The sequence below is a fragment of the Magnolia sinica genome, chromosome 6 (assembly GCF_029962835.1).
Source record: "Magnolia sinica isolate HGM2019 chromosome 6, MsV1, whole genome shotgun sequence".
NCBI classification, from domain to species: domain Eukaryota; kingdom Viridiplantae; phylum Streptophyta; class Magnoliopsida; order Magnoliales; family Magnoliaceae; genus Magnolia; species Magnolia sinica.
Window position 1 is genome coordinate 105,131,115 of NC_080578.1, and position 69,644 is coordinate 105,200,758.

General features: G+C 38.9%; 3 protein-coding genes across 6 annotated transcripts in view; all 3 read right to left on the minus strand.

Annotated features, from left to right (window-relative positions):
- Positions 1–13,271: 13,271 nt before the first annotated feature.
- LOC131249428 (small ribosomal subunit protein eS1z) lies at positions 13,272–21,529 on the minus strand. Its single transcript, XM_058250220.1, has 7 exons — positions 21,389–21,529; positions 21,252–21,299; positions 21,035–21,140; positions 15,626–15,763; positions 15,364–15,549; positions 15,032–15,232; positions 13,272–13,514 (listed from the first exon to the last, which is right to left on the minus strand). The coding sequence occupies exons 1-7, from the start codon at positions 21,397–21,399 to the stop codon at positions 13,419–13,421; spliced, it is 786 nt and encodes a 261-aa protein (XP_058106203.1). The 5' UTR covers positions 21,400–21,529; the 3' UTR covers positions 13,272–13,418.
- A 10,319-nt stretch (positions 21,530–31,848) lies between these two features.
- LOC131249429 (uncharacterized) lies at positions 31,849–50,126 on the minus strand. The gene is made up of 10 exons (XM_058250221.1): positions 49,994–50,126; positions 49,729–49,957; positions 43,009–43,073; positions 36,047–36,095; positions 35,170–35,264; positions 34,953–35,038; positions 34,804–34,863; positions 34,613–34,694; positions 32,942–33,055; positions 31,849–32,489 (listed from the first exon to the last, which is right to left on the minus strand). The coding sequence occupies exons 2-10, from the start codon at positions 49,913–49,915 to the stop codon at positions 32,319–32,321; spliced, it is 909 nt and encodes a 302-aa protein (XP_058106204.1). The 5' UTR covers positions 49,916–49,957; positions 49,994–50,126; the 3' UTR covers positions 31,849–32,318.
- Positions 50,127–65,122: 14,996 nt separating this feature from the next.
- LOC131249430 (multisubstrate pseudouridine synthase 7) overlaps positions 65,123–69,644 on the minus strand; it is a 30,296-nt gene continuing 25,774 nt past the window's right edge. Inside the window, exons 17-21 of one of the 4 annotated variants that reach the window (XR_009172836.1) lie at positions 69,620–69,644; positions 69,463–69,531; positions 68,997–69,345; positions 66,767–66,870; positions 65,123–65,448 (exon numbers count right to left, since the gene is read on the minus strand). The exon at positions 69,620–69,644 is cut by the window's right edge and continues 13 nt beyond it. Coding sequence is in view for 1 of the 4 variants with exons in the window: in XM_058250222.1 (XP_058106205.1) it covers positions 66,841–66,870; positions 68,997–69,345; positions 69,463–69,531; positions 69,620–69,644 (473 nt within the window). In the remaining 3 variants the exon portion in view is untranslated. Of the gene's footprint in view, positions 65,486–66,475; positions 66,871–68,996; positions 69,346–69,462; positions 69,532–69,619 lie in introns of those variants that run through there. The other 3 variants (XR_009172834.1, XR_009172835.1, XM_058250222.1) reach the window with 3 other exon arrangements.

Consider the following 69,644-nt stretch of genomic DNA (forward strand, 5'->3'; position numbering starts at 1 on the left):
ACCCATGACCACGTGTTGAAACTCTTGTGAGTCTACCAGCGACACCGAGGCATGAGTGAGGACCCAAGTGGGGAAATTTCATTTGTTCATGAGTCTCCCATTGTGATTTGGAGGGGCTGAAATACTGGATATTAACAGCTCTGCCATATGGGTTCTGAGATTTGTACTGTTTTTCAGGAAGTGTAAGAAAATGTTTGTGATTTCATATGATATTCAGATCCACTTGAAAATACTCTGATAATATGAGAACCTGATGTTCCCTTTTTTTCTTCTTCTTTTTTTTTCCGCATGTGTTGTGGTTCTTGCATTTTAAATAGGCTGCTGTACTTTAGATGTTTATGTGCATGTTTGTGTCTATGCTATGGATAACTGGAGCAGCTTTTGGACATTTTAGCGTTAGCAGCTTGTCTCGTAGGTTGAAATACTCTGAATATTCAAATAACATACGAAGACATTTTAAAAGAACATAAGGGTATTTTGGGAATAGAAAATGTAGCTGGATTTGCATTAGGCCAATTACTTATTATAAGCTTGCTTTTTCAAAACCTTCCATAAAGGAGCCTGCATCACATCTCTCTTTGCACAAAAAGGCATATTAGAGAGCTAGGTTGCACTGCGATTAACTATTTGGCATCTCTGTTGCATCAGCTTAAGCTTATGTAAGGATAATCTTTCTAAAGCTTGAGAAAAAAAAAAAGAAAAAAAAAAGTGGTAAATGGGTTGCCTACTATTGAAATTCTTCCTTCTTTTCTATCTCTGCTTTTAACAGTTTTTCAGGCTTGGGCTCATGCCTAATAATATCAGGTTGGCAGTGACCAGATGTTGGCAAGGTTAATGGGACTTTAAAAGACTATAGCCCTACTTTGAAATCAGGGGTTTGATTTCAGGCCTATGATACCACCCCTCCCCTCAGACACAATATATGGGCCTTTGTAGAAATTCATGCCTGTCGCTCGAATCTGAGCCATATGAGCTGGGCCAGAAACCTGCTCAGATGCTCTCATTAGCGCATCTGTGAATTTGTTCGGTTGACCACTGTTTTTGGATTTTCTTACATAATATATGACCCTTCTACCCCATGATATAGTTAGTGCATTCTCCTACAAGACATATGGGGTCCATGTTTGATTGTGGGCCGTTGCTTTCCTTTATTCTCCACTCTCTATTATTGGTTGGCTACCGATAAAATAGGTAGGATCTTCCAGTCTTGGGGTGGCAATTTCAATCTTCAGGTGGGGCCCATTAAAGCGATGGTCTGGATCGTCGAAACATGGCCCCCGTCCTCCACTCTCTTTTTTGTTTGTTTGTTTGTCCTGGGGAGAGAGTGCTTCTGATAAATTAAGATAATTATTGAGATAAGAAATATGCTTCGGTGCTCTCAGAGCGCCAATTGATTATATGGTGCTACTAGTTGCATCGGTCCACTTGGACAGCCCAATCGGTCGATCTGAACCGTTTATTCAGTCCGGGACACTAGCACCATCCAATGATCCAATCCATCCAAGATTTTGACCTTCATTTCTGTAGCCGTCCCTTTTCCAAGCCATGGATGGAATGGTCGTGATTGCCTAACAAAAGTGATTCGTTATAACCATAAGCAATCCATTATAGGCCGGGCCCTAACAAATGGATGGATCAAATTGTTGATTGGACCAATTTTTTAATTTTTTTTAATTTTTTATTTGTAAACAATCTTGACCGTCTATCTTAAAGGTCAATAATAAAATGGTAAATGTTTATCAGATTGGTGGGATTTTTACATTCCTTGTACGTAATGAAGAGCCTAGATGGATGGATTGGACTTTTATAGCGTCCCAATGCAACTCGAGTGCGATTAGAAAACTGGAGAATTTTCCAATAATAGCGAGGGCCTGTTTGGATGCCTTTAGATCACATCACCTGTCTGGTATGTCCATTGTATCTAGTCTAATCTTCTTTCATTACAAGGCTAAAAATAATAGCAATCAATCGGTTCCACATATTCGTGATTTGACATATCCTTAATGAAAAATCATGTCAATCAAGAGTTTCAACACTGAGACCAGGGATCTATTGCCCATGTGATGTGGTGTGAGTGGGTGTGCGTGTGTTAATTTTTTTTTTTTTAATAAAATAAAAATAAAAATCACCAGCCTCTAACTGGACGATTTGGATCCCATCCAATCAAGAGTATAATTTTACAAGCCAGCTCGCCTATGAAGAGCCTACCGGACGGTTCAGACAGCTGATATTGGATGGCAACGATTTCAAATGCAACTATGTACATGGTAAGGTTGTTTCAACAAGAAACTAATGCATTCGATTTGAGATAATTATTTTACTCAATAATAACAAAGAAAGAATGAAGAGAACAATCACAATATTTTATTTATTCTGAATTCGTTTACATCCTTTATTTCATTTGATTCCAAAGTAAAGTATGTATATGATGCAATACAAATATCAAATCTTTTAATATTAACTTCTGCAGCATTTCAGATAGCATCATGATCTTCAGTATGGAGATATCGTCGTTGTGCTGGAATAATATTCATCTTGATTAATTTCATGCTTCTGAGAAAATACTTTGATTTTTAAACCCAGATTAAGGTCTCTTTCGATCCCTTCAAGATGAATAATCAACACTTGAGCCGACTGTCCACACAGTGGACTCATTGTGCGCACGACACTTATTGTACGGATCATGGGTTGTGCGCCCTATCCTTATTGTGCGCCCCACTGGTTGTGCGCCACCGCATTGGTTGTGCGCCCCACTAGTTGTGCGCTGTACAATGGATACTTCCAGTACCTGAATTCTTCTAAAGCTTGGATCTCTCTACTACTCTGGTATTGCTTGAATCAATGAACTATGGGGGTAGTGGGGTATTTATAGGCCTTCACACGTGTGAGCCCTCCACAAAACCGGTTGTGCACTAACACCCTTTTTGTGCCGCACAACACAACTTCTGTTTGTGCACTGCACAATGATACTTATGTTGTGCATCGCACAACAATACTTCTGAGGCAACTTCCGTTGTGCGCCGTGCAACGCAATTTCCAAGGTAGCTTCTGTTGTGCGCTGCACAACCAAACTTCTACAGCTGCTCCCGTTGTGCACCGCACAACCAAATGTTGTAGCTTTTATGTCTTCTCCAGAATTTCTCCTATCTTCTTCTGATTGATTTTTATACCTCAACAGATGTCCCCTTGATCCTTATTTTTTATTTTCTTTCTTCAAGATGAAATGGAGGATCAATCGAATTTTTTTCTTCATTTCAATCTTTGCGCACAACCACTGCTCGTTGTGCGGTCGGGTCCGCACAACAGACCTGAATCCAAAACATTATATAAGCTGGACTCATATTCATTTCTCTCATTCGGAATCTCCATCCGAACTCTAATGCGCGCCAACCCTGTTCCGCACAACGTGTTCCTGCGCACAATACTTTCCAGCGCACAATAGATTTTTGCGCACAACGCCTTCAGCGCGCAACACTTACCTGCGCACAACAGAGTTGCTTCTTGCCTGGAAATTTTTCTAAGTACCCGAACTTTGCTAAATTTTCTTCTTATATTTGCTCTGATAGCCTTCATCCCTTGAGCATGAAATATTTGAAAAGCTCGTCTTCAAGAAAGAAGCAATATGCATCTTCTTCAGGATCTGGACAAGTTTTCCAACATACTTGGAATTATGTAGAGATAAATGAGGAAAACTTAGAACTTCATAACCCTTCTGATAACAAAACAACCGTCATTCCTATCCATCTGCGGCGTTACTGGTCAATCTTACACAGTGAACCATTTGATCGATGAAATATCCTTGTTTCCGTGGATAATTGGATCTTAAATGAACCAAGAATTCTGACAGGATATCTGAAAGAGAATGGACCCCGCCAAAGAGCTGGTAGGATTCATAAAATGAGATTTTTACGTCCATACTATGATCCTCAACAACCTTTCCCTGCCCATTATTTCGAAACTGCTCGGCAACTCTTCTTTTCTGAAAGATTACCCTAGAATACAGAAAAAATCCTAACAATAGGTCTTCTGTCTCTTCTCAATTTCTACAGTGCTTGGGCTCGAGCCGTCGCTCGAAAACACAACGTCATTCTGGAGTAGATTAAACTCTTCGATGCAATTATAGCTACGTCAGAACATTTGCACGCGAATGCGGCTATCTTTAGAGGCTTTCTCAATCATTGGTCTTTAATTACTAACTCATTCCATCTTCCCTCGGGTGAAATGAGTATTACCTTATGAGATCTTCTTTGCATAGTAGGTCTTCCCATCATGGGTAATATTTTTGATGCATATATACCTTTTAATGGAGAATTCGTTCTAGCTTCTGCAAAGGACAACAAATTTGGGATTTCAAAGACCACGCTTGAACTTTTCAACGCGCTGGCCAATTTTCCTCAACCTGATCACATTACATCTCTGGAATGGCTAGCTCATTTTTCTCAAAAGCTACAGTACACTTTCTTCTTCCTGCCCTCTATTTCCAAAATTTCGATCTTGTATGGTCTTGCTTTAATAATTGTATCTTTGCCTTGACAGATTTGCAGGCCATAACCATCAAAAACTCAAGACCATTCGCAAGAACATTAAGAATACCACTGAATATAGTTCTTCCTACGAACTAGCCGCTTTTCTAGCTTACTGATTAAGCTTGGTAATATTTCTAGATTCTGAACCGACAGATAGCATCAGGCCATCTCTCTTTGTAGTCGCGGGTGCAATGGCGAAATGTCAAAAATATTTGCTAGCTCCTCCGGTTCTGTGCTCCTTGTATCGCGCTTTTAGAGATGTCGTCTCTGGTTCTAAAGATTCTTCCTCTGAATCTTTTCCTGTTTGTGCTCCGTGACACTTCTTCATAGGCTGGCTAGGAGTGTACTTCCCCTGTACATTTGCTGAGTCTAGAAGAGCATATTCGAACCCTGATCGTCTTCCTCTTCAACATTTTCAACTAAGAAAGATGATTGAAAAGTCGAATGGTTGGGTCACTAGAAAGATAGAAAGCAATGATCCTATCGACTTTCATCAATTTTCATTTATTAGCTCTCCCGAAGACATAACAGTTATTGATGATGATTCCATCTCATTTGGCAAACATTCATTTCTTATCTCCATCAAGTCTAGTACTCTTCCTTTAAGGGAAGGTAGTGTATTCTGGCATGAACCGTACTATCCAAGTAGATTTGCTCGCCAGTTTGGATTTGATCAAACTGTACCGGAGACTTGTGATATCGTCACTAGGGCAATGAGAAGTTACGGCATCGGGTCATATAACTAGGCTTTGATATGGAAGCAGCTTTTGAATGTTCATAACAGATCGCATTTTATAATTCCTGGCTATAATTATCCACTTAGCACCTCTTATTGCTGGATGCGGTGGTGGGTTCATCAGTATTACTTAGTGGTCAATTGTTACCCAATAGATCATGCTATATGAATTCTTCCTTCTCACCTAAAAGATTATCAGAAAGACCAACGCATTGGCTACTTTGAAGAAACCGATCGTGCCCCCTCTCCAGGCCAACTTTGCATAAAAATTTCTTCTGCAAATAATATTTCTAAAACAAGGCCTGTTGATACTCTTGAGGGATGGATAACCTTTAGTACTCCTTTGAGGAATACACATGAATATCCTCCAGAGAATGATGATTCTTTGCAATTCTATTCTCCTCCGCCCTTGCAGATATTATGAGATAACTTTCCTTTACTATCAGAAAGGCGAGAAACAAAAAGGCATCATCATCCTCTCCAGAAAGATAAACATATTATAATTAAAGATTCGTCTTCTTTAGAAAGATAAACATATCATCATTGAAGGCCCATAATTGATCTTGGAGCATTTAGACTTTAGAGTAAAAAGTAACAAACATTTTGATCAAACTTGATATTGTTGTAATCTAAACCTATTTCAGAAGAATTGTATTTTGTATGTTTGTTTAATCTAAACATGAGATTTTTCATGATTTATTTCATCATATCAGGCAACTGCACAATTGAGCATATTTTAAATAGAACAATCGAACATATGCATTCACAATATTAATGTATTTTGTAGCATTTTGATGCTACGCATAGTTTAAACTCGAGCTAGTATACTTTTGACTGGACATGTCACACGACTTGACTTGACTAGACTTTACTAGACTTAACTAGACTTGACTGGACTTTTTCACACAGTTTTTAAGCTCATGAGTAGTGGAGCTAGCACAATTTTTTAGACTCATGTTGGAGTCGGGTCTTACACGAATGGTCATTGTAACTCTTATGAGTTCGTTGGACTTATCGCGGCCGGGGAGTTTACAAACCGCGATCCATCAGAGGGGCTCAGTGAAGCTACCGGGGCCGTGAACTCGGTGGGATTTACGCACAGGGTTGGATGCGGTAACTTTCTAGAGTTCATAGGGCACGCAAGACTACCTTAGGGTACTAAATCCAAGGTCGTCAGTCCATCAATGAGGAGGATAAAAACTCATCCTCATAAGTTACTACTGAAATCAAACCAGGGATCTGGGAGGTCTTACGCATGGTTGGCCTATTTATGGACGAACCAAAGAGCGCACACTGCAGCCCGCTTTTTCTTCGCCTGTAAGGTCGGACCTATTCATGGGAGGGCATTTTCTCTCACCTTCCCCTATAACACTGTCGGAAGCTATACATGCGGCATTGGTCTCACGCGTGACTGGTCGTTGTGGACTTTTTAGTCGATTAGGGCTTTTAGTCGTTGGCTCCATCCGCTACCCACATGGGTGCATGTGATGGCCTATACGGGTTTTTTTTAAGGATCACTGGCTTCTCACTGCTGCCTGCATAATTATATATATTGCCGATAATGGTAGGTCTTATGCGTAGTTGCCCATATAGTCTTGGCTATGCCGTAAATGATAAACCGCTATTACTAATGATTTATTTATATATGGTTAACCGTATAAGCTTGTTCTACTGCCATGAATGATGAATCAATAATTGATATATCGTCATTGCTGATAATGTTTTGATAATGTTCATAGTGCATCAGCTTGGCGATGATAACAATTTCGATAGGATGACTCTTGTGTCAGCGATTAATGACGACAAAGACAATTGCTAATTTGGCAATAATCATTGGTGCTTGACAATAATTGATGATAATATCATTTTTGATGTACTTGATTTTGACATGCTTGATATGCTTGAGAATTTTCTTTTACTTGAGAATTCGTTTTTTTATTCATTTATACGGAGAAGAATACATGGCTTTGCCTTTTAAAGTTATTTAATGTTTCTACTTATCTTACCCCCTTTTGATTAGGAAGTATTGTGCTGATAATCTTCGTAATTAAAAATCACAATGACCCTCAGAGATAATACATCTTGATGCTGCGAATTTTGACAAATATATTGATGCCTCATCATCGCATACGAATTATCTGAGATTAGAATTGTCCCCAGTTTCGAATCAATCAGGCTTGTGTACTCTTATTTCCCCTCTTATATCGTACACTTTTCTTATGATTATTTCGCTACTATCAATCATTTTCTGTAATATATTCTTTAGATTGAAGCAATTCTCAGTTCGATGTCCGAGGAAACGATGATAATAATAATAGTCACTTTCACTTATTTTCTTTATCTCCTTTGGATGCTTTGGTCATGGCAATTTGATCTTCTCTACTGCCAACAATTTGCTTAGCATAGGAAGTATATTAACTTCTTCAAACGAATACTTTCCATAATCCTTCGGCTGTCCGAATTCTTTTAAAAAAAATAAATAAATTCTTGGCTGTATGTTTATTCGTCTCTTCTATTAGATTTCTTTTATTCACCTTGTTGATTCTTCGTCTTTCTTTCTTCTTCCGTGATACTGATTGAAGTTCTTTTAAGATTTCAAAATATCCCATTTTTACAAGACTATTTTTACAGTGATCTTTTCTATATGGCTAGCCTTTTTTATTAGATCTTGAAAGGTGTGTATATTCAAATCAATAAGACTCAATGCAATATTTGGTCTTATGCATCCTATGCATAGCTTGATTCGTTCTCTTTTTTATTTCACCAACCATAAACTTGGTGCCCCCAAGATTCTCCATCGACTAATGAATTCTTTGACCGGTTCATCTTCTCTTTGGTGAATAGAAGTTAAGTCATTACTGACTTCTTCAGAAGATGATCCAACAAATCACGAATTGTAACGAGAGTTTATGATGGAATCTATCGCAGGTGGCCATTCTCTTGTCACAACAGTCTTCCCTTTATCTTTCAAGATTTTCAACGGATCTCTTGAAAATGTTGCGTTCACAGTCACTTTTTTGTCTCGCTTTTGATTCTTTTTCATTACTATCTCTCCTTGTTTTATCATCCTTTGCAACATATCCTTTAGTGTAAAGCAATTTTTCGTCGGATGCCCGACATAACGATGATAACGGCAATATCTCTTATCCTTAGTCATTTCACAACTTTCTATGGACGCCTAGGCTGAGGTAATTGAATAGTCCAAGCAGCTAATAATTATTTCATCATTGGTATAACATCTTCTTTTTCAAAATCATATTCTTTATGATAGTCATATGATCGAGTTCGCTTATCATTTACTCGATCTTTATACCAATCTAAATCTTCTCTCTTCCCTGTTTCTCGCTTATTGTAAAAAGTATTCATTTTCTTTTCTTGATTAACAGTATTTACCATTAATCTATTCGATCTTCTTCTTTCTGATCTAATCTGAAATGCTGACATCTTCTTGTCCATCAATTCCAATGCATGCGCTTTCGTTCAGAGATCTTGAAAAGTCTTTATATTAGCACTTGTGAGCCGGAAGGTAATTCCCGACTCCATAGAATTCAAACACATGTTTACTTGTTCTTTCTCTTCTGGCAACTGTCTGCATGAAGCCCCCAAAGTCTTCCACCTGTCGATGACCACGGGTTCATTTTCTCTGTCAGACAAAGGCTAATTCTGCAACACTGACGTCACGTTCTGATGAGAAGAAATTGTATATAAATACGTCTTGCATCTGTTCCCAAGTTCTTATCGACTCTGATGTCAGATTAGAATACCATTGAAACACTTTGCCCATCAACGAAGAACCGAACAGCCGTAAACAATATTGTGAAACAGTAGAGAAGTTTCCCGTGGTTTTGATGAAGTGTATGAGATGTTCTTCTGGAGACCAATCTCCATTAAATTTCTAAAAGTCTGGTTGTTTGAAGTTTGCGGGGAATGGAACGTCTTCTACCTCTCTTGGATACGGTGTTTAGTATTGAAACCTCCCAGTATGTTCACACTCTTTGACAACTTTTGCAATCATTTGTCGCATTTCCTCTAGCAACCGGAGCAGACCCATGTGATCCTACCCTATGTGGCAATGAACCATCGGGTTGTTGTTCTTGTTCATTCATAGCAGCCATTACTGGCGGGGCTGTCGCTTGAGCCACGTTATGAGCATGAGTAGCCAAAGCTTCTTAGAGGCTTCTACACTCCTCCATTAAGATTCTTTGAGCTTCGACCATCTCAGCCATATGTTCATCAACAATTGGCGGGGGACCTTGACTGATTCTTGCCATATGTACAGCAGCTTCTTTGCTCCGTGATGAAGCCGTCATTGGAGTGAATTGAGAATATAACGATATAGTGAGACTTATCGAAAGAGGAATTTCATTCGATTTTCCTGTACTTCCATAGCACTCGGTTGATTGAGGTGATTCGGGTACCGGCGAGCTTATCCATAGCGACTTACCTTTCTGTCTCTTTATCTACTCAGTTCTTGCAGCAAGCAAAGCTAGGAAATCGTGCGCTATTAACAAAGGAATAGATTTCCCGGGGTATATTGCCAGAGGAGTGAGCTCAGGGTTCTTTCCGACTGCGTTTCGTGTCACTAGCCCCTTGAATATTTGCGCCAATGGATTCGTCCTGGCAGTCGGGGTGTTTCGGGCTTTTGATCTTTGGTGTGACACGATGATCAAATCTTACTCATCTTCTTGCGCTAACGGTGAGGTGGTTACGATTGCGACAATGGCTTGAGATTCCATGCGTCTAACTAGTGTAGACTCTTTCTCGCGATGCAAAGTTTGTCTGCCGGCATATTCTATAACAAACTCAGTCGATGTAAAATAAAAGACGGTCTTGTTCATACTGGCTGCCATTAGTTTGTTGTAGTTTTTCCTTTCCTGTTGTTGAGAAATAATATAAATCAGTATTTAAGTAAAAACATACTTTACTTTGGAGATGAAAGGGAGGATGTTCTTGTTGAGAGTCGTCATTTTGGTGTTTATATGATGCCAAACAGTGGTAAAAAATTTATGTATTGTTCCTAAGTTAATATCAAGTAAAATAGCAAATCCCCAGTGGAGTCACTATTTTGTTTCAATAAGAAACAAATGCATTTGATTTGGGATAATTATTTTACTCAATAATAACAAAGGAAGAATGAAGAGGACAATCACAATATTTTATATATTCTGAATTCGTTTACATCATTTATCTCATTTGATTCCAAAGTAAAATATTTACATAATGCAATACAAATATCAAATGTTTTAATATTAATTTTTGCAGCATTTTAGATAGCATCATGATCTTCAGTATGAAGATGTCGTCGTTGTGCTGGAATAATATTCATCTTGATTGATTCCATGCTTTTGAGAAAATACTTTGATTTTCAAACCCAGATTAGGGTCTCTTTTGGTCTCTTCAAGATCAATAATCAACACTTGAGTCGACTGTCCACACGGTGGACTCATTGTGCGCACAAGACTGTTGTGCGCACCCATTGTGTGGATCATGGGTTGCGCGCCCCATCCCTGTTGTGCACCCCATTGGTTGTGTGCCGCATAACGGGTACTTCTAGTACCTGAATTCCTCTAAAGTCTGGTTCTCTCTGCTACTCTGGTATTGCTCGAATCAATGAACTATGAAGGGTAGTAGGGTATTTATAGGCCTCCACACGTGTAAGCCCTCTATAAAATCGGTTGTGCGCTAACACCCTTTGTGCGCCACACAACACAACTTCTGTTTATGCACTGCACAACGATACTTATGTTGTGCATGGCACAACAATACTTCTAAGACAACTTCCATTGTGCACCACAAAATGCTATTTCCAAGGCAGCTTCTGTTGTGCGCCGCACAACCAAACTTACACAGCCAACTTTTGTTGTGCGCCGCACAACCAAACTTCCACAGCTGCTCTCGTTGTGCACCGCACAACCAAATGTTGTAGCTTTTATGTCTTCTCCAAAATTTCTCCTCTTCTTCTTATTGATTTTTATGCCTCAACAAAGGTTCTACACAACCCACTATCTACTAATCAAGCTGGCCACACTGTAGAAAACAATATCTGGTCATATACAAGTGTTGTCCACTCGATGAGTGGATATGGTTCATTATTGTATAAGGTGATCCTCATGCACTTCTTGATTTTGAGTCATCCGCTCATTAGGAGAGGAGAATTATTTTTTAAAAGTGGTGCACTGAGGCTGTAGGAACCCGGATCGGACTAGGTGCAGCAGCCTCGGCCTCACCCAGTGAGGCCCTTACCATGGGGTCCACCTTTGATGTATTTATTCTATATCCTCGCTGTCCGTTACACCAGATCATTTTAGGGCATGAACCCAAAGATGAAGATACAAATCTCATGTGGAACATACTATAGGAAACAATGTTGATGAACACCTTAGGACCCACCGTAATGATTATTTGTCATCCAACCTGTTGATTAAGGTCACGTAAAAGTGGATGAAGGGGAAAAATAAATATCAGCTTGTGGCCCATGAATGGTCAATCACCACTGTTTCCCATGAAATGGTCCACCTAAGAATTGGGTCTGCTTCATTTTTGAACTCATGCCCTGAAATGATTTGGAAAAACGTAAGTACATCAGGGTGGAGCCCACGTTAAGGACCGCACCTAATCCACTCCCCCAGGAACCAGTCCTATTTTGCCCTGGGAATTTGAACTGCTTATATTTTATTTTTAACCATTCATTTAATGACAGCCATCAATTGGATCACATTCCCATGACATGCAATTTAAAAAATAAAACTGGTGATGCCTCTTCAGCCGTACACGTAGCATAGTTAAATGGCAATCCAAACTGATCAAACCTTTGGCATCGATATGGTTCTATGGTTCCAATGTGATGGGTCTGAAATCCATAGCATGCTATTTAACGGACGGTTAAAAGTAAAATAGCGGGTGGACAAAATTTGAAGAGAAAAGTCAGAAGGTTGAAATCATCTATCCAGTATAATTAGATTGTGGCCCCCATGCATACAATTAGTAAGAACGGGTCCAAATTTTAAACCCATGGTGCAGCTCATGCGCTCTTAAAACTTGTACCATCAAAATTGATAGCTACGTATGAAAAATTCAATCATAATATCTAGACCAGACCATTAAATGAAGCCCATAGTGTGGGTCCAACAGGAAACGGTGGAATTGAACACCCACCATTAAATACTTGTTGGGGCCATAGAAGTTTTGGGTCAAGCTGATATTTGTGTTTTCCCTTCATCCAAGTCTGTGTGACCTTCTGTATAGGTTGAATGGCTAATAAACATCACAGTGGGCCCTAGGAGGGTTTCAACAGTAACGACATTATCCCCATTGTTCCTTGTGGTGTGGTCCACTTGACCTTTGGATCTGCCACATTTTTTGGCTCAAGCACTATACTGAGCTGGCAAAACAGATGAACAGCATGGATTTAACACACTGTGGTGGGGCCCACATAGCTTGGACCACATCTTGCTCCACCAGTAACTGCCCAGCAGGCAATACAAGTCCTAGCAAAAATGGGTGTAGAATTCAGGTTCATAATCATAGGCGGCAATTTCAGGGCAACTGAATGCAAAAGTTCTATGTCAAGTAGCTCATCAGAGACTAACAACCTGTTGCCTAAAGCGTTGGGTACCTCATTTTCAGGCCCATGTTACCATTTAGGTTTTCAAACTTCTAGTACCGATTTTACAAGTTTTGGATGAGAGCAGTTCTAGCCCAACACATATCTCAAGGGTCTTATTTTCTTGCTCAAGTCAAAACCAGAACCCATGGGTGCAGAGATTGACTAGGTCCCAACATATATATTGTCAGCCTCAGTTTCTTCCTAATGAACTGTAGAATTCCTTGCCAAAAAAAAACATCCCATCCTTCTAGTTTTTGGGGTTGATAGAAGAAGGAAAAAAAAAAAACCTTCTCAACTACAACACCTTTGACCTAAAAAAAAGTTTATTGCTTGTTTGACTCAAAGGATTGGGTGCCAGCATGTTTCATGCAAAAAGGGATGTGCCTGGAAAAGTGCAATCAACTAGCGAAAATACTGTATCAAATAAATTCTCATTCTAATCAAGAAACAAGTATTGTCATCTCTCAAAATTCTCCATCCACTAAAACAAAATCCTCAAACATTCCATGAAAATTGAAGATAGAAAGGGAAAATGAAAACACTTAAAACCTTAAGCGCCAACAACTTCAGCTTCTGCCTCTGCAATTGGTTCATCTGCTGGCCTCTCCAACTTCACTCCGACATCTTCCGAGTAGTCACCATGAACCTACACAATGCAGAATCAATGTTACATTTAAAAATACAAACAGATCATTATATAAATATAAATAGATAAAAATGCTTAATTTTTTCATTTCTTTTAATTAGTAAAACTTTATTCAGCAACCTCACTTTTCACTTTTAGTTTACAAAAGCAAAAGAAGAGCATTATAAAATGCTTGACCAGAGATTATTGTTCCAGGCTTGGTTTTTAAATTTTTTACTAGAGCATGTGGGCGTGCATGCCCAATGATTCTAAGGGCCCCATAATGTCAAATGATTAATTTAGAACAGAAAGATATGCCTCACTTGCACAATGAAGTCTTAGCCATTTCTCCAGAAAATTGGTATCAGCTTTAAAATGGAAAGATTGCCAAGAGTCTGATGATCTGCTTGTCTACCAGATATGATGACCGTAAACCTTCCCCAATTTACCTGGACTCTGGGACCAGCCATGCTTAGAGGCTTGAGTTAACACCAGTTGCCTGAGAAGGTCCTACCTTGCACCAACCCCCAGCCTACCTATTACATGCACAGCCCCCTGAAGACATGGAGGATTGCCAAGCATACCATTGAGCACAAAACCTACAGCAAATGGGTATCTCAATTGGATATGCATAAAGTCACATGCCATCATTGGCACTATCTTGCAATGCGTTTTCACTTTTATCTTCTTCAGCTTGGTTCTAGAAACTAAATAGTTCCAGCATGTAAAGATTTTGACTTGGACCAGTCAAGATAATAACTTGGAATTCCATTGAATAGACTAGAAGATTCAATGAAATATTGAGAATAAATACACCAACAATGATGGTTTTTAACTACAATTTTTAAATTAAATGTATAAATTAATCAAAATTTTAATAGATAAGATGAAAAACAAATCTTGAAATCCTGGGAAACCTAGAAAAACTAGGAAATCTACTCAATGCTGTGGACTCAAAACTCAACAAGACCCAAATGGACATTGGAATGACAGATTCGGGTGGAGAATTCAGAATTAAATAATTATTTTTAATACTGAAATATTTTTAAAATAAAATATAGAAATATAAGAAAGAAAAAAGTATAGAACGAACCTAGAATTTCTAGAAAAAGAAAGAGAGGGGGGGGAATGGGAGAGAGAGAGAGAGAGACTTCAGCAAATTTCAGGAAATCTCAGGCAACACGGTTACGTTTCAAGTGCAACTCAGTCAAAGTTTTAGAGTAGGGTTTTTGTCCAATATCCAATATAGTTGGTTGAGTTTCAAGTCGGCTGACTGAATTTTTAAATTAGGGTTCCTGCAATAATAAACATAACACTCGAATCCAGAATCCAAACTAAAATGTTATGATACTCTGTCATAACTGTCCAGGGGATTTAAATTCTCTCATGGACCAAAGAGTTGATCCGGCTTTTTATCTCATCAGGTCAACTGCGGCTTTTTATCTCATCAGGTCAACTGTGGCTTATTCCATCTCTAGAAAAGGGGGGAGAGGATAACAGATAGAGAAATGAGGTTTTAGAGGCAAAAGGAAACATGCCTCCATCAGCTTGCCAAGATCAAATTTTGGGGCCTTGAGGATCTTGACTTTCCGAATGAAGACATTCTGCAGAGGATAGATGCTGGATGTCGCCTTCTCGATCTCCTTTCCAATCACCTCAGGGATGAACTTCTGCACCAACTCCTTGAGATCACAGGATGTTGCCTGGTTAACCATGATTTCCCTCATTTTTCTGCGAATCTGACACCACCAACAACAGTATATTAATGCTACTTGTACAAGATTTGGACAAATGCACATGTTTTGCAACGGTGATAATGCTATACAGTAAAAACATATCCAATACAAACAAAAGTTTGTTAGATCTTCACCTGTCTGATTTGGCTTGACTGGGCATAACAGGTTCGCTTAACCTGGTTAGGGCGCCTCTTGGTGAATCCAATGCAAAACATTCTCAGGGTGTAGTTGTCTGTCGTCTTCACATCTACATGCGCCTCAATCAAGGTTTGCCACTTACGGACCAGTGATCTTAATTTGTCGGTTGTAAAATCCATTCCCTGAAAAATCCCAGTCTGATTAGATTCTTTTTCTCTAAAGAGCATAACAAGTGATGGTGGAAAGAACTTTTCCTACCCAAAAGTTTGTGAGGACATTCCTTCCTTGGATATCCTCTGCTCTAAGACGGATCTTCCTGTAGGACTGATCCTCATCAGCCTGGAGGTCAGCCAAGGAACACTCAAACACTCGGTGTTTGAGACCTTCAGAAGCAATCTGTCATGGGCAAGAAATAAATATGATTTAGAAGCCAGATTGCTATAGACCAGATTCCAAACAATAAAAAAAAACCATGGATTCAAAATACAGAAGAAAAGGTGCGACTGTCCAGATAGCATGTTTGCGAGTGTCGCCCACTGCAGACAAGAATGCCCATCAAATGTAATCTATGAAAAACTAGATACAATAGCCAGCAAGTTCAAACCAGAAAAAGCCTACAATGATAACACATTGAGCCATGCACAATTTGAGTGGTTTACATTGATGTATATAATAATTTGATACAAAGAAAACATAAACTGTGTCCAACCCCATACAGAAAATGGCCAACATGAAAAAACATGAGAAGGGCGTGCAGGAACATAATCTCTTCAAGAGCTTGTGCCACCAAATCAAATATTAGCTCTTGAAAAAATAGCCGAGAATAAAGTGTACAAAACAATAACAAGAAGGGAAAAAAAGGCTTGAGCCACTGCCAGAAGTGTAATAATAATAATAATAATAATTCATAAATAAATAAATAACCTGATCCATGACTGGCTAGCCAATCAGCCATCAAATTAACTTCCCTCCCTCTGCACGAGGGATCCTCAACATGTCAGTTCATGGAGTTCCCCATCTTGTATGCATAATAGAGGATAGGGCCAGAACAGAATAAGTATGGACAGCAAGCTCAACAGCCTGGTCTGACTCAAATTGGATTTGGATCTAGATTATAGGGTTTGTCATATCAAAACCGAGGCAAAGAATAGGAATCTGATTATCACGTGTGTTGGATTCAAATCAGGGTTTATCCAAGCCATCACATCCTAACAGAACTAGTTTTAAGGTTAGTGGATGCTTTTGGAAATTGCACTGACGAATTATTTCACATGCTGAGTATGCACAAAAGTTATATGAATGCATGTACGCATCACATGCATAGCATACAGGTAAGTGAGTTCAACCTAGGGCTGCAACTTGGGTTCAGGTCAACCTGAAACCAAGCTATTGCCACCCCTACCTAAATGAGATTTGGACCAAGGTTACTTGGATCATGGTGTACTCCAATGCATGGCACCTAGGGATAGGATCATGCGAGTCACTCTGGTGCATACACTAGTAAGGGGCACCACTTACTCAAAGCTGGGAAGTGTCATGAGGCTATCTGGTATCTCTACACTATAAGGGGCCTCAAACATCCAGACACTGATGGGCAGTGGTGGCAATTGATTGGGTTTGAGCTAAGTCGGGTCGGCCCAGGCCCAAACCATTTACTAAGTGGGCAAAGAATTCTCAACCCCATTTACCCTATGGCACGACCCGACCAACTTAGAAATAAGCCTGATCCAACCTGACCCAATTAACTGCAAATGGGTCAGGCTCGATTGATCAACTAACCCGACACAACCCATCATGACCCAACTCAGGTTTAAGAATAGAATATGACACTAAGCCTATGCACAATCCTGGCCTAAACAATGGATATATATAATACATAATATATATATATATATATATATTTATGCTTTCCTTCTTTATTTTGTTTCAGGTTTTGGGTCAGTTCAGGTTATCTATCCTAACCCATTGACAACCTCTGTGGGTGTGCTGGGTCATTTAGGGTTCATCCCAAGCCCAACCCATTCACTTAAATGGGTCATATTTCTAGCCTGAGACCAATCCACTAGCTACCCATTTAGCTTGGCCAGAAGCCAACTCAAAAGCAGGTTGGGTCAGTTGAACCGCAGGCTGACCCAACCCATTGCAACCCCTACTAATGGGGAAAAGAAACTCAGCATGAAGCATGACGGTCAGCACTATTTTGTTGCGGCCCTTGTGGGTGAATGCAGGAGTATGACTTTGTGATTTGCTCAGGAGATGGGCAATCACCCACGAATGAGCAAACAAATACCACCTGTTTTGTGCCTTCTGCTGAGTGCACTACATTACATGATGAAGGATGTAATCAATTTGCACCAGAGATAGGCAGATAATCCACAGATCATCCACCACTGTGCGATGCACACCATTTGTCTGTGGCTTGCTGCTGAGCATGCCAAGTTACACGAAGTGAAGTAGCCACCGACTGCACTGATCATAACTGTTCCAAAAAATGAGTGACTGACAAGTCTCAGCACTCTGAGCATTATGCAGGGATGGAGATTAAAAGTATTTTAACAATGGTGCTGTCTGCTGTGTGAAAATTGATGAAATTAGCACAGAACCATGCAAAGTACATGGACATTCATAAAGATAATCATCAAATGGAAATTTAGAAAGTTTGTGCAAGATCCAAGCCATGGGGGCCAACTGTGTATGTGTTGTGATCAAGAATTAGGATATTGGCCACACGAAAGAGGAATGCTAACTGTACCCCTAAAGTTAGATCAAGGAAACATTTTGCATGCACATCAAAACATCGCACTTGTATAGTTTCTAGGACCGTTAATAGGTGTAACCCGTGCTTAACATGCACTGAGTATCACACTGTAGATCGTTTTGAGGAATCCCACTCACTAGATAGTCACTGATCTCACATCTGTATCACACATTGGCACGTCTGCCCACAAGGTGGTCACTGATCTCACAGCTGTATCACACGTTGGCATGTCTGCCATATAGATAAGAGTACCTTGAGTAGTGCAGTGCATAACCAAAAATAATTTTATCCAAAGTGGTTACTAATATATCTTTGTTATTGAAGTTTAAATTAGAGAGAGAGAGGAGACAATGGTTAGAAAAAGGAGATGGCTGCCATGTAGGCAGATTGTCATCATTCATCATTCAAACAAAAAATTTGTAGGCAGCTTGTCTAAAAACTTCTGTTTTACTTTATCTATAGATGCGTGCAATACCTTCTAAGTCACCACAAGTCCATCACAGGTGATGAAACCAATTACTAGTGTCAGTAAGTGCTGTGGTCAAATACCATACTATTTAACAACCTAGCAAGCAATAAGCACTGGCTGAGACCAGGCTAAAATTTTCCAACAATCCACAGTCAACATTTTATGGACACTAACACATTCTGGCCAAACATTGATATTATCTATAGATGCATGCATTAGATGCATGCATTAATTTCTAAGTCACCACAAGTCCACAAGAAGTGAAAGCAACTGCTAGTGCTAGCAAGTGTTGTGGTCAAATACCATACAATCTAACAATCCAGTAACTTACAAGCACCAGTTGAAACCCGGCTAAATTTTTCCAACACCCACGGTCGACATATTATGGACACAATACCACATTCTGGCCCAACACCAACGATGTTGTGTATACGAAATGGACCTAAAAAGATGAGTCAATATGTACATAGCGATGTGACCAAACAAACAAATATAGATCAACATGCATTTTTTTTGTGAGACTATATGTTTCCATTTTTCTTTGTTGTTTTTTCTTCATATGACCAACTCCTAAGGGCCCGTTTGGATCATAAGTTGCTTAAGGTAAGTTACTTATGCCACAAGTAGCTTATGTTAGTTTCTATTTATTAAGAAGATAAGTATGTTTGGTAAACAACATACTTATCAGCTTCTCCTCTCTTTCGTCTCTCCTATGCCTCTCTTTAGCAACTTATGAAAAGTAGAAAAGCTTTAAAAAATTAACTTAAGTGAAAAAGTTACTTATAACTAATCATAAACTAAATTTACTTATGTGAAATAAGTTGCTTATCTACAGCTGTAAAAATAAAAGTAACTTATTTGGTGGCATCCAAACGGGCCCTGAGAGATAATTTTCTCAAGTTTTAAACTTATTGTCTGGTACTCTGGATGCTAAATGTTATATGTAATGCCTTTAAAAATGCTATATCTTATATGGGTTTTACTTTGACAAAAAAAAAAAAAAACTGTTTTTTTATTACAGAAACCTGTTCTACACCATCCCAACAAGATTTTGAGAAGCTTATTTGGCAGCATCCAAACAGGCCCTAAGAGATATTTTTCTCGAGTTTTAAACTTATTGTCTGGTACTCTGGATGCTAAATCTTATATGTAATGCCTTTAAAAAAAGGCTATATCTTATATGGGTTTTACTTTGACCAAAAAAAAAAAACTGTTTTTTTATTACAGAAACCTGCTCTACACCATCCCAACAAGATTTTGAGAAGCATACTTTAAGCTACAACAATTTGCGATGGATCAAATGACCATGCATGACCCTTGGAAAATATCTAAGATTCAAATAGGAGAAGTGCATGCTCATCTGTATGTGGTAGATAAAGCATTGCATATAAAATCAAATATCATCTGTGTGATAGATCAAATGAAAACAATTCTATCAAGCAGACCACAATGCTAACCAATGCACAGCAAAGAATATGCAATAGAAAACACCTGCATTTTTTTATGAAAGGTGAGAGCAGCTAGTGATCCTAAATATAGGCAGCAGTAAACACTGAAGAAACTCTGTTTCTTTACTAAATTCAAACAGAAATGAAAGCCAATACATCCCTTCAGGCGAATTGAATCTGGTGTAATCCATAAAAATAGATCTACAATGGTATACACTTTGCTCAATCACAAGAAAAAACCTCTGTTAAGTCAAAAACGCACAAGCAGGGGTAACATCTAATTAATCCAAGCCATTCATCTAGCAGGCCCTGTCATGAGTTATGACATGCTCATGCCTAGAAATGGATATTACAGCCAGCAATCCACATTTGATAGGATTCCAGTTGGAAGACTGTAATGTTTATTATTACCCAAATTGCCATTAGACAAAGCAAGTGAATTGAGAGCACAACTTCAAGACCACCCCATCCATTACTAGCAGACAAAAAACATCTGCCATAAGATTTCAAAGGCAATTCCTTCATTAGGTTCACAGCAGAGACATCAGTTTTACTGTTTTTACACAACAGATCAAATGAAATATCCCATAGATCTAACAGTTAGAACAAGAGACCGAGCTTCATCATCCATGGGGCATATGTTCGTACGGTTCGCGATTCTGGACGGTCCCAAAGGTGGGCCGTAGCGTGGATGACCCCAGGAAAATCACTCCAGACACAATCCTAGACACCAATTCATGTTCGTACGGTCCACGATTCTGGACGGTCCCAAAGGTGGGCCCTAGTGTGGATGACCCCAGGAAAATCACTCCAGACACAACGGAAGGTGAGAATCCACAGCTCCAACAGTCCGGATTCAAAATGAAAAAGAAAATTAAGCAGCTGTTTAATACCACGGGCCATCCAGTTTCACGGTCCAGATTGACCGAATGATCGACAACGAACCAGAACTACTATGAAATGGAGAGGTGCAGAGAAGATCGAAGACAAACCTTGGTCCCCTGCGTACGGGTGACGAGAGTTTTGCCAACATTCCGGACATTGAAGATCGACGGAGCTTTGATATCATACCAATCCTTCTTGGCGAAGGGATCCACCCTGAAAAAAAAAAAAGTAAGTACAAACATGAAAAATGCAAGAATCAATACATAAGGAAGAAGAAAATTCAAAACCCTAGACTCTTTAGGGTTAGTATGGCTTTATACTCACGCCTTCTTCTTTCCTCCCTTCTTTCCCTTGGAAATCCTCTTGTTCTTCCTGAGAAAACAGTGGGGTAGAAGAGATCAGTAGCTGAGGAAAAATACTACTACTACGTAAGAAAGAGGGATAGAGAAAGAGAGATCTACCCGACCGCCATTATCGAAGATGATGAAGGTTTCTATGGGAATTGAAGAGGATGAGAGCAAGAAACCCTATAAATCCTCTCAAACCCTAGCTCTGCTGCTTTGCTTACTTTCGTTTATATAGGTTCAAGTGAAGCGATGATGCCCTTGGTTCTGGAGGAAATTACGAGACGAGCCCTTAAGGACCGGATTTGGCCGGGCCAGGCTAGGCCCGAAGACCCAAAACTTAAGACGCCGGGCCCTCCGTAACGGTCCCGCTCGAAATTCCCTACTTCCCATTTAAATGGTCCAATGTATTCGTTGATCAAGTAGGCAACGCGTGCATATACATTGGACATTTTAAAGGAATGAAACAAACGGTCTAGATTCAAGATGGATGGGTTTCTTAATCAACGGTTGGAATGGAATCTTGAACCCAAGCCTAACTCAAAATGGATCAGCCCATGCATGCAAGCTACAAGCCCTACCATGATGAGTAGGGCTGGTAAGTTGAAGCCCAGCCCGATGCTGAGTTGAGCTACTTGGACTGGCAGGCCACCCACCCCAATACCACCCTGCCGTCGATGGGTGCTTGGATCTGACTATGTTGACACTGGGTTTGGTTTTGGTCACATGTGGTGTGTGCAACCTGCCAAAGTTAAGTGTGCAGCTTGATTCAAACCCAACAACTTTGCCCCAAGCTCCATGATAAGCGGATATATCAAATGTGAGTATTTATGACTCGGATATGAGAAGATCGGCCACCTATTTAGATGATAATGTGATATTCAAAGAATGGGGTTCTTTCTCTAATAATGAGTTGAATCCACATTTACATATCACGTAACTCAGCTAACATCATCCAAAGAGGATCCGTCCAAGATGATAATGCCCTATCCAAGTTTGAAAAATTGGCCGTCAACTTCAGCAATAACTTAGGTATTGGTTGTACCTACACTTGCATTTCCTCCTCCGGTGAGAGGTTCATTGGTGTCAAAAGCATTACAACCTCTTCAACATATATTGCACCGGTATAAATAATATAATAATCGATCACTAAATATTTATTGTGACCAAATAATGTTTAGTTCCACTGAGCATGCCAAAAATTATTGACACTCAATTTGGTATTGGTCATGTGTGGTGTGTGCGGGTGTGCCAGAACCAATTGTGCAGCTTGATTTAAACCAAACAACCTAACCCCAAGTGACACGATAGGCAAATACATTAAATATGAACGTATATGATCAAGATATGAGAAAATCGATCGTCTATTTAACCACTCGTAATGGAATTATAAGATGATTAGGCAATATTTAGAGTATGAGGTTCATCCTCTTATGATGGGTTGTTTTTTGCATTCCGTACAAAAGGACTTTAATATACTAGTACAATTAAACAAAAAAAAAAAATATGTGCAGTCGATCATATAGAGCAATTGCAAAAAGTCTTTCTGAAAGATTAACTCGTATTGAAAATGAAAATAGTTGAGTGGAAAAGCATAAATTTGAATTATAATTAAAGATTATCGTTACTGGATTATCGCTATTCCTAGGATAGAGCTAAGCTATAATAAGAAAAGATAAAAGATAACTTAATTGGCTTGTTCTATTAGTATAAGACGAATTGCTTATGTTGAATTTATTGTTATTGGCTGAATAAGTAGAAGTTAAGATAAGCTACTCATGGCATAAGTTGCTTATCCAAAATAACTTATGATCCAAACGCTCCTTTTAAAAGTTTCAAAAATAGCTTTTGGCAATTGCTCTTGACTACCCTCAATTATCATACATTGCAGCGTGAGATAATATGCTCCCATGGGTGTTGTCTAAACCAGCTTTGCCTCCACCACGAGATCCAACCTTCGTGAATGTATGGACTGTGGAAAAGAAAAAAAGTACTGGTTATCCAATAATGAATCCCCATCAATTCTATTTTGGGGGGTTATTGGAATAAAAAGTTGAATTTCTCATACTCCTACTACAATTTTTACCTTGAATTGGACGATGATTATTGTTTCATATCTTAGCATATCCTTTGCCATCCAAACAATAAAAAAGGGTCCAAGCATTCCCTTTGCATGGACATCCCCACCCACAACCAAATTCTGAGCGCATCCGGGCCCACGCTAATGCTGTAACTCTCGAACTATAATTTATTTATTTATTTTGCTTAATGCTAGGATTTTGATGATTAAAAAACCTGTCATTCCTAGTTAGTCAGGTTTGCATAGGCAAGTAAATGAGATATGGTCATTCTGCTCTTGGGGCCTGGATGCCTTCCATTCTGACAACCACCTGTTGATGGATGGCTTTGATGGGGCCCATGTGGTATAGAGGTCCATGTATTGAAATTGATTTCTCTACCTCCTCCGATATGCCCATGGCGAAAATGCATTTGGGACCACCATAGGATGCCAACGACATCTTCTTTGAATTTCTGTACAATACCATCAAACATGTGATTTGGACATGAAATGTACAGATTTCTACTCCTTTCACTAAATCAAACAACAGAAATGTATCTACCTTGAAATAAATGGTAGAGACAAATACTGATGTAGTTGGCATTACATCTATTTACTGCAATTTATATTCAATTCACGGCTATCAAATAGGGCCTTAGCAAAATATGAAAGAGGTATAAGGGTAATCAATCACCCAAGTCCATCTCTAGATAGATAGGATTCTTTCAATGACCAACTCCTATACGAAGACTCGGATTTTGGGCCGGCAAGGAACTATTCAAAATGGCATTCCAAGGGAAATTCATTTCACTAGGACATGGTTCTGTAAATATGCAGCAACATACCATCCACCAAATGAGGAGAAACACTAAAACCTAGAGGAATGGGTTTTAGACTTTTTTACCTCCATCTGAACATGACAATCACGGCCCCTAACCTACTGTTGTTCTCGTACATTAAAAAAGAGAAGCATGGTGGTTTTGACAATCAAATGTAGTGTGATTAGTCATATGAATCACTTGGAAATGGAAAGCCTGTGAACCACGATTGCATCAAAATTATATTCCATAAAGAGAAATTTATGACTATGGACCCCACCTTTTATCCATTCGATATTCGTGAAACAATACAAACTTAACATACGCACTTAGACCTCCTTGTACGGAGGACAAATTCCAGGACGAAAATACCCCTCCTTTTCACAGAAACGGATTGGCTACTCCGCCTGCCACCCGCCAATGGCGGATCGTCGGTGGTCTATGGGCCCCACCATGATGTATGCTTTTCATCTATGCCGTCTATATATTTTTTTTTTCCAGATCATTTTATGGTATGAGACAAAAAATGAGGTATATCCAAATCTTAAGTGTACCACATTAAAGGAAACGGTGTTGAATGAGCGTCAACCATTAGAAATCCTCCCCCATCTAAGTTGGGGCCCACTGTGATGTTTGTGAGAAATCCTCCCCGTCTAAGTTCATTCATAGGGTCACAAAGACCTAGATGAAGAGGAAAAACAAATTTCATAATGATCCAAAACTTATGCAACCCCTAAAAGGGTTTCAATGGTAGACGTTCAATTCCCCATTGCCTTTTACAGTGTGGTCCATTTGATAGCTAGATCTGTCTTATTTTTCATCTCAAGACTTAATACGAGTTCGCCAAATAGATGGACGGTTTAGATATAACACATACCTCATAATGGGACCAACAAAAAGCGGTGGGGATTACAACAGGGAAAAAAAAAAGCCAGTGAGTTAGGTTCAACCGGGTTGGGACCCGGTCGACCGGGCTAGTAGCTACGGATTATAACCGTAGCAATTTTTTCTCTTTTTATTTTTATTTTTTACATGGAGAACATTTTCCCCCTTACATTTTTCTATAATACATAATTATGTAAATATATATATAAGTATATAAAATTATTTTTCTATCTTTTAATTCATTTCTTTGTTTATTTATTTAATAAGCATATCTCCTAAACTATAATGATTTACTTAACTTACCACATATGATTTTGGGGTATGAGAAGCTAATTTAGCCAACCAACCTAGTTATTTTCTAAGATTCCATTGGGTCAATGGTGGAAAATCCATTTCATTCAGTTCGTGGTCAATTTCAATCACTTCGCGGTCAAATTGGAAATTCAGCGGGGCAAACATGAAACTGAGCGAGGCAAACATGAAATTCAACGGGGCAAACTAGAAATTCAGCGGGGCAAACATGAAATTGAGCAGGGCAAACATGAAATTAGGGCTGAAAGTTGGGCGGGTTGGTTTGGGTTGATGCTCAACCCTAACCCAACTCAAGGTTCCTACACCTAAACCTTGACCCAACCAAACCCAATCTTGGGTTGGAAATTCTCAACCCAAGCGCAACCCAAGGGGGCTCGACGAGTTGATTGGATTGGTCGGGTGTATACGTGCTAATATTTTTGTTATTACATTCGTTTATTATATTTCAATATAGGACTTATTTTTCATATCTATGATTTTATTAATTATATACGTGATTATTCATCATAAAGAACATCATTTTTTTCTTTAAAAAAACAAGCTAAAATATAGGACTACTCCTTTAAAAAGTCATGTAGCATAGCACGCAATTTATTTGGGAGAGAGAAATCTGGCATATCTTGTTAGCTTGAGTCCTTAGAAATGATGTGGACAAATGAGACCCGACATCACTAGTGTACCTTCTACACAGACAATCCACACTCAATTATAATTTATAAGTAACTAATATATTGATCGGGTTCGGGTCGGGCAACCTGAGACCTCAACCCAAGCCCAACCTAAGTTTTATCGAGTTGGTGTTTGTATAGCCCAAACTCAAGATCGGACCCGATATATCATGCTCGAGCCCAACCCAATGTCAGGTCAGTCACGGGTCGGTCGTGTTGAACCCTCCCAACTTTCAGCCGTACATGAAATTGAGCGGGGTAAACTAGAAATTGAGCGAGGCAAATATGAAATTGAGCGGGGCAAATTAGAAATTCAGCGTGGCAAACATGAAATTGAATGGGGCAAACTAGAAATTGAACGGGGCAAATGAGAAATTTAGCGGGGCAAACATGAAATTGAGCAGGGCAAACATGAAATTGAGCCGGGCAAACTAGAAATTCAGCGGGACAAACTAGGAAATCAGCAGGCAAATATGAAATTGAGCGGGGGAAACTAAGAAATCAGCGGGGCAAACATGAAATTGAGCGAGGGAAACTAGAAAATTAGCGGGGCAAACTAGGAAATCAGCAGGGCAAACTAGAAAATCAACAGGGCAACACATGAAATTAAGCAAGACAAACATGAAATTCAATGGGGCAAACTTAATAGATAATTTCATGGCTTAAGTCGATAAATTTAAACGTATCCAATGTTCAAATGGACCACACCAAATGAAATTTTGAATTGAACTTCTAGTGTTGATCATTTCTTAGGGGCCACAGAAGTTTTGGATCATGCTTATAATTGTGTTTTCTATTAATCCATGTTTGTATGATCTTATGAATAGGTTTGATAACAAACAAACATCACTGTTAGGCCCACTATGGTTTCAACGGTGGAAATGATTATGCCCACTGTTTCCCTTGGTATGATCCACTTGATCTTTTGATATGCTTCAATTTGGGGCTAAACCACTAAAATTAGATGGAAAAACGAATGGGCGGCGTGGATATACTACATACATTCATTGTGGGCCCAACTAAGTTTACTTAGTACAATGGGAGCGTACTGACTAATTCAGTACGTAATCCGATTACGCTTGCTACGCCCCACAATGATGTTTTATTTGTAATACACCATGTTCAATACCCCTCCGTTTTCATTGGAATATGTATACACCAAAACCTCATATGTGGGAGAGAACCTAGACATTGAGTGGGACAAACATGAAATTAAACGGGGCAAATATGAAATTCAATGGGGGAAACATTAAATTCAGCGGGAAAAACATGAAATTCAGCGGGGAACACAAGAAATTGATCGGGGCAAACTTGATTTTCAGCAAGGGAAACATGAAATTCAGTAGGGCAAATCATGAAATTCAACGGGGCAAAAATGGAATTGAGTGGGGCAAATTGAAAATTGAGCGGGGCAAACATGAAATTTAGCGGGGCAAACTAGGAATTCAGCAGGGCAAACTAAAAAATCAGCAGGGCAAACATGAAATTTAGTGGGGCAAACTAGACAATCAACGGGGCAAACATAAAATTGAGTGGGGCAAGCTAGAAAATCAACGAGGCAAACTAGAAAATCAGCTGGGCAAACATGAAATTGAGCAGGGGAAACATGAAATCAACGGGGCAAACTAGAAAATCAGCGAGGTAAACTAGAAAATCAGCAGGGCAAACTAGAAAATCATTATGCTCACTGCTTCCCGTGGTATGATCCACTTAATCTTTTGATATGCGTCAATTTGGGGCTCAACCCCTTATATATATATATATATATATATATATATATATATATATATATATATATATACACGTGCGCATGCACATGTGTTGTGTGTATATATACGTGTGTGTGGGAAAAGGTTCTATATGGTCGAGCTCATGTGAACTCCCCATGAGGTCGAGCTGTGTGGGCGCTATCATGAAGTATGTCAAACATCTACCCCATTAGTCAGATGCACCATTCCATGGTGGGCCTAGAGTTTAAAAATCAAGTTAATCCGTGACTTTTGTAGGCCACACCACGTACAAAACTTGAGAGGGGTTACCTTACATTAAAACATTCATAATTATTTTTTGGGCCCACCAAGATGTGTTTCACAAATCCAGCCCATCCATAATGTGTGTCCCACTTGGATGAGGGGTCAGACCAAGTTTCAGACACATCCAAATTTCAGGTGGGCCCCACTAAGTAATTTTATATGTTTTAGGCATGTCTTCACATGATTTTAGATGGTATGACCCACTTGAGTTTCGTACACGGCTGATTTTTCTATTATCCCATAATTTAAAGGGGACCCATCAAATTCACGGTGTTGATGTTCGACATACATCATGTTGGGGCCCACATAGCTCAACCTCATGGGGAGTTCCCATGAGCTCGACCGTATAGAACCTTTTCCTCTACTACCCTTGGCCAGTACAAAATAAAAATGAAACTACATACATTCAATGTGGGCCCAACTGAGTTTAAAATATACTTGTGTTGCGTGCTTTCTTCACTGGACCGACCATTTTCAGAAGAAGACAAAATGCTGATAAGGGGGCCCAAAAAAAGGGTTTTTTGGGTCTTTCTACCGGAAACGCAGTGAGGAAAGGGGGTGAAAGCAACGACAGTGAAAGCAGCAGTGGAAAGGGAGAGGAAAAGCAAACAGTGGAAATGGGAGAGGAAAAGCCACGGCCGTGAAAAGGAGGGGTATTTTCATCATGGAATTTGGTGTCCGTACGAGGAGGTCTAAGTGCGTATGTTAAGTTTTTATTGCTTTAAAAAAATCGCTGGATAAAAGGTGGGGTCCACAGTCGTAAATTTCATTTGGTGTGGTCCATTTGAACATTGGATACGTTTAGATTTATCAGCTCAAGTCATGAAATTATCTGTTAAGTTTGCCCAGCTGAATTTCATATTTGCCCCACTGATTTCCTAGTTTGCCCTGTTGATTTTCTAGTTTTCCCCGCTCAATTTCATGTTTACCCCGCTGATTTTCTAGTTTGCCTCGCTGATTTTCTAGTTTCCCCCGCTCAATTTCATGTTTGCTCCGCTGATTTTATAGTTTGCCCCGCTGATTTTCTAGTTTTCCCTGCTCAATTTCATGTTTACTCTGCTCAATTTCATATTTGCCCTGCTGAATTTCTAGTTTGCATCGCTCAATTTCATGTTTGCCCCGCTCAATTTCTAGTTTGCCTCGCTCAATTTCATGTTTGCCCCGCTAAATTTCTAGTTTGTCCCGCTCAATTTCTAGTTTGCCCCACTCAATTTCATGTTTAGCCCGCTCAATTTCTCATTTGCCCCGCTCAATTTCTAGTTTGCCCCATTCAATTTCATGTTTGTCACGCTGAATTTATAATTTGCCCATCTCAATTTCATATTTGCCCCACTGAATTTCTAGTTTACCTCACTCAATTTCATATACGGCTGAAAGTTGGGCGAGTTCAACCCGACTGACCCGTGACCGACCCGACATTGGGTTGGGCTCGGGCAGGATATATCGGGTCCGATCTCAAGCTTGGGCTATACAAACACCAACCCGATAAAACTTAGGTTGGGCTTGGGTTAAGGTCTCAGGTTGCCCGACCCAACCCGAACCCGATCAATATATTAGTTACTTATAAATTATAATTGAGTGTGGATTGTTTGTGTATAAGGTACACTAGTGATGTTGGGTCTCATTTGTCCACGTCATTTCCAAGGACTCAAGCTAACAAGATATGCAGGATTTCTCTCTCCCAAATAGATTGGGTGCTATGCTACATGACTTTTTAAAGGAGTAGTCCTATATTTTAGCTTGTTTTTTTAAAGAAAAAAAATGAAGTTCTTTATGATGAATAATCACGTATATAATTAATAAAATCATAGATACGAAAAATAAGTCCTATATTGAAAAATAAGTCCTATATTGAAATATAATAAACTAATGTAATAAAAAAATATTAGCACGTATACACCCGACCAATCCAATCAACCCATCGAGCCTTCTTAGGTTGAGCTTGGGTTGAGAATTTCAAACCCAAGATTAGGTTGGGTTGGGTCAAGGTTTAGGTATAGGAACCTTGGGTTGGGTTAGGGTTGAGCACCAACTCGAATCAACCTGCCTGACTTTTAGCCCTAATTTCATGTTTGCCTTGCTCAATTTCATGTTTGTCACGCTCAATTTCATGTTTGCCCCATTGAATTTCCAGTTTGACCGCGAAGTGATTGAAATTGACCACAAACTGAATGAAATGGATTTTCGACCATCGACCTGATGGAATCTTGAAAAATAACTAGGTTGGTTGGCTAAATTAGCTTCTCCTACCCCAAAATCATATGTGGTAAGTTAAGTAAATCATTCTAGTTTAGGAGATATGCTTATTAAATAAATAGACAAAGGAATGAATTAAAAGATAGAAAAATATTTTTATATACTTATATATACATATTTACATAATTATTTATTATAGAAAAATGTAAAGGGGAAAATTTTCTCCATGTAAAAAATAAAAATAAAAAAAGAGAAAAGAGTGCATATCACTACAGTTATGGCTACGGTTATAATCCGTAGCCATAGGCCAAGCTCTGACCCCAGCTTACTGGCTTCTTCTTCTTTTCTTGTTGTAATCCCCACCGATTTTTGTGGGTCCCATTATGAGGTATGTGTTATATCCAAACCGTCCATCTATTTTACGAACTCATATTAAGGCTTGAGATGAAAAATTAGATAGATCTAGCTATCAAGTGGACCACACTGTAAAACGCAGTGGGGAGTTGAACGTCTACCATTGAAACCCTTTTAGGGGTTACAGAAGTTTTGGATCATTATGAAATTTGTTTTTCCTCTTCATCCAGGTCTTTGTGACCCTATGAATGAACTTAGACAGGGAGGATTTCTCACAAACATCACAGTGGGCCCTGACTTAGATGGGGAGGATTTCTAATGGTTGACGCTCATTCAACACTGTTTCCTGTAATGTGGTACACTTAAGATTTAGATATACCTCATTTTTTGTCTCATACCATAAAATGATCCGGAAAAATATATGGATGGCATGGATGAAAAGCATACATCATGGTGGGGCCCACAGACCACCGACGATCCGCCATTGGCAGGTGGCAGGCGGAGTAGCCAATCCGTTTCTGTGAAAAGGAGGGGTATTTTCGTCCTGGAATTTTTCGTCCGTACGAGGAGGTCTAAGTGCGTGTGTTAAGTTTGTATTGCTTCACGAATATCCAATGGATAAAAGGTGGGGTCCACAGTCGTAAATTTCTATTCCATAAACTGGCTTACATGGCTCATGGCACTATCCTTTTGCTTCTCCTTCATTATATCCCTTCTGTTTTTGTAGGTTTTGTAGACTAGGTCCTAAATAATTTTTAGGGGCCCATTTGGACGCACTTCCACAATAGGAATTTCTGCTTTTTTTGCTTTTTTTAGGTTGACTCAGCAAAAACCAATATGCATTTTAGCTGATTGGATTTTGTCGACTGTTGCCTTTTAGAGCCTATTTTGTTGAGCAGGTGATGAGAACAAGGGTTTGCAAAGCAAATTCATATGCACAACATCAACTCTTGTTTGGATAAAAATGGCAGTTAGGCTTCAAACACCCCTTTGGAGGGTGCATCCAAACAGGTCCTTACACTCTTGCCATTACTGCATTCTGATCAGTATCAACCCCTGGAATCTTTTATGAATCATCAGTCACACAAAAGCAAGACTCAAATATTCCATCCCATCTGGTAACCTGCATTGACCAATTGGCTGTAGGAACTGCGCTTGTACCCAAAACACACAAACACACGCATATGCACACACAATGGTCAGTTATCACACCTGCCAATTTGGAGGTCCTGAGGATTTCAAATGCTCGGTATGAGAAAGCAAAACCAAATCAAAGATCCATTAAAACGTTCAATAAGAGAAAGCAAATCCCAAAATCAAAGGTCTACATTCAATGGGCAAAAGTTCAACTAGGGGTTGGGATTGCCCAGCCAAAGTGATGTTTGAGGAAGAGCCATCTGAGGAGGGTTCCCCTCGGATGGACAGTCTGGGTCTCATAGTGTCTTCCATGTGCAACAATTTCGTGTCAGGTAACCAAGGATGAAAAGTTGCCAACTCCGAATACTCACAATTCATGCCAATAATTCAGGTAAAACCTAATTCAATATTTTTTGGTTCTTGAGAAATGCTTTGGGGAACAAAAAGCCATACCCGGATTATAGAGAGAAACCCACCAAAACTGTCAAGATTTAGCAGTGGCCTCAGCACCAAACAAAAATTCTTCTAATTTTTCTTGAAAAAAAAAATAGGTAACCAGATGATGAATAACATGAAAAAGGAGAATCATGAGAGGAGTTTCATGTTCTTTAGGGTGGCAGTAATTAGAGGGAGTTTGCCAGGAGCCCTTTGCTTGTAGTCTTTCACCAAAGCAGTGGCTGCAAGAGATTGCAGATCCGAGCTCTCTTTCTCGTCCTTGTTCCGTCCTCTCGACAGCTGATTGATGGCAAAGCTACACTGAACAGATTCAAGGCTTTGTTAGTAGTCTTACCACATAATAAAAAGCAAATCCGTTAATTGAAGAATGAATCTGAGGGCACTGCTGTGCCCATCTGCAAACGATTTCGGACAACGTTTGGACTTCCCCCCAAGATACAATGATGTCAGTGCTACATGAGTTGGAATGAGCTCTAATTTCAAATCTACATCCAATTTTGAGCTCAAATCATGACTTTAGATTGAACCTGACTATCCAATCAGATACCCCAATCCAAACAGAATTGAATTTGCTACCACCATGTACCCAAGTCTGAACTTGACAGGATCCTAATCCAATTCCCTTGGTCGTATTCTGATCCGAGTATGAATTCAGACCCCAATCTGACACATTGACAGCCTCAATTGATGAGGGAATGAAACCAAGTAAATTATGAGAGAATGGAGGAAATAAATGAGGTAGGATATCTCACCAAGCATATACCAAAAAGAGCTTTGGTGTTCTTGCCGCCACTCAAGTCGATGGTGGATGCATAGTACTTTTTAGCATTCTGAAGATTTTCTAGACCACCAAGAGTATAGAGTACCTATTGAATCAAAGAAAAGAAAAGGGAGTTCAATACAAGACACAATGCATTAAAAAATACACCCAAGTATCACGGATGTATAGTTTCAGGTCATGACTTGAGATTTTAGTACGGTTCCCATAATATGACAAGGATACTTTATTTTTCCCTGATTGTCATTGCCAGAAAGAAGTGTTCTCACAGGCACTAGCTTGGGAATTGGATTGAATCAAATCTATGCACTCATGTTTCATGCATACGGCATACCTGCATACAATGCATGTGTGTTCCTAAATGTAGTTCTCTATGTTGTCAATTGAGATCGATGAAAATTGGGCATAACGCAATGCATGCAAGATGTTGGAGAGGGGGGGTACCAAAAAAAAATAAAAAATCATCCTCTTGACAGTCCTATCTCCTATGATAAAAAAGTGTTCTTACCTCGGTTTGGTAGAATGTGGGTCTCCAAAGCTGATATCATAGGTTCAAATCCTAAAGGGCGTAGGTTTCTTGTTGTCATGTTGAATCACACACACACACGATCTTTGCTAAGCTAATATACATGATCAGTACATGTGAGTTTTAGGGGCATTATTAATGACAACCAAGTTGCTCTTTTTCCTTCTTCTTTCTTTCTTTCTTTCTTTCTTTATTTTTTGAATCAACACCCGTGTCTTGTCAAAGTGATGCAGGACAACTAATTAGTTGCTCTAAAAGCTCGAAGATCACATGGGCCGCACACCACGAGTGTGCCCTTGCATCTCACAGGCAACCCCACTTGAGCCCGGTGTGAAAATGTTCATGCATTAATCACCCCCGGTGAGGAGTCTCGAACACGAGACCTCCCGCCCTGACACCACTTCGATGCAGGACAACTAACCACTTGCTCTAAAAGCTCAAATTAATAGAGCATGGTGAATTAATCCCTTTATCTCATAGCATAGGCCCCACATTGCATGGGTTAAGACCTCGTCCGGAACCCCCCTCGTGGGCCCCACTTCACATGGGTTCCGCTTCACATGAGTCACTTGCTTCATATGGATGGAGCCCGCCTCACACAGGCCGCCCACCCCGAGTGTGCCCTTGCATCCCACAGGCAACCCCACTCAAGCCCGGTGTGAAAATGCCCTTGGATAACAAAGTCACATCAGAATTTCATATGCAACCAATATGGGATCCAATGCATTCAAGTGGTGTGAAGCAGACATAGGAATGAACTGTGTAAGGGATTAGGGAAATGATGGGTGTTAAAAATCTAAAAGGATAGCCTAAGAAGGGTCTGCACAAATTGAAAACCACCCAAAAAAATTATTTTTAATGTTTAGTTTAATTTAATTTAAGTTTTTTATTGGCAACCAGCCCAAACATTATAGGCCAGCTCTTTCTCAAGTATAGAGTGCAAAAATCATTAATGTACAACTGAAACTTTCAGGGAAAAGTTTCAACTAGGACATTGAGGCAAAGAAGTAGAACATTACTACGTTTACATGTCATAAGTGTATTAAGAATGCCTCAAAAGTAGTTTAGAGATGGCCAGACAGAGTAGCCAAAACAACTGTAAACAAGAAAGACACTTGCCTCAGCATAAGCTAGGTGATACAGGGGAACTGTGGGCTGACATAATAGTAGCTCCTCATAACAAAAAGCTGCTTGCTTATACCTGATTTGAAGAAGAAGAAAGAAAAAAAAAAAGAAAAAAAAAAAAACATAAAGCTTAATAAAATGCAGGACATTTAAATATGGAATGAAGGGTGATATAATGCTCTCACATTTGTAGGGAAACATATATTTCAGCAAGTTCTCTCCATGCATCATGATCTGCCATAAATCTAAAATAAAATTCAAGCAACTTAGAAATGTTTTGTAGGGTACAAACCCTAACAGAAGAACAGAAAATAAAATGTCAAAACTTGCTTACATTTCCAGATATTTGTTGAGCGATTCAATGGCACCTGACATATTTCCTTGTGCCTTGGCCATAGCAACCTTCCTCTTGAGGATTACCTAAAAGAGAAAAGATAGAAGAACTAACATTAACCACATTTCTTGAAATGAGCACATCAAAAGAAAGTTCAGTTGAAGAAAATTCATGTAGAAGCTAATGCAAATTTGCTTCAAGGCCCTAATGGTATTACTTGATCAAGTGGGTTATCCTCCAGAAGGCGTGTGTAAGCAGCCTCTGCATCTGCCCAAGATCCCTTTGCTTCTAGAAACATCCCTTCTAACCTGCCTAAAGATTATTGCCAACAAGAATGGTATGCCACCAGAAACAATCAAGATACACATACATAAAAGTTAACTGGAAATATAAAAAGAGGTGTGCTTGAGTGGTACCAGTACCACCGTAAGTACACAGGTTCCAGGTGGATGTGGGGCCCATGTGATGTCTGAATGCCATCCAACCCATCCATCAGATGTGTTACCTCACAGTGCCCCAAGGACCCAAAAATCATCCTGATCCAAAACTCAGGTGGGCCACAGAAAAAGGAACAATGTAGGATGGAGCACCCACCATTTCTTTTCACCAGGGCCCACCTGAGGTGCAAAACCATCTGATTTTTGTCTTGTCCATTCATCCAGTCCAGATGAAGGGTATTAATGGCCTAGATATATAAACAGAACACAATGGGCCTCACGCGGAAGTCAACAGTTGGCATTCATGACAATTTTTGTTCAAGAGGCAAAAAGATGCTACACGTCTGATGGACAGATTGGATCCTGTGAACACATCATGTGGGCCCCACATCTGCCCAGTACCACCGTAGCTTACAGTGTTACTGGTACAACTAGAGTGCTCCCCTAAAACATAAGAATAGACTGAACACACACTCATGACAATTTTTTTTCCCTTGTTTTGGAGCATGGCCAGGAATAGAACACACGACCTCAATATGGGCATGCATGCATCTAAGTTTGAGCAATAAATGGCAAATTGTTAAAGCACACATGCATCTCATATTGAAACAATTGGTTTCATGGAGTCCGGAGTACTCAGTTTGTGAATAAACTCACCAACCCTTGTACTATCTGGAAATTTCTTCCGAAGAGTTTTTATGCAATCCTACAGAAAAGTTTCCAAGTTTACGTCAATTTCAGTTTTGAGAATCTTATGCAAAGCAGTTCAATAAACATGACAAACCGAAGATATGAGGACTGATGAAATAAACACCACAACATGTTCACCATAACAATCTTACTCCAAATGCATACCATTGCTGAAAAGATTCAAAAGAGAGGGGGAAAAAAGATTACCAAAAGCTAATAGTAAGGCATGATGTATGAAAAATCAGAAGTAGGACTTGGATCGAGAAATCAGTTTGGACAAGATCTGAGCAGTAGCCTCAAAAAATTGGTCAACATTTGGTTGTCACTAGTATGAGAGGTGTGATATGCATCTATTATTGCTACTGCTATGCCATTTACTATGTGAAATATTGGAGACATTACAACAGATTGAAACACATACAAATCAAATACCACTTTAGCAGATTGTCCATTAGGGAGATGATAGTAGATCTCATGGCTAGCACACAACATCTTTCCGGCTCTTATCAGGATGTGATTTCATTCCATACGAGTGCTATGCGATTGTTCTATGCAGACTTGATGTCTTCATGCCTAGTAGCAGTGGGACATATTTACTCATGCAGCCTATTTAGACTCCCATGGATATTCTTTTTTGTGAGTGTGCGCGTGCGCACATGCTTTGGTTGAATGTTTTGCAACGTTCTATTTATTGCGATGTTGATTACGGTGGTGTTTTCACACAAAACAAACTACACTCATAGGATTCTCCATGATCTGACCAGTATTGGGTAAGCCAGTCCAGTCCATTACAGTCTTGACAACCCTCAGCATCTAGGAAGTAGGGGGTGAGACATGGGATGTTCTATGTTAGTCAACTACATTGCATAAGCAGTCAAAATGAGATCTCCACCTTGGGATCAGCATAGACCAAGTGAGACAGTGTGTGTGGCCTGTTCTTGATGCAACTGAGGATGCTTGAGACATCCAGTCAAGCTGACAGGTAGTTACCAAGTGACATGCATAGTGTGGTATTAATAACAATCTCTTGGAACAAAGGTGTGCCGTAACAGCCGTGGCAACCATTACACGTTACAGGTTCATAACAGCCGTAATGGCTTATATGGAAAAAATAAATTACAGTCCCTGTAATGGCCCCATAACAGTCCATTACAAGGCTGATACAGTTTTTTTTTTTCCAGAAAAAAAAGAAGAAGAAGAAGAAAAAAAGAAAAAAAAGAAAAAGAAAAAGAAAAGAAAAGAAAAGAAACAAAAGAAAAAAAGATCGTAATGGGTGTTATGGCCTGTATTGTAACAGTAACGGTGGTGACTCTTATGGTCACCGTTACCATTACGGAATAATATGCCTAGAGCTATCACCTGTAATTCCCAAAGATCCCACCATGATCTGTAATTCATATCATATATGCCTCTTTTTTCTTTTTTCAGCAGTACTGTATCTTAGAATTTTCATCAGTGCAAAGAGATCCAATCTGGCCAACTCTAATGTTGTTGTGAACCTTTCATGGTATCATGTGGAATGTAGTTGCACAAAGCGTGAAGGGAATTGGCAAAAGGCTGGTTTGCGAAAGCAAGGAAGTGTCTGTTCCAAAACATTAGCAAGTATAAATAGCTAAGAAGCGGATGTGGGAATGAGAGCATGGCTCCCAAGCATGAAAGCGACACCTAGGTAGAAGGTTCGTAAAAGTAAACTATGGATAAGATCGAGTTAACCTAATTTGGAATGCAAGGTCAATGCTATGAGGATCCAGTTGGTGACCATTCCCATGAAAGTGGTTGGGTCAAGGCCAACCAGTGCAAACACAATGAGAATATATTTTGACATCACAGTACAGTGATGGCGATGTTGTGGTACACACTTATATTGCTTATTGACTCAGCTAATAGAGTGTCATGTTTTAATCGAGTCATTTTGATTTTTTTTTTCATTTTCGACTCAGCCATTGTAGAGTACAGTGTTTTAATCAAGTCATTTTTCATTTGTTATTTGTTTCCTTCATGTGATTCATAATTCACAAACTGTTTTTACAAAATACAAATACATAAATAGTTATCACATTTTAACAAAATATATTGTTTGCTGAAAATTAATTTAATAAAAGGATTGGCATGTAAATGGTTGGATGTAACACTGCGCGTAATGCAGATGTGGAAACTCGAAATAGAGAACAGTCTCTCTACTGCTTAGTTATTCGGAGTGAGGTGAAGCAGTAACTCACTGAGCAAGAGGTGAAGTGGTACCAAGCAGTCACTCGCTAGTCGCTACTGCTTAGTTACATGAGTTGCATGTAACACTAAGCATTTTTCAGATGTCGAATTAGAGAACAGTCACTCCACTGCATAGGTACACAAGTGTGAGGTGAAGCAGGAGTGAGGATTCGGGTGCAAGAGAAGGGAAGTCTTGTTTCAAAATGTCACCAAGTGGAAACACCTATGAATTGGGAGCGCGAAAGCATGACTCTAGATCAGGATGAACACCTCACGCACAGCAAGTTCCAGTCTGGCTATGCAGGTCTAGGGCATGATATATGTGAAGCTGTAAGTAATGGTGTGATAGCTAGCCAGCCAACGAGAAAAAGAAGTGTTGTAACAAGCCTTCATGAAGGATCCTTCTACCTAGGTGTTACTCCCACTTTTGAATCGTGCTTCTGACTTGCACTCCCCCTCCTGCTTCCTAGCAGTTTATACTTGCTAGCATTTCAAAACAGATGCTTCCCCACTTCCACACCCAAACTTGTCGCAGCTTAACTTCACACTTTGTGCAAATATACACAAGCCTCACACATATTACTCAGGGAGTATAGGCTTTTTTTTTTCTTTCTTTTTTCAAACTAATAGCGATGCTCCAGCCGGTCCAAATCCAGGTAAAGACATAGGCTTGAACTTCATCTGCATGGTTTGTACCAAAATTGAAGATGAGGCTTCTATACTCTAACTCGATGTGACAGATGATACACAGGAACTGTTATCAGATTCATGTACACTCTTTTCATGCTCTGCTATCAATTGGTGCTGTTTGTTTCAAACATTCAGCATGAGGATCAGTATCCATTACCCCAATGAATTCACTTATTCCTGCATATATTTGCTCAGCTGGGTCCTAATTTGATTATGACGGTGGTCATGATACGTATGGATGGTTATATTCAGCTGTTGACCAATTAGGAATCACCCAAATCCATTATAATTAGTCGGGGACCTGTGTGAAGCAGTCATGCCACGTGTACAAGAAATAGAAGAACTGTGTATGAAAAATGTAAAGCTGGAGTATGCAAGAACCAGCCTTAATTTACAATGCACATTATGATAATGTGGTGGATTTGGATTTTTGAAAAACTACTCATTAAGAAGATGGTGAACAGAGAAATTTGCAACTCAACGAGTAGGCTGTACACCATAAGATTTTTATAGCCCTTTCCATGTTCTTGTTTGGATTGAGGAGGGATAGGAAACTAGCCATTATGTGTGGATGACCACTTTCCAATGCTGAAACAAACAGCACACCCAAATTTGGAATCTACAGATTTTCACTGCTAGGGAATTCATCATTTGGTAATCATTACAAATTTCATACTTTTCCTTTTAAATTCTAGGAATCCAAACATGGCCTTAGTGAAATTTATTTATTTTTAACAAATTGTAGAATGGGTAGTTATGGGAAGAATTTTTTTGGTCTGACATAAATAATCTTTTGTAGAGAAAAAATAAACCTAATTCTCTCCACTTTTGAGGCGGTAACTTTTTGCGCCTCACTGCTTCTTCTTCTTCTTTTTTTTCCAATAAAATTGCCATTACCTTAATAAATAAATAAAAACTCTCAACTTTTGACAAGTGATTTTCCACAAGAGAAAACAGACCTTTTCCCAAAACACTGTTCCTTTGAGCTAGCCCATAAGACCAAGTCCTAATGAGTCTCAACTTGTCCACTAACAGATTGAAGCAATGTTGCGAAGGCCCAGGACCAGAAAGGTGGAAATCTGTACAATCTTTCCCGAACCTCGGTTGATTAGATCATCACAGGTGGTTTCCAATTTCTCCTTCAATTGTTGGTGGTTGAATTAAAAAACAAAGAGCATGGTGGCAATATAGAGATGATCAAGAAACCGTTAAAAATACCATTATGCTAAGCTAAAGTTATAATGATATAATTTCCAGGACAGGACTTTGGACCCATGCTAGCCTTTCTCCCAACAATTTGGGTTGTTTTTAAATGATAGATTGACAAAAGTTTTAAGATATTATGCACATGAAACATCAACCTTCCATTTTCACCAGGCTCTTAGAACTGACATAGCAATGGCTCACATTTACACTACTCACATGCAAGGTGTCCAGTATCGGTATCGGTTGGCGTAACGGTGTCCTCTGAAACCGATACGGATACGGGGGCGTAACGGCCTGTAACGGCGCAAAAAAAAATTTTTGCCAAAAAAAATGAAAAAATATGGATTAAATCCAGAATATTCTAAGCATTCCAAATATGCATTCATTTATAAATTGGAACATGTTTATGGTGGTGTAACGGTCCACTCTTTGGTGAGAAGTTGTATCGGACTGTCTGATTAATTTTTGAACCAAGTAACCTGAATTTGACTACAAAATTCATATATTTAATTTTCTAAATATCTAATTTATATACTTAATAACTTGATATCATTTCTCCCAATAGTTCTTTTAAAAAAACAAAACTAAATTCAGGTAGATGGCGTTGCCAATTTGGGGCTGACTTGGAGGACCAATCTATGCTCCAAATCAGCCTCAAATTCATGCAATTTATTGCCATTATCCTACTTATGAATTGGTGGACATTTATTGGATAGTGAATCATGAAAAAAAATAAAATCAAAAGGCCCTATTTTAAAAAATAAATGTCCACAAATTAACAATTAAAACTATTCAAACAATTTGATTTTGGCATTGTGAGTTAGCAATTATAGTCCATAATTTAATTGCTAAATTTTAAATTAATATGTCTTGTGTACAATCTTTTAAGGCCCGAATTAGGCGGGACTCAGATTGTGAAGTGTAGCACACGTGTCAAAGTTTTTTGGGCCCCACCCGTGATGAATGTGTTATATCCACACTGTCCATCCATTTTGCCAAATAATTTTAGGGCATGAGCCCAAAAATGAGGCACATCCAAAGCTCAAGTGGACTGCACCATAAGAAACAATAATAATTAAACATTCACCATTAAAAAATTATTGGGGGCTACAAAAGTTTTAGATCAAGCTGACATGTGTGTTTTCCCTTCATCCATGTTAGTGTGACCCAATTAATAGGTTAGATTGAAAATAAACATTACAGTGGACCTTAAGAAATTTTTAATGGTGAGCATTCTATAACCACTGTTTCCTATGGTGTGGTCCACCTGAGATTTGGATATTACTAATTTTTTGGATCCTGACCTAAAATGACGTGGCAAAATGGATGGACGACATGGATAAAATATATACATCACGGTGGGGCCCACTCGGGTCTAATCAAATTGGATGGAAAATAAACGTTACGGTGGGCCGCTGCTATTTGTGGTGTGGTCCAGATGATCTTTGGATATAATTCAATTTTTTGGTAGTGCTCTAAAATGATATCTAAAAATAGATGAACGGTGTAGATATAATAAATACATCACTGTGGAGCACATGTAACTTTGATCTCCTTCGAACCGTTCGTACAACTCGAAGCTCAAGGAGTGTCAGCGCTCGTCTTAGCGTGACACGTACCTATAGCAGCTGGTGCGTGGTACACCTGCAAATAATAAAAAAAGGGAGCGAGAGGGAAACCGAAAAGAAAAAAGAGGGAAAGAAGAGAGAAGAAAAAAGAGGGAAAGAGGGAGAGAGAGAGAGAGAAGAAGAAGAAGAAGAAGACCAAGAAGAAGGCCGCAGCCGAAGCTACGGCTGCCTGAGAAGAAGAAGAAAGAGAAGAAGAAGAAAAGAAAGGAAAAAGGTAAGTTTTTTTTTTTTTTTTTTAAAGGCCCATAACAGCCATTACGGGTCCGTAACGGCCATTATGGCCCGTTACGGTCACAGAATTCTGTAACGGCCGTTTCGACCCCGTATCACGTAACGGTGTCAACCGTTACCGTTACGTATCGACCGATACGGCCATATTGTAACGGATACGGGACACCTTGCTCACATGCCAACATGGTCCCACCCCAGCATCAACCCCTTGCCCAACTCTCATATAAAAACCTCAACGGACATCATCATCATCATCATCTACCCCCAACTTCACATGCAATAGACTATTACGTTGGTTGATTACAATCAACAAGCAAAATAGGGTCATGGTATGGCAGTTGCTAGGAAAACCACTATGCATAATGCACCCGAACACATGAAGGTCATGCTCTGGTAGTTGGCTGCAAAAAAAGAAAAGAAAAAAGGGAACCCACTATGGTATGTTACCACAGATAGGAACAGATGTATATACTATGTAGTGCTAGACGAGCCTGCTGTTAACAAACACCAACATAATAGGACTGAAATGTTGCAATGAGTCATCCCACAAGAATAATTGCAACACTTTGTTTTAATCAGAGTGTTTGATTATCGTTATTTCATAAGCAGTGCAGAAATTTTAGGATATACTCCGTTTTTCTTGGAATTTTATGCAAGGACAAATTGACTCGATATACTAATGTTTGACAGTAGGCAAGATTTCTGTACTGTTAATTGCTCGGGCTTTTATAGGATTTTTTTTTTTATTTTATTTTTTTAAAGAAATGCTTTTGTTAGAACATGCCAACTGAAAACCACAACATTTTCCAATAGGCAGGAGGTTGCCAATGGTAATATAAAGATGGACATATCTAAACTCTCTCTTGCCTGATGAAACAAATTTCACCAAATCTGTTTCCTGACAACATATTTAGATGAAAAAAATAGAGAAGTCATTTGAAGGAAGAAATCACACAAGAATTTCACCTTTGCCACATCAAGGTGCTGGCAGTCCATAGCTGCAACTGCCACCTGCTCATAAAGAGTCCATTCTGCATTTAAAAAAAAAAAAAAGAAAAAAACATAAATCCATGAGTTTGTCATCATGCCAAAGAGCTATGGAACCACAGATGCATGAAGAAAGAATATCATTTTTAAAAGGAATTAAGATGAAAGTACGATGTCTTTAGCCATAACTGAGCAGATCAGAGAAAAATTAGAAAGGGAAAAACCTGTTATTTGGATGCGGGTATAGTTGTCGAGTAGGGGGAGGATTGAGTACAGTAATCCTCCAAATTATGAAACCTTGAGATAGATAGAGAATCTCTGATGCAAGCAGGCCCCTCACACTCATGCAGTATGCCCCACTCGTGCACACTCTTGACCCACAAAATCACACGTTGGGGACACATCGGCCCAATGTGTAGTAGTGTTTAGTCAATCTCTTGGTAGATAATTATGCTTTATGATTTAGGCATAAAGGAAATGACCGTAATACCCTCATTTATTTTGCAGGGGTTTTTGGGCATGCGGAATGTAATACCCCCCTCTTGCGGGCTGTTGGTACATGGTTCCGTACGTGAGTCAAAATGGGCTCCCATTAACATAAATTAGGTTTTGCTTCTTTTTTCTTTTTTCCGTCTCCAGCCTATAAATCAGCCTCTTTGAGCCCTGATATAAAAAGGCCCCTTCATGTGTGCAATCCCACTAAACTAAGTTTATGAAAGCCTTCCCCCCCCCCCCCCCCCCCTCACTATCTTTGTTTTTTATGTAGCATGCCCACATGCGTGTTTTTGTGTGTGTGTGTGATTCCAGCTGGCTCTCTCTTGCACACATGCATGCATACTAGTCGATATGTTCAAACTTTGTCATGCGTGCAACATCCAACCCATCCAATAAGTTTGCCCCACATGAGGATGACCTTGTGCAAAAATCAGCCCAATCCAATCATCAAGTGGGGTGCATCACCAAAAACAACACACAAAATTGAAAATTGCGTGATCATTGACCTGAAAATGATAGATCAGCCTGATTCTTGGGACATCCCATTATTATGGTGTTGCGGCCCTTCTAGATGGGCTGGATGCCATACGCACACCACAGTGGGCCCTGCGGGAATTTCTATTTGTTTGTGCAGTTGTCCTTTTCTCAATGGTATGGCCCAGCCAGTGAGTGGCTCAGGCTGATTTTTGCACAAGGTGATCCATATGGTGAGGACTCAAATGTTAGTTGTACAAATATTTGAGAGAAGGTAAGGATCCCCTGCCAAGAACTTGCACACTTTAACAGCAATCAATGTCTCTCTGGGATCTCTGAAATATCGGAAGATATTATTGTTATGACATGACTTGAAGGGCCCACCCCCCATGCACTTAAATGGATCATCCACCGCCCTGGTATGACCCAAGATATTATGAATAAGTCAAGAAAGTATTCCGAATATTCCTATCTGTATTTGAATAAAGGAAAAGAGGATCAACCGTCTCTTAATCACTTATGAAGAGAATAAACATATTTGGAAGTGCCCAATTTTGCTTCTTCAACTATTTGCAGTAAGGATTTTATTTCCCCTCCAACAAAAAAGCTTCGAGTCTTAGAGGAGCAAGCTATCCCCATAGCTTGGTCAATTTGGCATAGGTGGATAGTTTGGGCAATATGCCTTGAACTCTTGGCAGAGAAAGCCCCATATGGAGACAGCATCCATAAAGATGTAAAATCAAGCCTATTTCTCAATTCCATTGAAGCCCAAAGAAGCTAAAATGCATTCTAAAACGATTGATATGTAAGAAGTAGGTTCAATCACGTCAATTCCTAACCCTATATAGAATGCAACAACATAGGGATCCATATTAAGCAAATTATCTATTTGCATACGCTCAAACAACTGCTTCCCAATATGAGAATGTACAAGTAGTCTAGGGGTTAGTTGAAATGGGTGTATGAAGATTTTTGGGGGTAGTTAAAAAAATTATAAAATAAGTAGTTAGCAACTTAGCCTTCAGAGTATCAGTATCATTTCATGCATTGATGACTGGGATACGAAAACATGAATCAGTATCGTTGATACTCCGAAAACAAAAAATCGCTGTCAAAGGGAAACATTGGGACAAAAGGTGGAAATTTTCAGTGAAACTTCAGGAGATGTTAAAAGACACGTGTTTACAAATGTAGGAATCAAATTATTGAGAGGAAAAAAAAAAACTATACATGGTTTCCATTTTACAGGGGCCTAAACATGTGTTGTTGAAAAAATCAGTATAAAATAAATATACAAAATTTGTAGCAATCAATAGATTAGCCAACACTTACTAATATGTAAAATTTTCACATTAATTAATAGTGAACAGCACATTTTTTAATATAAAAATGAAAAAAAAAAAAAAAGAAACAAGATTTTACCAATTTCTCCCAATTTTCACTTAAATGTTAAATTTTCGCCTCAAATCCATGTCAATGCTTGAAAATCAATAGACATGGATTTCCATTACAACACATGCTAGCATTTAATTTTATTTAAAAAAAAAAAAAAAGAGAGCGAAGTTTCTGTGGATTTTTTCATCACCTTTGAGCTTTGGCTAGTCTTCGTTTCGAATTGAGATTTCTCCCCAAATCTAAACTTTTATGCCGAAGTTTCTATGGATTTTTTCATCACCTTTGAGCTTTGGCTAGTCTTTGTTTCGAATTGAGATTTCTCCCCAAATCTAAACTTTTATGCAATAAAAACCAATAGTGATTGAAATCACCTGAGGAACAAAATTCCAAAAAAAAAAAAAACCAAAAAATGAAGATTTTAAGGGCCTTTTGAAAATTTTCCTGATTTTTGTCAATTTTCAACTATTTACGGATGTTTTTGTTGATGGTATTGCCAATACTAGGGAATTTTTATAAGGAATTATTCTCAAATTATCATTGATATCAATGATATAGCTAAGTATTGCCGATACTAGGGAACTTTTATAAGGAATTCTTCTCAAATTATCATTGATATCGATGATATAGCTAAGTATCGCCGATATTATAAACAATGTCGGCAATATTTTTTTTTAAAAAAAAAATTATACTTCTAGCAGTTTCGGCATCACTGACCTGGGGACAGTGTTCGAAATATCGATACTATCAGTCGATATTATCAGTATCGCAGTCCAGCGATACGAAACCCTTTGGAAGATACTAAAAAATTGAAAAAATTTACATAATTTTTTGTATCGATCAATATATCGATAAATATCGCATAATATCGCCAAATATTGTTCGATATCGCTAAATATTGTTCTAAATATCGTGCGATATCAACGATACTATCACTTTTATCAGGATTTTATTTCTTTTTTCAAGAAATTTGTTATACAACACCTGTCAGGGCTACTGTAGCCAACTCCAGGATGTTGTTGGGAGAGCATCATTATCCAAAAAAAATTTAAAAAAAAAAAAAAAAAATTTAAAAAGAGAAAAAAGAAAAACTTTCAAGAGTAGATTTCAGTACCTGTAAAGAAGATCGCCCTGATCGGAAGCTGCGTTTGATGGGCCATTCGAATCCAAGTCTCTGATTTGGAGAGATTTGGGCGCGAAATCCAAAGAAATCCTCGAAGTCCTAGCATTTGGGAGAGATTTTAGGGTTCCGGAACGCCAGAACCCTCTCTGCTTCGAAAAAAAGGGCCTTGAGCCCTAATTTACGAGAAGCAAATGGGTTGGTGTACCACACACCACCGACCTGGATGGTATGTTGATGTCACCAAGTTCTGTGGGTCCCATCATGAGTTATATGTTATATCCAAGCCGTTTGTCCATTTTGCGAGCTCGTATTAAGGCTTTAGCCAAAAAATAAGACAAATCCAAAGATCAAGTAGACCACACTGAAAAAAGGTGCGGGATATTGAACGTCTACCATTGAAACCCTTTTGGGATCACAGAAGTTTTGGATCGATATGATATTTGTTTTTCCTCTTCATCAAGGTCTTTGTGACCTCATGAACAGATTGGATGGAAAATAAACGTTATAGTGGGCCCTACAAATGTTATAACAGTGAGAATCATTGCCCTCACTACTATTTGTGGTGGGGTCCACTTGAGCTTTGGATATGACTCATTTTTAGGCTCATGATCTAAAATGATCTCTCCAAATGGATGAACAGTGTTGATATAATAAATACATTATTGTGGGGCCCAGGTAACTTGATCTCCTTTGAACTGTTTGTACAACTCAGCTCAAGGATTTTCAGCGCTCATCTTCACGGACGCGGATTTCTTGCGAAAGTCTTTGCAGGAAGTTCCTGCGTTGGAAACTTAGGCGGGGCCCACCGTGATGTTTGTGAGAAATCCACCCCGTCCATCCGTTTTTTGAGCTCATTTTAGGACATGGGGCCAAAAATGAGCCGGATCCAAGGCTCAAGTGGGCTGAAAACGTGAGGATTGAACGTCCACAGTTGAAATAATTGTTGGGCCACAAAAGTTTTGAATCAGTCTAATATTTGTGTTTTCAGTTCATCCTAGTAGAAATGACGTTATGAATAGTACGGATGGAACGTAAACATCACTATCGACCCAAGAAGGTTTCAACGGTAGGAATTTCCCTACCCACCTTTTCCTTTAGTGCAGCCCACTTGAATCTTGGATCCGGCTCAATGTTTGTCTTAAGTCTTAAAATAAGCTCACAAAACAGATGGACGGGGTAGATTTCTTACAAACATCACGGTGTGCCCCACCATTGAAAACTTCCTAGGGTCCATTGTGACCATCCAACCTGTTGATAAGTTCACACAGAATTGGATGAAAGGAAAACACAAATATCAGCTTGATCCATAAAATTTTGTGGCCCACAATTTTTAATGGTCAATAACCACTATTTCGTGTGGAGTGGTCCGCATCTACCTGAAATTTGTAACCGTCTTATTTTTTAGGCTAACCCTTAATATCAGGTTGCAAAACCAATGGACGATGCAAATATGCCGTGCATGCATCGAGATGGGCCCTATTATTTTCGACAGTAGCATCAATTCATCAAGGCCTTTTACGGCTCCAAGAAGTTTTCAACGGTAGCATCAATTCCAATTGTTTTCACTTGCGTGGTCCACATAAGTTTGAGTGAAGGGAAAAAAAAAATTATCGGCTTGATCCAAAACTTTTGTGGCCACTAACGGTCAATCACCATTGTTTCTTATGGTATAGTCCCCCTGATTATTGGATTTGTTTCATTTTTTGGATAATGTCCTAAAATGACATGGAAAAACGGATGGACGAGGTGGATATTGAATACACACACCATTGATAGGTTTGTTTTCTAATTTCTAATGAATATTTTGCTTTTGAATGCATTGGTTATGTTTTCATACACATCTTTATACATTTATAAATGTTATGCACCATATTTGAATATATTTACCTTTGTTCAATCAGATAACGCATAACTTAGGACCTTATACAAAGGAAATTTATTATGTGCACTTCTTTTTTGAGATTTTATGATTTAAAAGTGTGTATTAAGGTCTTTTTAAATAATCCCTGAAGTTTCATAAAAAAATTCAACTATTTTGCCCATGTTTCCCAAAAAGTGCAATAAATTACACGATACAAACGATATATCCCGTGCGATAACCGATACGTATCTGTATCCCAAGGTTGCGATACATTGCGCAATACCAATATTTCGAACACTGCCTAGGGGTACCAATAATATCAGCGATATTATTGATAATATCGCACATATTTGGAATACTGGTTAGCATAGAAATTTGAAAGGCTACTAGGATTGACAGTGATATGTTCTAAAATGATAGACGTGTAAAAAGTATCACGTCTATTCCTAATCCTATATGGAATGTAACGACGTAGGGATCCATATGTAAATATATTATCTCTTTACATATGCTCGAACAAACGCTTCCCATTGTAAGGATGCATGACTAGTTGTATGAGTAGTCTGGGGGTTAGTTGAAATGGGTGTATAAAGATTTTGGGGGTAGTTAAAAAACATTAAAAATGAGTAGTGGTTAGAAAATTTGATTAGCAGTTGAGTTTGAAAGTTAGATTAGGGTCTTCAATACTATAATAAATGACATAAGGAGTAAGGAAAAGTGTATTCCTCCTTTTCAATGAATTCTTCTCTCTAAGGAGACATTTTCAGGTTTATTCCCCACAAAGCTGCCTAACATGTTCTTTCTCCCCTTCTACTGCATGTTGTGGCAAAATATATCTAAGCTTCAATTTCAATAATCCAAGCCTACATACTGACGTTCTTCCAGGATTTGTCCCTAGGATTTTTGGGGGCTTATCCTTTTCTAGGAAAGCCTTGCAAAAGGAGATCAATTCAAGATCACAAATCATCCTATGCATGAGCTGTAAGTACGAATCCAAGTCCTGATTTTTCTACGTCCGCTCTAGCACATCCGTCTGACTCAATTAGCAATCCATGGATTACACGATGCTCGAAATCAATAACTAAATTATCAATTACAAACGCCATGACAAAATCATGCAAAGTAACGAAAGAGCACGAAGCATTGAATCCAAGAACTCAATCCAATTACAAAATAAACAGATAAAGATTCATATAAACCAAATTCCCAAATCGACTAATAAGAAAGAGAAAAACCCAATTCTTTATTTCCTGAAAGAAAACTAGAAGAAACCAATTCCAGAAAAAGGCCTTGAATTCTTCGGAAGATTCCAGAAAAAAAGGGGAAAAAAAAAAAAGGAATATGGAAAGCAAACCTTCGGTGCCGAGCTTGGATCGGGCCTTGGCGTCTTTCAAGATCGGGAGGCCAAACTTGAGGACCATGTCGGAGCGGCGGGACTTGAGCTTCCTGACGAGGCAGAGATAGTCCCAGGCCCCTCCCCCGCCATTTTCAACTTCGCTCTCCAACCTCCTCAGTTCCGCTTCCTCTGCTGCCCCCACCATCTTCTCCAAATTACCACAAATACCAGAGAGAGATTTCAACACCCACCTCTCTCTCTCTCTCTCTCTCTCTCTCTCTCTCTCTCTCTCTCTCCCCTCCTCTCCTCTGTTGCAAGTGTAGAGAGAGAGCAGATTCAGATTGCAGAGGTTCTCTCTCAGATCGGATTCCTCTCTCTCTCTCTCTCTCTCTCTCTCGCCGGCTTTGGATCTTTTGGAAGAGCAATGAGGGGCGACTTGACTACCAGCACTAACTTGGAAGAGAGCTTTGATACTCTGGCGGAGTGGATGATATGCAGTCACTGAGAAATTTTACCCGTGGCATATGATTAATTCAAATTAAAATAAATTATTCAAAATAATTATTATCGTTTTAGATATATCTTAACAAAGGAACTGTGCTTAATTTATTTAATGCATATCGGTTGGTGATCATTTATGGACGGTGAAAAATGAAAATATCCAATGGTCCCATTTCAAGGAATAAGTGTCCACGAATCAGAGGTTAGCGTTGTTCTTTCAATATGATTTTGAATTTTTAATTAAAAACAGTGGGTTAGAAAATTTCGTCGGTATAATTTGAATTAATATATCTCAAGTGTGCAATTTCTTAGTGCCTGCGTATCAAGCGTTGTATGCTGCCTGAGCATCATTTAATTCTCACCCGTTTCTACTAGAAAGACTCCTAAGATTGTTTACCACCATTTTAACAGTCGTGATGTGAGTCCTCCTCGCATTTGCCGCTCATTTACAGATATCCAGACCATAAAAATTGTGGGAAAAAGTATCTCTAAAGTCACTCTGGTCAATAGATCCTATCCATCCAATTGATGCCCATCAAATATATATCTAAAAGCAAAATAATGTGTTCCAATTCAGAATGGAAAAATCAGATGGATTCTGTCATCTTCACCCATGTGAGTTTTGGCTTGTGACCCATCTGAAATTGATCAGAAATTTGGACGGTCTGGATTCTCCTAAAACTATGCTGTTTCTATAGTTGAGGGAGTCACCACCTCTTTTAGAATCGTACCGAACTATGGCAGGTGGGATCTATCTTGATACTCTGGCGGAGTAAGAAGTCTGATACACAGGCACTAATTGATTGTACGCGTGAAAATATTAAATAGGATTCAACCACCCGGGATGAGGAAACGGATCGGCTACTCACACTGCCACTAGCCACTGGCTAGTGGTCGGTGCAATGTGGTTCCCACCATGATGTGTGTTTCATCCATGCCGTCTACCCAATCTTCCACATTTTATGGTACAAGCCCAAAAATGAGGTTGATCCAAATCTCAAGTGGACCGCACAGTGTTGATTGAACACCCACTGTTAAAAAATTCTTTGGGCCCAAAAGTTTTGGATCGAGCTTATATATATATATATATATCTATATAAATATATATATATATATATATATATATATATATATATATATATATGTTTTCCCTTCATCCAAGTTTCTATGACCTAATCAACATCTTGGACGTCAAATAACCATTACAGTGGGCCATAGGAGGTTTTTAATGGTGGACATTCGATCACAAAATTTTCCCATGGTGTGGTCCACCTGAGATTTAGATCTACCTCATTTTTGGGATCAAGATACCATTTTAAGGCATGGTCCAAAGAACAAGTCAGATACAAAGCTTGAGTGGACCCCACTACTAGAGTTGGGCATCGGATCGAGTCGGATTGGATTGGGTCCAACTCGATTCAGTCCGAAATCTACATGACCTGACCCAAACTCGATTCGATCGGGAACTGAGTTCGGGTCATCTAACTTAAACCGATCCGAACCACTGCTGGCCTGATCCAATTCGAATCCGAATCGATCAGAAAAACCAAGTCGGATCGGATTGGGCACAGTTCGGATCGGTCCAGATTTTTTAAAAATAAATAAATAAATAAAAATAACAAAATTCTAAAAATAGTAAAAAAAAATAATAGTAACAAAATGGTGGTAATTCTTAAATCATACACTATGTATAGTTTCATGAAAATCTAACATGCACATTTTAACATAAAATGAAAAAAGAAAATAAAGCATGTCCAGAATCAAAAGTAAATAAACCTAACATGCACATATTGACATATAAATTAGGTAAAACTTTCATACATTCAATACCCTCTATATGATGAATGCCTTTATGGCATATAACTAAATTAACCTTGTCTATAATAGTAACCCCCTCCTCCACCTCCACATTCGTCGCCAGATTCATCATTCGGTTCTCTCTTTACTGATTCAACTGTAGGAGAACTCTTGGGCGACTCCGAGCTGGATGTGTCCAAAAAAACAGTTATTCACCTCTGCTGAATCGGATGGTAGGGATGCCTTCCCATCGTTCTCATTCACAAATGCAATAAGTTTTTTCAGACGCTTTTTATGATCCGATTTGTATGAGATTCCCAACCGCCTATAAAATGTTGCGAAGAAACTTTGATGGTTTACTCATGCTTACTTCAGCATCATGTTGTCTCGGATGTGGATGTTGTTGTCTGGTACTTCTTGATCTGGATGTCATTTGCAAGCTTTCTTTAACGGCCTCTTTATAATCGCGTTTTTCTTGTTCCCTTAAAATTCTCTCTTGTTCTTATTCTCTACTATTTGTGGAAAGCCTAGAACCAGAACCAGAGGTAATTCTTCTGTTTAACCATTTTTCATTTATAATAGGCCCACTTCTATATATTCTTTAGTTAGTTGTATTAACTGTAGTTGTAGGGTGAGGGGTGTAGAAATCTTAGTATTTGAGTCGAGAATTACTCTAAATAAATTTCGGACTTCCGAAAAAGTTTTGCTACATGGTGCGTCGCCTCCTCCTTGATAAGCCAAATGTAATTTGAACCGATTTGTTTTGTTGACAAATTGCTTTCCACACAACTTACATTTCAACTTTATCTTTCCATCCTGGGAGTAGACTTAGACTCCATAATTCCAAATATCCGTTGATGCATCATCTTCCAATAACATATCTAGTGTACATCTGGTTAAATTAGGACAAAAAGAAAAAAATAAGTTAAAGTCATGAATGAACGCAATTACCCAACAATATAATAAGAGATTTAAACAATATTAACTAATTAAATATTACAAATAAAAAAAAAGAAATATTTATCCACCCATAACCATAATATTACAATATAACTATTAAAACAAAATTACAAATATCATGATATAATAGAAATAGAAGGCATCAAAATCATATTGCAGTTGTAGGTACTGTCTCATTTATCTTGTCACTTTCCTCTTCACCGAGCTCCTCATCAACAAAGTTCTCTTTCCCCCATATCAGACTCAGTCAATCCTGAGTACAAATGAGCGATTCAACTGATTCAGGTGTAAGTAAGCTTCTATACTTGCTTACGACCTTACTCTCCGTACTAAAAGCAGATTCCGAAGCCACTGTTGAAATTAGAATCGATAACATGTCTCGTGCCATTAACGAGAGCACAGGGTAATGTAAATTACCAGATCTCATCCTCCACTAGTCCAAAACATTAAAATAATTGCCTTTGAATTTTACAACTAGAAGTTCCTCCTTGAGATAGTTTTGAAGGTCTAATCTAGGCGTCTGTATTTGAATCCCTTTCTGTTGTGCCACGTAAGACATGAAATCATCTACCGTTTCTTCTTGCGGTTCATCAACTGTAGAACTAGAACCCACATGAGAAAATTGTTCTTTTGCAGCGCTCACATATAAATTGTATAATTCATTGACTGCATCAGAAATCTTTTCGACCTCAACAACACCCATCGCACCATACAACTTACTACATATGAATTCAACCATAATCATCTTATATCGGGAGATCAAGAAGGACCGTAACAGGCATTATCAGACTATACTCATACCAATACTTATCAAATTTTACTTGCATACCCATGGTCATTGAGTGTAAAAAGTCTAGTCCATTACTGCTTTTGCACAAGGCATCTTTTACCTTCCAAAGTTAGGCATAAATATATTTGTTGTTGGATACTTATTGTCCGAAAATTTCTTCGTACTGTTGTAAAAAACTAAAAGGAACTTACGAACTGATTCAGCTCTTGACCAATCTTCTTCAGAAAGCAACCAAACATACGCACTATCACGCTCAACATAGTGAGAGAATGCAGGTCTCAAATCTATCGCTGAATCTAACATTTCAAAAGTTGAATTCCAACGTGTCGTGATATCCAACTTCATCGTTCTCTGAGTTGACAAATTCAACAGCTTCACAATCTCATTCCATGTATGTAATTGTGAAGGTGACCCCCTTACGTACTTCACATTCTCTCTTATGTTCTCGATCATGGGATCAATTGTTTTAAGGTCATCTTGTATAATCAAGTTTAGGATGTTGATACAACACCTAATATGAAATATTTTTCCACCAAAATACAGGTCACCGGTGGCCCTAAACTGGCTGTACAAATTCGCTATCACGCTATCATTTGCAGAAGCATTGTCTAGAGTTATTGTAGAGATCTTCTTCTTAATTCCCCACTCTATAAGACATTTGTATATGCAGTCCGAAATCATCAAACCGCTATAGGGAGGCGCAAGATAACAAAAGTTTATTATTCTCTTGCAAAGTCTCCATTCGGCATCAACGTAGTGAGTAATTAGTGATATATACCCCTTTCGTTGATTGGATGTCGTCTACAAATCTAATGTTAGGCTAATTCGGAAAATCGTTTCCAACTCTCCTTTCAACTTGACCTTCTCGCTTTCATACATCTTCATACACACCTTCTTTATTGTTGTACGAGAGACATTCTCGTATCTGGGCTTAAGGCATCTGGCTAGTTCAACAAAAATAGGACTCTCTACCATCTAAAATGGTCTTTCATCAGTAATAATTAACTTGGCCGTCAACTCATTCACAGCTCTTTGTTATACTTGTAGATGGACACCGACGGACCCACTACAAATTGCGTAAATGAAAGTGTTTGTTGCCCTACCGCACTTCTCACTTTTTTTATATGAAATATGTTTCTTCAAAGTTGTGGTCGAATCATCTGATTGCTTAGTATACTAAGTCTTGCAGTACTTGCATTATATCTTCACGGTGCCGTTCTTCAGGATTACTTCTTCAAAATTGTCTCACACTACCGATCTCTTTTTTATTTTTTCCACAATATATGATTGTGTAGTACTAGTATTAACGATGGACACTTCTTCATGTTCAAGACCTAATCCTTCATCTTCAAGGATTATCGGTGATGTAATTGATCGACCGTCCGGGGTATTGGAAAAACCCTCACTTTTCATCTGATAGTTGAAATACACTAAATCATATTAGTATTAGTAATTTAATGCTAGCAGAGTTATACGAAATCCTAAATTAGTTACTCATTTAAGGTTGGATAGATTATAATACTTTCATATTTTCATTTAAACGTCCACGCCAAAAATCCAGCAGCATCTTCTCATGCCTCTCCAGATAAGTTGATCTTACGTTACATTCCGATGCTAAATATCTGAAGCAGTGTGAAGATATTTGGCATTTGATACGAAACGGAAGAAACGTATCCAGAGAGAAATGAGGAGATGGACCGCAGATTAGGTATGAACATTTAAATAGATTATATGAAAGCATACTATTCATATAACCTTGAACTGTCCAAAATAGGACAATTTGAGCGATTTCTATGCCACCAAAAACACACCATATCTATGTATGTCCACATAAAAATTCTCAAACGAGTAACTAATTATCTAACTTATAAGTAACAATTAAATCTTAAATTAGTTACACATTCAATGTTGGATAGATTGTAATACTTTCATATTCTCATTTAAATGTTCACGCCGAAAATCCGGTAGCATCTCTCCATGCCACTTCAGATAAGTTGATCTTACGTTATATTCTAATGCCAAATATCTAAAGCACTTTGACATTGGATACGAAACGGAAGAAACATATTTAAAGAGAAATGAAGAGATGGACCGCGGATCAGGCATGAATATTAAATGGATTATATGAAATCATACTATCCATCTAACCTTGATCTGTCTAAAATGGGACAATTTGAGCAATTTCTATGCCACAAAAAATACACCCTATATATATATATATATATATGGCCACATAGAAATCCTCAAATGGACAACTAATTATCTAACTTACAAATTACAACTCACAACTAACAAGTCACAATAATAATTTAAGCAAGAAAAAATAATGTAATACATATTAAGCTAACTATATACAATGCACAATAATGAAAAAGCGAAAAAGTAATGTAATACAATTAGTTAATTATACAAACATATTAAGCAATAAGCAAATAATCAAATAAAACATCACGGTGAGCCCAGGTAACTATTTGTAGACAAAATTTATGCTAAAAAAAAAAAAAAAACTAAAATCTTATTTCATGGTCGAGATGGTTTTCATGCAAAAGGCGGGCCACACATGGAATTGAGGCATCCATTAAAGTGGGTTTGAGAATCAACCCATTGTGGCCATATAGCCCATATTCAACACATACCACTAGATTGTGCAACCCACGGTTGCCAAATCACAATCCCAATATCAGATTGGTTGAGCAATCCTAGCCTCTGATTCATGGACACTTGTTTAGAGAAATAGCACCATTGGATATTTTTGGTTTGTGACCATTTAATTATTGTCCACTAATCTAATACTCAAATAATCAAATAAGCTTAATTTTTGGATCATGATACACCTATACTGGACACCATAATTTGGACAGTATGATTCGACTAATGAAATGCCGCATGGGCAATTTCAAAGTAATCTATAAGTGCCTGCATATCATCCATCACACTGACAAGGTATCAAAGTTTTTCCACCGGGGCATGCCAAGAACAACCGTTAAGTGAAAAAGGAAACTAAAAGGATATTTAAGATCCCAAGAAAAAGAAAAACAATATATATAGGGGAGTTATTCGATACTCCATCTATGCATGACACGTGATAAACAGGCACTTATAAATTGTAAACATGGCATAAATTAGTTCAAATTAAGGCAACTAAATTGTGTAATCACTTACCACCACTAAGTTGAAGTCACAAAATCAGTTTCATTGAACAATCCCAAACTCTGATCCACAAACACTTGTTGAAATAGGTACATCTCATATTTTTAATTTTTAATTGTCCAATAATTGTCCACCAATCAGGTAGTCAGATGATCAAATAAGGGCCATTTCTGACAAATATATTAAATCACTCAACAAAATTGAACTAGCAAATAGTCATCGCCAAATAACATTTAGGGCCCGTTTGGACACCAACAAATAAGTTACTTTTCCTATTTATAGCCACAGATAAATAACTTATTTGAGATAACTAAGTTTGGTTTATGATCAATTATTAGTAGCTTTTTTATTTAAAGTTATTTAATCACTTCAATTTAACAAGTAAGATGATCAATGCCAGCTGCCACTTCGTTGTAAAAACACTGTTCTTGATTTTATTTTATTTTTTTAATGGGAATGTGGGGAATATTAGCATGCATCCAAACAATAAGATTTTGTGGGAATAGTAGCATGCAAATGGGCCCTTTATTTTCATTTTTTGGGAAGATTAACATGCAAACAAAATAGGCCTGTCTGCTCGAGCATTGGGTCTACCAGCGGGCCACCAGCGGGCGTCGAGCCAGGGTTGGACCACCCGACCACTGTCGGACCAGCGTCGAGTCAGTGCCACACCACCCAACCACTGTCAGACCTCTGTTGAGCCAGTGCGGTCCACCAGTGAGCTACTGGCTCAAAACTACATCCGCATAAAAAAAACACCAAATAACTTACCGAATCGAGCTTGGAGGGCCGGACGAGTTGCTGGTGGGTGGATTTGGAGTTCGGATCGAGCGCGGCTGTTAGAGAAGAGGAGATGGGTGGTTAAGGTTTGGAATTGTTCGGTTAGGGACTTAGGGTAAAAGAAATAATAATAAAAAACAATGCATACCTGATTCGAAGAAGACAAGGATGGTCGGACGAGTTGCCAACTTGCCGGGCTGAGTGGTGGTGAACAGGTGGATTCAGATCGAGATTTGAAGAAAAAGAAGAGAGGGTTCGTTCGTTCAATTTCAGGATGGGTAGGGTAAGAAAGAGGGGTAAAAGTAATATTTTAGGGCACACACACACGCACACACACACACATATAGAGTACCCGTTCCAGATCGGATCGGATCGGATTGGATCCATTCGGATTGAGTTTCGGATTGGATCGGTCCGGATTAACCACAATCTGAACTTGATCCGAAAAATGGTCGGATTTGATTGGCCCTACTCGATTCTCACCGATCCAGGCCATCGGTTCGGTTCGGATCAGGTTGGATCCACCTGATCGGGTCAGACATGCCCATCTCTACCCACTACAGAAAACAGTGGATAGAGTGACGCCCACCATTAAAAACTTCTAAGGGCCACAAAAGCTTTGATAAAGCTTATATTTGTTTCAATTGTGGGTGTTACTCTCTCCACTCGAGCTATGGATTTGACTCATGCTTCGGCTCATGCCCTAAAATGGTCTCTACAAACGTATGGACGCTGTGGATACAAAACATACATCATGGTGAGACTAGGGGTGTACACGACCCGAGCTAACTCGGTTAGCTCGCTCGACTCGACTCGAAAAAGCTCGATTCGACTCAGTTTGAAGCTGAGTTCGAGTCGAGTCGAGCTGATTTTTTGAGCACAAAAGTGAGTTTGAGCCGAGTTCAATCAGGCCCCAGCTTGACTCGACTCGGATCAAATCCAGCTCGAATCCAGCTTGAATCGAACTCAGATCGAGCCAGTTTGGTGACTCGATTACTCTGCCATTGATGTTGCTCACCAACTGTTTGATAAAATGACTCAACGAAATGTGGCTGGTGGCAAGGAAGGTTTGGCTGGTGGCAAGGAAGGTTTGGCTGGTGGTAAGCAAAGTATGTACATTTTACAAATACCTTTTCTTTTCTTTTTTTTTTGGTTTTTATGTTACTTAGAAGGTGTTTGATAAAACACTTGTAAAACCATTGCCTCTGTTTGTAAAACAATAGGTTTTTTAAGTCACAGTTCGGGTGTTTGTGGAATTGCCTCAATGGCTGACTCGGCTCGATCTTGGCTCGAACTCGGCCCGAGCTGCTGACCGAACTGAGTTGAGCTAGCCAGTCAGCCTCGAGGACTGAGCCGAGCCAAGTTCGAGTTGAGGTCAACCGGTGTTCGAGCTGAGTCGAGCTGAGGCTAGCTTGACTCGGTTCGACTCGATGTACACCCCCAGGCGAGACCTGCATAACTTGGTGATGTCAATAGCTAATTTGCATCCAATGTGGGTGCTGTCATGGATAGGTCATCCATCACTTTGATTTGAGTGATGGGAAACTCTGATTAATGAGTATTTTCTTGATGAATATCAATCGTCCCTTAAACGCCTTCCAATTATCCGCATAGCAAACTAAATTGGTCATTTTTTATCGGTTCAACATCCATCTGAATTAGGGACCACTATTAGGACGGTTTAATTTGAGTTACTTGCGTCGATGTGTAAATTTTACAGGAGACTCTGAGGGCCATCATCACACTCTGTTGCACCATTGATCCAGACCACCAACCGATAGATATTTTATGAGTGCGGACTTCATAAGAAAGGCTTGGGATGCTGGGTGGGCCCACAAGATGTTTATGAGAAATTCACCATGTCCATCCGTTTTGAGAGCTCATTTTAGAACATGCGACAAAAAAATGAGGTGAATCCAATACTCAAGTGGGCCACAGTAGAAGAAATGGTAGAGATTTAGTGTCCACTGTTTTCAAGAGAGAATGACCTTATAATCGGTTTAGATGGCAAATAAACATTAAGGTAAATTTAGAAAGGTTTTTACAGTAGTAAATTCTTTCGATGTCACATAATAAATATATTCAATGATTATGCATATTTGTACATTAGTTCGGAATTTAATCTTTCGTGCACATATTCTACGTACATTGGCGTAAAGTAATGGTTTTTTAATCTTATGTAATTCGAATGGATGTGTATAAGCCGAAATGCTGCTGAGATTATTATTAAACTATTCTCAATTACATCGAATATACTGTTGAAATTATTATTAAACTATTCTTAATTGCATTAATAAAATTTAAATGATAATGATTATTCATTAATTTTTACTTTATTATTATTGAATATTGATATTTTAATTTTCAATGCCTGTTTTTGGTCAAAACAAAATACCACTTGAATTTTGGAATCACCTGATTTTCTGTCTCAAGTCTTAAAATGATCTTAAAAAACGGATAACATGCGAATTTCTCACTAACATCATAGTGGCCCACCCAGCTTCCCATGTTGGAACTTATTGTGAAAGCCTTTAGCAGAAAATCTACCTATCAAGTTGGCCATCATGATTTTTGTGAGAAATACAGTGTCTATCCATTTTCAAAAACTCATTTTATGACATGCGCCCCAAAATGAAGTGGATCCAATACTCAAGTGGGCCACATGAGAGTAAATGGTGGGGATTCAATGACCACCGTTTGAAACATTCATATGGCCACAAAGTTTAAATTTTTAGTGTTTTACTTCATCTTGTAGGAATGATCTTATAAACAGCTTGGATGACATATAAACATCAAGGCAGTACGACCAAAAAAAGGACGAAAAGCTTCGAACTATGGTAGTTTTTAGTTACGAATTTAAAACGTAGCTATAATATGACGGCTTGAATCCGTAGCTAAAAGTTACTACCCCACCTCTCCCGACCTCAATATTTGTTTTTATCTAAGCCGTCTATCTATTTTTACAGCGCATTTTAAGGCATGATCCCAAAACTGGAGGTAGATCGAATGCTCAAGTAGATCACATTGTAGGAAACAGTGGAGATTAAGTGTTTACGGTTAACATGTAGTGTGATCTACTTCGGCATTATATTTGACTCTTTTTTGATATAATGTCCTAAAACTATCTTTTAAAATGAAAGGCCAGAATGGATAGACGAAATACATGACGGTGGGCCCCACAGAGCCCGATGTTCCGTCTCTAGCTCCGTGTGGCGCGGCGTGCTTAGGCTAAAAAAACGGACGCCGATTGCATTGTCCTACCCACGCCGTCTCCAACTGGGAACGTACTGGAGCTTTGAGTGGGCATCGTGATGTATGGGTCTTATCCACACCGTCTATCCATTGTTTCATATCATTTCAGCGCATATGCACAGAAATGAGGCAGATCCGAGGCTCAAGTCGACCACACCACAGGAAGCAGCGGTGATAATGATTCTCACCGTTGAAACTTTTGTAGGGCCCACCGTGATGTTTATTTGACATCCAACCCATTCATAAAGTTACATATATCTGGATGCAGAAGAGAAAACACAAATATCAGCTCCATTAAAAAGTTTTGTGTCCCTCCATAAGTTTTCAATGGTAAAAGTTTAATTCCGGTTGTGTAGTCCATTCGGCTACGTGGTAAGTGGTCGTGCTATGTGGACCTCACTATAATGTATGTATTTTATCCGTGCCGTTCATCCATTTTGAAAGATAATTTTAGAGATTCATCCCAAAAATTAGATAGATCTAAATCTTAGGTGGACCACACCATGGGAAAACAATAGTGATTGATTGTCCACCATTAAAGACCTCTTAGGACCCACTGTAATGTTTATTTAACATCTAACCTGTTGATTAGGTCAAGCAGACTTGGATGAAGGGAAAAAATATATATCAACTTGATCCAAAACTTTCATGGCCCCAATAAGTTTTCAATGGTGGGCGTTCAATCAATACTGTGTGGTCCACTTGAGATTTGGATCAACCTCATTTTTGGGTTCATAGCATGAATTGATATGAAAGAATGGATGGACGGCATGGATAAAAAACATACATCATGGTGGGGCCCACAGGACCACTATCCATTAGTAGAAGGGTCAGGCCCACACGCCCACAAGCGTTTCCCCAAAAAAAGGCATGCCGCGCCCAATTCGGACGCGGGATTTCTGCGAAAGCCTTTGGCGATGCTGAATGGGGCCCAATGAAATGTATGTGAGACATCTATTCCGTCCATCCGTTTGAAGAGATCATTATAGGACGTGAGCATTGCATATTACTTTTCACAAACCATAGATATTTATCTCTTTCAGATTTTCATGTTATCCAATTTTGTTGAATTACCCCATAGCAAGTCATATTAGCCATTCTCTCTAATAGCATAACGTGAATGTTTTTCCTGATGCACACAGGCCGACTATAGATAAGGGCCCATGGTTTGTTGATCTAGCTGGTTGATCTCATTTACCCCACAATTCTTTGCCTTTAAGCTATTATGATCTTATGTTGTGACAGTTCTCAAATGGCTAATTGGTTTCTTTTATTGTTAAATTATTGAATGCTATTATTGAATATGGAATTTTTAGATGAGTTGATCTATCAATGATAAGAGACACCGTTTATATTTCTTTCTTTTTTTAAATATAGGTATTAGTTACGAATATTGGCCGTAGCTTTAGATATTTATACTATAGCTACGGATATAGTTCTACTTTTAGCTACAAATAGTATCCATAACGTATGTAGATATCGCTACGGTAGATATAGCTACTAATTTAATCCGTAGCTATTTTATGTAGAGTCACGGATTAAATTCGTAGCAATTGGATTGGATGCTGCGGCTTAACTATGTAGCAGGCCTATAGTACGATTTTACTACCGATTAAAACTGTAGTAATACTTACTACGGCTTTTATCCGTAGTAGTTGACTTTTTTTCGATAGTGTAAATCCCAAGAAAATCTCATCGTTAGGAAACTTTTTTCATGGCTCTCGCTCGTACGGTTTTCTGGTCATCTGGAAAAACGGACAGGCGGATCAGACGGAAGCGGTTGGCATGCTGAGTAAGTGGCATACTTAGTAAACTCTGTGGGGCCACCATCATTCATAAATTTTATCCACACCGTCCATCCATTTTATGAGATAAATTTAGTGCTTTAATGCAAAAAATTAAGCATATCCAAAACTCAAGTGGACCACATCACTGAAAACAATGTAAATTAAAGCATATCCAAACCTCTAAGTGGACCTCATTTTAGGGCATGAGCCCAAAATTAGAGCATATCCAAACCTCAAGTGAACCGTTGGGGTCACCGCCCACTCCTCTGAGTGAGCCTTACGAGAACTCGGAATCGGTAACATTCAATATTTACAACGCTACTTCCTCGCCGGACATGGGAGCGGAGTGGACTAGGTGTGAGACCTCGGATCCACCAAGGTGTCTTGGACCGCTGACTGTGAGGCCAACTGTAATGTATGTGACTACATCCACGCCGTCCATCTGTATTGAAAGCTTGTTTTAGCACATCTTCTAAAAAATGAAGCAATTTCAAATCTTAGATGGTCCGTAGTACAGAAAAGAGTGGTGATTAACCATTTTGTAGGCCACAAAAGCTTTGGATCAAGATGATATTTGTGTGGTCTCTTCATCTTAGGTGTTTGTGACCTTATTAATAGGTTGGATGACAAATAAACATTCGGATGGAATCCATGAAGTTTTCAATGGTGAGGATTCAATCACGACTGTTTCCTATGGTGTGGTCCAACTAAGATTTGAGTCAGCTTTATTTCTGGGATCATACCCTATTATGAGCTTTCAAAATGGTTGAATGGTATGAATTTAAGATATATACATCACTGTGAGCCCCAGTTAGGGGTACCACCCACTTAGGTGGATACGGCCGGGGTCTTTACCTAATCCGCTCCCGCAGATTAAGTACCCGGGCCTCACCTAAGACATTGCAGTCCTTACTGTAGGGCCCATCTTGATGTATCTATTCTTAATCCATTCCATCCATCTGTTTTGTCAGATCATTTTAAGACATGATCCAACAAATAAAGAAGATCCAAACTTAGGTGGACCATACTCTAATGAACAGTGATGACCAAGCATTAATGAGTCACAGGAGTTTTCGATCGATTTCCCTTCACCTAGGCTTATTTGACCTTATGAACGGATTGGATGATAAATAAACACTTGGGAAACATAAAGGTGAGCCCTAAGAAGTTTTTAATGGTAGGGTGTTCAATCACCACTGGTACCTAGAATATCCCAGACTATCGTCCACCTGAGAGTTGGTTCTTGTTCATTTTTTGGGATAAGGTGGTTGACCTGGATACAAAATATATACATCAAGGTAGGCCCCACGGATGGATGGCCTGGATACAGAATATATATATATACACATCAAGGCAGGGCCCTCAGTGAGGGCCGCACGTCTTGAGTGAGGCCGGGTTCTCACCTAATCCGCTCTCGGTTTGTACACATGGGGACGGGTTTGTTGCTTGTAGCTCTTAGCCTTTCGTTGTTGAGATTTAACAACTTGATTAGGAAGAGAATTGCCAAAATGTGCTTTCAATATATATATATATATATAAAAGATTTGACAGCTAGGATTTTCCAATTTGGGAGGTTTGGTGGGTTGTTGCATCCATAATCAAAAGCTCCCTGGGTCGTCCACAATTCGTGACATCTACTTTCCCAATCGATTTCACCAACTCATGTTAGGACATAGCCTACTCAAATGTGTCAAAAAAAAAAAAAAAAACAGATGAAAATCCCACCATTGAAATCTTTTTGGGGCCACCAGCAATGTGTATATGCTATCCAACATGTTCATGAGGTGATTTTCACTATTATGAAGAGAATACAAATATCAGCCTGATCCAGGTTTCAATGGTGGGTGTTCTATCCCCACTGGCTCTTGTGGTCCTTACTTCATTTCCCACTGGTTCTTATGGTCCAGCCCACTGGAGTTTTGGAGCTACATCATTTTTGAACCCACATCCTAACATGACTGGCCCAAAATATGGGTGGCATACATGCATCATTGTGGGTCCCATAAGCTTTCGTTTACAGGGAGCCCAGTAATGGGGGTTATAGGAAATCTCGTCCATGACAGCAGCCTAACCATACAGCCCACCTCAACGAACTTTATGAACAACAAGTTCTCTATCAAGCACTAATAGAGAACTTCATCCACAACATGGAAATTCTATTAGGCACTGATGGACAATTCAAACTCATTTAAATTTACAACTAGTGTACAACCTGGGAAAATCAAGTCGTGTTTTAACGAGTCAACCCCATCCCAACTAAGTCATGACTGAGTCTCAATGAAATCTGATCGAGTCAAGTCGACTTAAAAACATTGATTATATTGGCTTTTTAATATGAACTTGGAGTATAGCCATGGGAGATGGGAGATGGAAATGCAATTGTTGTGGAAAATGATACTGTTAAAGCAGTGGAACCAGAATGTGATAGAGCCCCTTCTTCACCTTAGAGGGGAGGGAAGTGAATGAATCAGAGCCATTTATTTAGTAGGCCCTCTCGTGGATGGCCCACAATTAAAAACAAAACTAATAAGCCTACCAATGACTTTCAGCACAATTTCTCGATCAATCTCAACCCTATACATGTTTTTAGTGTCATCTAAACACATTTGTTTGTTTGATGACAAGGACTATCCAGCAAGTGTGAATTTTGAATGATGGGTCGACTTGATGGACAGTCCAGATTCATACATCGTCCTACCAGCTCCATCCCTGTACCATCTCCTGAGGACACTTCCGAAAACAAAGCCAAAACAGAGACCTGCTTTTAGAGAGATTGGAAGGACAGTGGAGATCCACTCATATCTTAATCCAACTGGAATTCTTAGAAAACAAATGCTCAACTGATTTCATGGGCCAACCTCAAAATGTATAAGAGTAATAACTTCCTCAGATGATTCAATGATTGACAGAAAAAACAAAACCATTTTGCCGTTTCCTCAAGCAATTAGAAACATGAAATAATCAACATAAATTGAATATAATCAGTTCCAAAACCATAAAACACTTAGCTGAGATTAGTACATGGTGAGGGACCATGCCACAGGCATTTTGAGGCGTCCATAGAGTGTTGTATTTCTACAAGCACATACTAGGTTTCATATTTCCTATGAAACAATTAGCATGATTCTGTACTAGCTGGCTATCTCAGACAACTAGATGCATCAGGGTGCATTCGAAATTATATTTGCATCAAGCAGAATGACAATTGGCAAAATGGCTGTTTTGCTCAATTCAGTCGCTGCATCGGGTTAGGTTGGGTTGAGGATCAACCTGAGCCTGACAAGATCGCAAGAGGACCCAACCTGTAATCCGAGGCACCCAACAGGAATTCCTAAACTGACCCAACCCAACCAAAACATGTGACTATTCCCAACCTAACCTGAATTTGCTCAATGCGAACCCAACCCAAACTAATATCGGTTGGAGTTTTCCAACCCAAGAACCCTAACACAACCAGGCCTGAACTCGGGCTAGGTCAGTTGGGTTCACTGAACCCAATTTGCAGGCCTAAATACACTCGCTTGCCATTTAGAGCTAGTTTGGCAAACTTTGACTTTCTCCACAGGTTCAATTAGAAGGCCTATTTCAACAAGAAAGCTGACACCACTTAAATTGGATGTGATGCCTAATCATGCAATTTCTAAATTGGTCCTACGACAAATCATGTTTATTCAACCATATCCGAAACATGAATTCTCATGATTGCATGGCGAAAGAATCTTGGACACTGTTTTGAACACTCCATGAATAACTGTCGATAAAGACCTCAATGGTAGAATTGGCATTTTAATGTGCAGGGGACACAACAGTGTAGAAGAAGAAAATGGTACTGCATACACCAGCTCTTCCCAAGAAGACATTTTTTGATCTCTGAATAAATAGGGAAGAATGCAGTTCAGTTGGATCCATAATTAGCAGATCATTTTTTTAGGATGCAGGAAGCAATGTGAGAAAGGATGCATAAAATGTTCCTTTCACAACGATTGTATGAGAAACAGGAAGTGAGATACGCTGGTATTTTTGCAAGGAAGAAGTTTACCAGAAACTATGATTGGATCATCCACTCTAAGTGTGCCATGGCCCTCAATGCAACATTAGGACCGGCAGCTGCTTTCAAGGGTTTAGTGTCTTCTGATAAGCAGCCTGCATGCCAAAAATGAAAATGAAGTAACTGATTTATAAATGATGGATATCTCATTGCAAGGTTGTATCAAAATTGGATGAATCGAATAAACAACGGTCATGCAAGCTTGAATGCACAAAGAGGGAGTTGACCGGCTGTAACATGGTTTGCTACGTATTACTTAACTTTAAAAAGCATTCATAAAAATAGAATTGGCCTGAGGTCGATGTTTACCTCCAAAACAAAGGAAAGGTAGCAGCTTTTCCAAGACTGCAAAGGGGGAACATGTTTAAGACATAGTTTTGGCCAATGTAGATTTTTGGCTATCTATCAAGTCTTGCCTAAAGACCACTCTCCCATTGGTCAATATGCTACGGCATGTTGATTCGGTTGAGAGGCCGATTATGGGATATATTTATGAAGCGATGGATCGGGCGAAAGAGGCCATAGCAAAAAACTTGGGAGAGGTGAATAAGCGATATTCAGCTATATGACAATTTTCATCCGGATTTAGAAATTAAAACTGGCTATATGATTGAATTGAAAGAATGGTCCCTGATTCAAGGCAGAGGGTTATCCTTTATATCTTAAATCCGATATTTCAGTATGATGACAATTTTCATCCGGATTTAGAAATTAAAACTGGCTATATGATTGAATTGAAAGAATGGTCCCTGATTCAAGGCAGAGGGTTATCCTTTATGAGCAAACTGTGTGCATATTGTTTATATAAATTACATATGATTGCGTTTTAGGTCTGTGGTGGGAGAGTTACGGAGATGGGTGTCTAGAATTGCAAAAGCTGGCTACTCATACTTTAAGTTTGACATATAGTGCTTCTTTGAGTTTGACTGTGTGCATATTGTTTATATAAATTACATATGATTGCGTTTTAGGTCTGTGGTGGGAGAGTTACGGAGATGGGTGTCTAGAATTGCAAAAGCTGGCTACTCGTACTTTAAGTTTGACATATAGAGCTATTAGTTGTGAGCGCAACTGGAGCACTTTTGAGCAGGTGAGACATTATTGAATTCATTAATCAACTTATGAATTCTTTAGCGATTGATAGCCTTATATTATTATGTTCATGGGTTTGCAGATACATTCAAAGAAGAAGAATAGACTTGAACAACAAAGATTGAATGCACTCGTCTTTGTAAAATATAATCTCCAGCTCGAAGTCCATCATGCAAAGAGAGTGGAGGACCAAGGGCTTGATCCTATATGTTTATCATTTATGGAATCTGATGATGAATGAATCACGGAGAAAGAGGATCATGCACTTCCTACAGATAACGCCTGTATGGACATAGGTGAATACTTTACTGAAGGCTTGGGGATGTGCAAGGTGTAGGCAGATCCACATCAAAACTGGATGGGCGACATGGTATGACTCGTATTCTTATTGTTTAATCCTGTAGTGTAGTTTTATAATTATTAATTAATAACTTATATTATAATGAATTTTGCAATAACTATTTTGTAGGTCCTAGAAAACTTGCAATTCAAAGGAAGGCGAAGAGAAAAGCGAAAGTGGTAGAAGTGGAGGAAGATGAGTTTATTTCAATATCAAATTCTGAATATGAAGATGATGTTGATAATGTTGACGTCATTGGTGATGAGGAGGATGGGGCAACCGGGGAAGATTAGATTTGATTGGACTTTTTATTTACCTTTTGAATTATAGAAACAAGTGAATAGAGCATTATACATGTAAATAGGGATGGGGAAAGTGTTCTTTTTTGAATTATACAGAAAACTTACATGCACATGGGATGGGAAAAGGGATTATTGTTTGAACTTGATTATGACATGATATATACATGATACATCTTTTTGTTTTTTGCATATTCATGACAAAATGGATGATTGATGTGTGTTTTTTTGTTTTCTTTTAAAATAAAATTTTTTTTTTTTAAATATTTATTTATTTGTATACAATTTTTATATTTTTTATGACATGTTTTATGAAAATCTGAAAAAATCTTACGATTTACAATACGATACGATATGATTCAGACCCCTTTACAATTTATGATATGATAACGATTATGACAACATTGCTTAGCTCTGAATTCCCGTAGTCTCAAGTCAGGCTTATAACGACAGTGTAAATGCACGAGTTTCCAAAGAAAAAGATGCATACTGAGGTGGACGATTTCAGCAGCTCCCTTATGGCCATTGTGGCATAGCTGGATGCTGGCAAGGTGAAGCCTAATTTCAACGCCATCTGGGGAGGCTGAGCATCAGAGCTACAAATGGACTCTACTTGTGGCAACTTCTCTATTTCATTCTTAGCCTCATGATCACCAGCCAAACTCATTCTCCTGTTCCCTAAATTCTCCAATTCATTCACACAGTTGTTGGAAAGAGTCTTGGGCTCGTTTCCATCAGCAAAAGGCTCTTCAATTATATTGGCAGGTCTTGATTTAGCAATAATGTCCAAATCTGTCTCCGCCAAGGATACATTGCAATCAGTATACCTGAGCACTTCCCTGCCACAACATAAAGCAAAAGCCATCTAACACCTTGTTTTCCATAAACCTGCCATTTTCAACAATGGCAACAGCAGCTGGAAGAGAACTTGAGCTGGGATGAAACTACATAAATACCATTCAAAATCAATCGGCTGCTGGAAGACTCGCCTGTAACCTCCCGTCATACTGGTAATTGAAAATTCCCTGACAGGTGAATGCAAGTATCAGCTTTTAAATGCACAAGTCATTACCACTTTGATTAAAAAAGGATAAAGAGACGTCAGCAACTTACTTCACACTGTGTATGCTCTCTGTCA

Bases quoted from the DNA above. Each gene is read 5' to 3' on its own strand.
- LOC131249428 (XM_058250220.1), bottom strand. The intron at 15,550-15,625 runs GTAGGAAAAGTT...GGGATTTTTCAG, and splicing joins ATGTCCTCACAAACTTTTGG to GGAATGGATTTTACAACCGA. The intron at 13,515-15,031 runs GCATGTTTCCTT...TGCATTGTGTAG, and splicing joins ATCTTGGCAAGCTGATGGAG to GTTCATGGTGACTACTCGGA.
- LOC131249429 (XM_058250221.1), bottom strand. From the start codon at position 49,915: ATGGTGGGGGCAGCAGAGGAAGCGGAACTGAGGAGGTTGGAGAGCGAA. The intron at 33,056-34,612 runs GCAAGTGTCTTT...TTGATTCAATAG, and splicing joins ATCACCTAGCTTATGCTGAG to GTACTCTATACTCTTGGTGG. The intron at 32,490-32,941 runs GTGAGATATCCT...GAATCTGTTCAG, and splicing joins CTCTTTTTGGTATATGCTTG to TGTAGCTTTGCCATCAATCA.